Consider the following 72,089-nt stretch of genomic DNA (forward strand, 5'->3'; position numbering starts at 1 on the left):
TCTACTCACTAAAAAAATTAAAAAATTAAACTCAAGATGAACAACTTCTTCCTTCACTTAGCCCAACATCAGAGCAACTCCCCAAACAAATCTGTTTCATATATTCCTTCTCCTCAAACTCAGGAATTTCTTTGATATCTAATCTCACGTTTATTTTTTATCTCAGAGGGTAATTTGTCCATTTCACATAGAAATCTGATTTAATTACTCTTCTTGTTTTTTCCATGGAAGCTGTATTTGGAGGCCTTCCTCATTCCCACTATCAATCAGAAGTCATGCTTCACAGATTCATGTTTTTATGAATGACTCTAGGAACCAGCATTTTGAATACTGGTTAATGCGAATAAAAATAACTGCATTAGATGATAAAATTCTCACTTAAAGTTGATATTAATATTACAATATCCCTTCTCATCTGTATTTTGGGCTTTATAGATTCTTCATTCAGCATCTTAAGAAATCATACTTTCAGTGGACTCCCCGTAACAGGCCATTTCTTAGTTGGTTTGATTTAAAGGTAACTAAAAGCCATTCTTATCCCAAATAGTTTTTCTGTTGATCACTCAGCAACTGAAATCCCAATTATTGTATTCCATTGTTCAGGTTAAGACATCATCTCCAAAAAACTGTGCCAATTGGCATCTAGCAGTGTCAAAATACTAATCTATTATTATCCATAATACCTTAGCTTTATATCCTGGATGTCACTATGGCACAAAGAAGAGTAACATGAATTACATTTTGATAGTAAATATAAATGGCCTAGATTATGTGAGAAAGGAAGCCCAAGTTGGGCAGTAGCCAAATTAGAATAAGAGAGAGTGCCAAAAAAGCATCATCAGTCTCTTTAACCATTGAGGAGGGGGCTGTGTCTATATTCCATGTATCTCAACATCCTTGGTACTTTTTTTTACTTCTGTTGCAAAGATCTGCATTGCCATTAATCAATTTGAATCTTCAGATTGAGTCAGAAGTGTAAGTTACAAGGTATTTAGTGAGAGTTTGGAATATATATGCTTGTATTCCATTGTTCTGGAATATATATGCATTAGAGTAATTAAATGTTTTAAAGGGCAAAACAAGAAAGTGAGTAATCAAATTTTACAGTGGTTTACTTGATTAGGGGAAGCAGGCAAGAGGTAAAATGTAAAAGAAAAGGGAATTTAAGTCATTCTTTGGGCTAAGGGAAAACAAGTTCAGAGAATGAGAGGTATGGGAAGACTAATGCAAACTAGAAATACACTTATATTCCAGAGATGATCTCCTGGAAGGTAAGTCCCAATTCAGCCCAGTGAACAGACCATCGTGGCCTTGCTTTCACTGCTGTTCTTTTCAGATAAAGCAACAAAATGCACTTTTTATATCAGCATGTTTATTCTTGTGTGTATGTGTGTGTTACAGTTGATTTTGGAAGGTGCAGATGAATCCTGAACTATGTCACTCAGTCAGTTCAGTCTCTTAGTCGTGTCCAACTCTTTGCGACCCCATCAACTGCAGCATGCTGGGCTTCCCTGTCCATCACCAGCTCTAGGAGCTTTCTCAAACTTGTGTGCATCTAGTCAGTGACACCATCCAGCCATCTCATCCTCTGTCGTCCCCTTCTCCTCCTACCTTCAATCTTTCCCAGCACCAGGATCTTTTCCAATGAGTCATTTGTTCCCATCAGGTGGCCAAAGTATTAGAGTTTCAGTTTCAGCATCAGTCCTTACAATGAATATTCAGGACTCATTTCCTTTAGGACTGACTGGTTTGATCTCCTTGTAGTCCAAGGGACTCTCAAGAGTCTTCTCCAACACCAAATTTCAAAAATATCAATTCTTTGGCACTCAGCTTTCATTATGGTCCAACTCTCACATCCATATGTGACTACTGGAAAAACCAAAGCTTTGACTAGATGGACCTTTGTTGGCAAAATCGTGTCTCTGCTTTTTAATATGCTGTCTAGGTTTATCATAACTTTCCTTTCAAGGAGCATGTATCTTTTAATTTCATGGCTGCAGTCACCATCTGCACTGATTTTGGAGCTCCCCCAAAATAAAATCTGTCACTATTTCCACTGTTTCCCCATCTATTTGCCATGAAGTGATGGGACTGGATGCCATGATCTTGGTTTTTTGAATCTGAGTTTTAAGCCAGCTTTTTCACTCTCCTCTTTCACTTTCATCGAGAGGCTCTTTAGTTCCTCTTCACTTTCTACCGTAACGGTGGTGTCATCTGCATATCTGAGGTTATTGATATTTCTCCTGGCAATCTTGATTCCAGCTTTGCTTCATCCAGCCTGGCATTTTGCATAATGTACCCTGCATATATGTTAAACAAACAAGGTGACAATATACAGCCTTGATGTAATCCTTTGCCAATTTGGAACCAGTCTGTTGTTCCATGTCCAGTTCTAACTGTTGCTTCCTCACCTGCATATGGGTTTCCCAGGAGGCAGGTCAGGTGGTCTGGTATTCCAATCTCTTTCAGAATTTTCCAGTTTGTTGTGATCCACACCATCACAGGCTTTGGCATAGTCAATAAAGAAGAAATAGATGTTTTTCTGGAACCCTTGCTTTTTTGATGATCCAGTGGATGTTGGCAGTTTGATCTCTGGTTCCCCTGCCTTTTCTAAATCCAGCTTGAACATCTGGAATTTCACACTTCTTGTACTGTTGAAGCCTAGCTTGGAGAATTTTGAACATTACTTCACTAGCATGTGAGTTGAGTGCAATTGTGCGGTAGTTTGAGCGTTCTTTGACATTGCCTTTCTTTGGGATTGGAATGAAAACTGATCTTTTCCAGCCCTGTGGCCACTGCTGAGTTTTCCACATTTGCTGGCATATTGAGTTCAGCACTTTCACAGCATTATCTTTAGGATTTGAAATAGCTCAACTGGAATTCCATCACCTCCACTAGCTTTGTTTGTAGTGATGCTTCCTAAGGCCCACTTGACTTCACATTCCAGGATGTCTGGCTCTAGGTGAGTGATCACACCATCATGGTTATCTGCGTCATGAAGATCTTTTTTGTATAGTTCTGTGTATTCTTTCTTGCCACTTCTTCTTAATATCTTCTGCTTCCATACCATTTCTGTCCTTTATTATGTCCATCTTCCCATGAAATGTTCCCTTGGTATCTCTAATTTTCTTGAAGAGATCTTTAGTCTTTCCCATTCTATTGTTTTCCTCTATTTCTTTGCACTGATCACTTAGGAAGGCTTTCTTATCTCTCCTAGGTATTCTTTGGAACTCTGTATCCAGATGGTTATATCTTTCCTTTTCTCCTTTGCCTTTCACTTCTCTTCTTTACTTAGCTATTTTTAAGGGCTCCTCAGACAACCATTTTGATTTTTTGCATTTCTTTTTCTTGGGGATGGTCTCGATCCCTGTCTCCTGTACAATGTCATGAACCTCTGTCCATAGTTCATCAGGCACTCTGTCTATCAGATCTAATCCCCCGAATCTATTTGTCACTTTCACTGTATAATCATAAGGGATTTGATTTAGGTCATGCCTGAAGGTTTTCCCCACTTCCTTCAATTTAAGTCTGAATTTGTCAATAAGGAGTTCATGATCTGAGCCACAGTCAACTCCCAATCTTGTTTTTGATGACTGTATAGAACTTCTCTATCTTCAGCTGCAAAGAATATAATCAATCCATTTTCGGTATTGACCATCTTGTGATACCCATGTGTAGAATCATCTCTTGTGTTGTTGGGAGAGGGTGTTTGCTACGGCCAGTGTGTTCTCTTGGCAAAAGTCTGTTAGCCTTTTCCCTGCTGAATTTTGTACTCCAAGGTCAAACTTTCCCATTACAACAGGTATTTCTTGACTTCCTACTTTTGTACTCTAGTCCCCTATGATAAAAAGAACATCTTTTTTTGGTGTTAGTTCTAGAAGGTCTTGTAGGTCGTCATAGAACCATTCAACTTTAGCTTCTTCAGCATTAGTGGCTGGGGCATGGACTTGGATTACCATGATATTGAATGGTTTGCCTTGGAAACACATGAACTATGTACTATATTTCTAATATTCACTTGATGAAAATGATCATTGACACCTAGAATTGGCTATTTATATCCAGCAGATCAAAGGAACTCTAGTGGTATACAAACACTTTTTTTCAGAAATGGAAACTGGAAGGTAGCAGAGAAGGCTTCTTTCTGGGCACAGAAATTCTCCTAAAGGTTTGATTTTGAAAATTGGTTAATTTCTGGCAATTTTACTGTGGAGTGGAGACAAAAACAGAGTGGTAGGTTGGTGGAATTGAAAATGAAACTGTTACTTCTTGCCTTTCTCCATAGGAGGTTAGATGCTACCTAGATAGGTCATCCGGAAAAATAGTAGTAAGAGTCTGAACTGAATTAAATTTTACTTTTAATTATTGACTTTGTACAGGAGAGATTTAATGATTTGTTTTGACATAAAAATCTGAACACATGCAAACTACATCCACTGAAGAAATATATTTCCATTGCTCATGTATTAGTAGCTCATTCTGTATATATTTTATATCTATGTCTATCAGGGTCTGTATATCTATAAATATTATATATATATATACACACACATATATCTATCAAGAGATTGATTGGTTTTAAGGAATTGGCTCACACATGGTTATGGAACCTCAGTAAGTCTAAAATATGCTGGGTAGGCCAGCAAGCTGGAGACCCAAGGAAGGGTCATAGATCCAGTCCAAAGGCAGTCTGCTGGTAGAACTACTTCTTGCTTAGGCAAGTCAGTCTTTTACTACAAAGACCTTTAATTGATTAGATGAGCCCCATCCACATTGTGGAGGCTAATTTGGTTCACTCAGTGTCTGCTTTTTTAAAAGTTAATCTCATTTTTTAAATGCTTTCACAGATACAGCTGGATTGCTGTTTGTCCATTTATCTGGCTACCATGGGCTGGTCAAGTGGACACACAAAATTAACTGTCTCATAAGGACTAAGGCACACTTCTGTGGTATTGCATTGTGCTCAGTTGTTACTGACTCTGCGACCCTGTGGACCGTAGCCAGCCAGGCTCCTCTGTCCATGGGATTTTCCAGGCAAGAATACTGGGGTGGGTTGCCATTTCCTCCTCCAGGGGATCTTGCTGACTGAGAGATCAAACTCGCATCTCCGGTGTCTCCTGCACTGAAGGCAGATTTTTCACCTGCTGAGCCATCAGGGAATCCCAAGGCACAGTTCTCAGAGCTATGGAATTAACTGTTATTTCATGGAGCCTACATTCTCATGGTTTTCCGAGTTTGAGACATGTTGCCACAGACTTTAAAAAAAAAAAGAATACCCAAAGTTAAATCAGTTGGAAGTATTCTTATTCTCACCCTCTGGTGGTAGTGATGATGACGATGGTGATTTTGCATCTTCCTGGGACTATCCAGACCTTATGCAAACTAGTCATTGTAAAGGTAGGTTTGTTGAATGATGGCAATCCCAGAGTCATAGAATCTTTCTGAAGAGTAAAACTTCCATTTCTTTATCTTACTTAGATTGGAGAAGTAGAGTTGATGATTAAATAACACTTTTCCTGATACTATTAGAAAATTATGCAGGACATCTCTTTGAGCAGAATAAGACTGTGAGACCCATGATAAAAAATAGAGGACCTGCTGTGATATCAAAGACATACAGGATATTTTATGACTTGCAGTGCGTTCAGCTGTAAGGGAAATGTCTGAGAGCCTAAAGTATATATTACACACAGTTTGGCTGCAGTTAGAGGAAAATCTTGGATTGCCTGACCTTATAACTTTTATCAAACAAAGAACATATTGTCCCATTCCTTCCCATAATCATGGGTGAATACCACAATTCCATTTATTTTTTACTTTATTGTTATTTATGTATTTACAGTGTTTATTTATTTATTTATTTTCAGTGTTTATTTATTTACAGTTTGTTTTTTTCACTTCATCACACCTGTTTTCAAGTGCTAAGTGAAATCACTCCCTATCCTCAGGAGAAAATGAAAGAAATGACAGTTGTGGAATCTTCCTCTGGATATGGGAGTAAAAATAACACTCAAAATAAATAGTGGCCACACACAGGTCGCTTCTTCATGAGGCCACTTGGTGACTTCACAAGATAGGCCCTTCCACACCCACCTGGGATGTGCCTGACCCAGCTGCCATCCACTGTAGGGCCTATAATTACAGTATGAAGATGGAGGTGCATCTATGAAAGCAAACTTTGTCCCAAGCTTTTCCAAAGACATGCTCTACTTTTCCAAACTTTCTCAATGGAGGGAGCATATTAGAAACAGTCTCTGGAAAGCTCTATGGAAGGCCTGGTAACATTGTTTTCTCTGGGATGGGGAGCTGGGGACTCTGGGTAAAGGCAGGGCAGAGGTTTGCTTCTCAATGTACACTTTGTGCTGTTGAAAATCCAAAAATTTACCATGTGCAAAAATTGCCTCCTTATAATTAGCTACCTACCTAACTGTAATTAGCTAACTAAATTAATAAAACATAATACAAAAAGAAAAGTTAAATAACTGGAAACACTTGGATCTTCCTCTATTACTATTTAGCTCAGTTTAACTCTTAGATCATTTATTTCCTCTTTTTTTTTTCTTTTTTTGGTCAGAGAGACTCTGTACCTAAGTAACACTGACCTCCTTGTTCTTTCTCAAACGTACCAGGCACATTCCTGCTTCTGGAATTCTTAGCAAAAACAATTTCCAATGCCTGGAAATATCTTCTCTTCATTATCAGTATGGCTCACTCATTACCCACTTTGTCTTGACTCAAATATCACATTTTCAGTAAGGCCTTCCCTGACCACCTTATTTTAAAATTGCAAACTTAAATCCCAGAATTTCCCCATGCACTTTATTTTTCATAGTAACTATTTCTTTTAAAGTACTGTATAATATATTTAACATCTTTATTATATATATCCCAACAGTAGAACTAAATTTCATGAGGCCTGAGATTTCTCTGTTTTGTTCACTGCTTTCCCCCAGCATCTAAATACTGCCTGGCAATTATAGATTGTCAGGAAATAATGACCAAACAAATGGGACAGAGAATGAATGAGTTTGCTTTTTAGTTCACTACTCTTGATTGAATATTAAATGATTTGAGACTAGTTTTGAATTCTATTAATGTTTACTGTTAAATTTTTTGAAAAAATTTTTGATGTATACTTTGAAAATAAAAAATAATTCTATTACAAGGGAAAATGTAATTTTTCTTCTGTCACTTCACAACTCTTCTGCCTAGCTATTATCCTCATCTTTATGAACAATACTTTAAATCTAGATTATTGTCATTAAGATACTATACTTCTGTTTGTAGAATTTTAACTTCTGAGAATATTTTAGACATGATCATTCTGTTCTGAACAAATTTATCGTAATTATTTAGACTTACCTATGATTACAAGCTTTCAGCACTCATTACCTCAAATAGATTGAATCAACTAGAGTAGTTAACTAGTTACATCAACCAGGAGAAGACTTAACATAGGGAATTAAGTACTGAAAAAAATTCATTGAAGCAGCAAGGGCCAGAGCAAGTCTCTGTGAACTTTGGGGAGCCCAGGGAGTTGCAAGTTATGAAATACCATCCCATTTCTCCCAGTCTCAGCAGCAGCTGGCAGCACGGAGGCAAGCCACATGCAGGAGGTTTCCCAGACACCACCTTGAAACCCCACATCTTGGGTCTGCTCCAGTCCCCATCTCACCCACTTCTGCTACAGAAACAGTGATAGCTCTACTTCTCCCCTTTCTGTGGAATTAATATTTCCCAATATGCTCTGAGATATAAATGGACAAAGGTTTACCCTTATCCATCTACAGAGGTCCCTCGATATACATATTTCTATAAGCCTTGCACCTAAAAGAAGCAGAAAGGGAAAGAATCCTGAATTCTTCATCAGAATTTCATCCTGATATTTCTTAAGCCCATTATAATTTTTTAACTTTTGAGCTGATGGTGTTTGCTAGTTTATGAAGGTCTTTGCTGCTAAGTTCTACTCATGGGCACATTCTGTAGGTAAACCTCGGTGATGCACAAACAAGTTCTTCTCATGTTCTTTGATAAACATGACATGAACGCCAGACCCTTTATATCATCTTCCAAGACAGGAAAGTGAAGGTGGGAAATCACAAAGGAACTGTACATAATCCACACAGTATGCCTATACAAGAGTTTATTAAAACTAGCAAATATTAGATATTGATAATGGCCCATTATTTGCTTATAAAGACTTTCTCTATCAATGTTACCTTGTCTGGAAGATGAGAATATAGTAGTACTCATTTCAGAGGATTGAAGGGCTTAATGAGATTAGAGAGAGACAAATAGACAGAGACAGAGAAGGAGACAGCAAGAGAAGGAGATAGCTCTAGAAACAGTGCTTGGCCTCTTATAAGTGCATAATAAAAGATAGCTGCTTTCATCCTCACCACCATCATCGTTATCATTATCTTAACTCTTTCCCAGGAAAAACTGACAGGTTGATATTGTGGATTGATGTGCGGGGCTTAATTCTTCATTCCTTACTGCATCTTTTGCCATGATCTCTTCATGAGCTGAATGTGGTTCTCCCCTGGTTGAATCTGGACTTGACCATGTGACTTGTTTTGGTCATAGCATATGAGCAGAAGCAACAATCTGCCAGCTTTAGGCCTAGGCATCAAGAGCCCTGTATTTCCACTTGCTCCCTTGCATTTCTGCCATTGCTTGAGGAGAGTTTCCTCCCACATTGTTCCTGCCAACTTCACCCTGAGCCCCAGAATGAATCCACAGGGGCCAGAGCTGCACTGGTCAACCCACAGAACTGTAGTCAGAAACAAAGCCATCCAGCCAAGCCTAAGCTAGACTGTCTGAGCCCCATCCCACCGACAGAGGGGCAAGCAATAATACATGATTGCTGTTGAAAGTCCCTGAGTTTGGAGAGGGTTAGTTACCCAGCAATAGTGAATTCATATGCTTCATTTCATTCGTACCCACACAGATGACCCAACAGTGACAGAGTCAGATGATGACACCTGCTCCCTGACTGAACTATGTTACATATTTTGCCCAAATGTTGGCTTGGCTCCCTGTGAACATTACCCAGAGGCGTGCTGTAGAGATTGAGTGAATGCAGGGAGAGGTAAGAATTGGTGCCAACTTCTGCCTTCTGTGTTTTTGCCACCTTCAATTCTTTGCCAGCTGGTACAGCTGCACCCTTTGGCCAAACAATATGATATCCTGGGCATTAGCCTAAATGGTACCACCATGCAAAGAGTCACAGCTGCTATTTGTTGCGCTTCTTGCTGTTCTTGGCTCTGCTGCAGTGCCTGGGGTGGCATAGATTTCTACACACACCATGCAGCTTTCCAAGATTCATAGATAGAGCATAGATCAATGCAACCGCTAATGATGATGACTACGTATTTGGAAAATAAGCCAGGATCATGTTTGAATAGTTCAATGTTCTTTTCTCAAAGTGAAACTCGTGCAAATCAATTACACAAAAAGAAGATATAAGATCAAATAGATTGCCCTTCCAAGAAAAAATTAAAACCTTGCCTATTTTGTTAATATATTTTTATGTTTTTCAAAGGAGGAAATATTTACTCTTTGCTTTGCATAATAATATTTGTAGCATTTACGTAGATAAATACCATGAGTTAGTCATTCAATAAATCAAATTTATAATTAGTTTCCATATAGTAAAAGGGTTATTTGTTCTGCATATGCTGCCTGGAATAATTGAAAACCATTACTGATTAGTACATGTGGCTGATGAATGTAATCCATCTTAAAATTTCTGAGCTTGTTTTGAAATCTAAAAATAAGAGAATATGAATAAATGTGTGTCCAGTTTATTGTCCATGTGGTGGTGGTGGTTTAGTCACCAAGTCCTGTCTGATTCTTACAACCCCGTAGACTGTAGCCCACCAAGTGCCTCTGTCCAAGGGATTTTCCAGGCAAGAATACTGGAGGGGGTTGCCGTTTCCTTCTCAAGGGAATCTTCCCAACCCAGGGATCCAACCCATGTCTCCTACATTGCAGGCAGATTCTTTACTGCTGAGCCACCAGGAAAAGTCCCTCATAGTCCATAGAGTATATCTATTTCTAGCCTGTTGAAAACTTAATCAAAAGTGGGTTCTTTATTATTGACAACATTTGTCAGTACCATGGAGATGAGAGAGGGCATAAATAGAAGGAAAAAAGAAATTTCATAGATACTCAAATTTTATAATTTAACAGGATAAAACATAGACAACTTTCAGAATTCTCTCAATGAAAATATAGGCAAATAAATATATAACACAGTTGCTTTCAACACTGGTTGCAAATTAGAACTATCAATGCCAAGTCCCACACAAAACTTTCAAATTTAGTTGGCCCTGGGTGGAACCAAGGAATCAGTCCTTTATGGAAGCTCCCCACATGATTCTAATGTGTAGGGTTAGCCTCACTATTATATGGTATTTTGAAATTGTCTTCATTCAAAGGGGATGCTAAAGTAGGTACAGTGATTAACTTCAGACTTCTTTAGAGGATTTGAAGGCTTCCCTTGTGGTTCAGTCAGTAAAGCATCTGTCTGCAATGCAGGAGACCTGGGTTCAATTCCTGGGTCAGGAGATTCCCATGGATAAGGAAATGGCAACCCATTCCATTATTCTTGCCTGGAGAATCCCGTGGACAGAGGAGCCTGGCTGGCTTTAGTTCATAGGATTGCCAGAGTCAGACACGACTTAGAGCTATCTTTCTTTAGAGAATTTGAGCTTATAAGAAGAGTTTTAAAGGAAAGAGCATGGATTGACATAGACAAGTGTTTTTGTTTTAACATCAGTTCTTTGATTTGGGTTTTCTCAAGTGGCATCTCTGTTTTGTGGGCTTCCCTGGTAGCTCAGACGGTAAAGAATCTGCCTACAACGCAGGAGACCCGGGTTCGATCTTTGGGTCAGGAAGATTCCCTGGAGAAGGAAATGGCAACCCACTCCAGTATTCTTGCCTGGAGAAGCCCATGGACAGAGGAGCCTGATGCGCTACTGTCCACAGGTTTGCAAAAAGTCAGACACGACTAAGTGACTAACACTTTCAAGTTCTACCATTTCAACCAGGTTTCCTGGTGGCCCAGTGGTAAAGAATCCTCCTGCCAATGCAGGAGATGCAGGTTCGATCCCTGGGTTGGGAGGACCTACTGGAGAAGGTAATGGCAACCCACTTCAGTATTCTTGCCTGAGAAATTTTGTAAACAAAGGAGCCTGGTGGTCACAAAAGAGTTGGATATGACTGAGCAACTAAACAACAAACCATTTCAACTAACAAAGCTTTACATTTTCAACCAGCAAAAATTAATTTGAGAGGTAATCATCTTTGACTTCTCGTTTCCTCTATCCATATTTTTACCTGACGTCAATCTCAATTGCATTTTTGGTAGAACTATGTCTTTAGTCAGCAATGTGCCGGAGGAGCTCATAGAGGCCTGCAAAAGTCAATTGTGCGTGTGTCTTTCCAGCCCTATGTTCAGGAATGTCAGGCTAGTAGATTGAAACTAGCCATGGTGAAGTGTTTACACCACAGACATTGGCAGGTGTTAAAAGTCAGATACTCTCTCATTCCCAGAATGATTATTAAACAGTTGATAGCATTTAACCAACACTACTGGAAGAGGTTTAAGGCACCTAAATTAATTTTTTGGTTCTTCACCCCAGCTATCTTCAAATCGTGTCTTAATGCTGAAGTACCTATTAATCTAGGGAAAATTGAACGTGCATTTTACAAGAATGCCTTTCTGTCTTTTTATTTCCTCTTGAATCTCCCTTCTCATTTTACCCTTACCACCCAAAACAGACATTCCCACATATTCAATGCTGAGAGGAGACTGATTTGTGTTAGCTTAAGAATCATTTTATGTTTTCTCATGCCTGTCTTCATCCCATCCCATCCCACAGTTCTTAGTTTTTCATTTAAGCTGCACGGCAGTGCTTTTTTGTGTGATGAGAAAAGATAACCAAGAAAATAAATTAGGAGTCTTATGATTGACCTTATTTTTTTTGTTATTCAAGGAAACCCAAAATGAAGCAAAATAACCAAATTTTGCCAAGGAAAACATTTTCAACCATTTCAATTACTGTTTTAATTGGCTGGATTCAGCTACCAGATTATCCTCTAATCTCTGCAAGAATGTTATTTGGGAAAACTTGAAATATGCCCTGCATGGGAGCCACATTCATCCCTTCAGCATATTCTAGTTGAAATAACTTTCTCTCAGCATACTTGAACGATATTAGAGTAAAACAGACAGTTCCTGGAAGAATATAATCCATAGATCATATAAAAGCCTAATTCACTCTCAGGATATTACTGAGAAGTCTGAAAAATGCTGTATGCCTGAATCCAAGATAAAGAAAACTGATGATACTGAGATGTTTATAAAATAAATGACTGTAAGTAATGTGAAGACATACGTGTGTATGTGTATGTGTGTGTGCATGATTGTGCATGACTCTGTGTGTATTAAGCAACACAACAGAAGGAGGATAACGGTTGCAGTTATTCAAATGGTTTCATGAAAGCATCTTGGGATGTGGGTTTTATGAAGATTACAACCAGAAATAGCCCCAGCTGCTTATCAGACTTGTGGGTTTAGAGACAGGAAAAGGCTTTTCTCATTTGTTTGTTTGTTTGAACTGGGTCTTGAAAAGATTGCTATTAAGATGAGGTTATGACATCTTCAGGTTGCCATTTTCAAGTGGGAAAAGAACTACTGTGCACGTTATTTTTAAATAGTTATGTGTAGTCAGTATCCACAAATAGACTTCAGAAAAGGCACAAGATAATATGGTGGCTATGATAACCAGTTGGGTTTGTACCCTTGACTAGTCTCTTCAATAAATTTGGGTTGTCTGGCACTATATTAAAATTATAAAATTCAAACGAAATAGAAGACTGCTAACATCTGTTTCATATGTTAGGACAAGGCCACCATGAAGGAGCATGCCATTAAAAATCCATGAGGATGTGTTCAGGGATGACCTCTGCAAACACATTAGCCATCCTTCATAGCCTCATTGCTTACAGTATGGGCTCCAGAGCAGCAACAGAAACTTCTGAGAGCTTACTCAGTTCAGTTCAGTTCATTCCCTCAGAGGTGTCCGACTCTTTGCAACCCCATGAATCGCAGCACGCCAGGCCTCCCTGTCCATCACCAACTCCCGGAGTCTACCCAAACCCATGTCCATTGAGTCGGTGATGCCATCCAACCATCTCATCCTCTGTTGTCGCCTTCTCCTCCCGCCCTCAATCTTTCCCAGCATCAGGGTCTTTTCCAAGGAGTCAGCTCTTCGCATCAGGTGGCCAAAGGATTAGAGTTTCAGCTTCAGCATCAGTCCTTCCAATGAACACCCAGGACTGATCTCCTTTAGGATGGACTGGTTGGATCTCCTTGCATTCAAGGGACTCTCAAGAGTCTTCTCCATCACCACAGTTCAAAAGCATCAATCCTTTGGCGCTCAGCTTTCTTTATAGTCCAACTCTCACATCCATACATGACCACTGGAAAAACCATAGCCTTTACTAGATGAACCTTTGTTGGCAAAGTAATGTCTCTGCTTTTTAATATTCTGTCTAGGTTGGTCATAACTTTCCTTCCAAGAAGTAAGCGTCTTTTAATTTCATGGCTGCAATCACCATCTGTAGTGATGCTGGAGCCCAGAAAAATAAAGTCAGCCACTGTTTCCATTGTTTCTCCAAATATTTGCCATGAAGTGATGGGACCGGATGCCATGATCTTAGTTTTCTGAATGTTGAGCTTTAAGCCAACTTTTTCACTCTCCTCTTTCACTTTCATCAAGAGGCTCTTTAGTTCTTCTTCACTTTCTGCCATAAGGGTGGTGTCATCTGCCTATCGGAGGTTATTGATATTTCTCCCGGGAATCTTGATTCCAGCTTGTGCTTCATCCAGCCCAGCGTTTCTCATGATGTACTCTGCATATAAGTTAAATAAGCAGGGTGACAATATACAGCCTTGATGTACTCCTTTCCCAATTTGGAACCAGTCTGTTGTTCCATGTCCAGTTCTAACTGTTGCTTCCTGACCTGCATACAGGTTTCTCAAGAGGCAGGTCAGGTGGTCTGGTATTCCCATCTCTTTAACAATTTTCCACAGTTTATTGTGATCCAAACAGTCGAAGCCTTTGGCATAGTCAATAAAGCAGAAATAGATGTTTTTCTGGAACTCTCTTGCTTTCTCAATGATCTAGCATATGTTGGCAATTTGATCTCTGGTTCCTCTGCCTTTTCTAAAACCAGCTTGAACATCTGGAAGTTCATGGTTCATGTATTGTTGAAGCCTGGCTTGGAGAATCTTGAGCATTACTTTACTAGCATGTGAGATGAGTGCAATTGTATGGTAGTTTGAGCATTCCTTGGCATTGCCTTTCTTTGGGATTGGAATGAAAACTGACCTTTTCGATTCCTGTGGCCACTGCTGAGTTTTCCAAATTTGCTGGCATATTGAGTGCAGCACTTTCAAAGCATCATCTTTCTGAGTTTGAAATAGCTCAACTGGTATTCCATCACCTCCACTAGCTTTGTTTGTACTGATGCTTCCTAAGGCCCACTTGACTTCACAGTCCAGGATGTTTGGCTCTAGATGAGTGATCACACCATCGTGATTATCTGGGTCATGAAGATCTTTTTTGGTACAGTTCTTCTGTTTATTCTTGCCACCTCTTCTTAATATCTTCTGCTTCTGCTATTTCTGTCCTTTATTGTGCCCATCTTTGCATGAAATGTTCCCTTGGTATCTCTAATTTTCTTGAAGGGATCTCTAGTTTTTCCCATTCTATTGTTTTCCTCTATTTCTTTGCATTGATCGCTGAGGAAGGCTTTCTTATCTCTCCTTGCAATTCTTTGGAACTCTGCATTCAAATGAGTATATCTTTCCTTTTCTCCTTTGCTTTTTGCTTCTCTTCTTTCCACAGCTATTTGTAAGGCCTCCTCAGACAGCCATTTTGCTTTTTTCCATTCTTTTTCTTGGGATGGTCTTGATTCCTGTCTTCTGTACAATGTCATGAACCTCCATCCATAGTTCATCAGGCACTCTGTCTATCAGATCTAGTCCCTTAAATCTATTTCTCACTTCCACTATATGGTCATAAGGGATTTGATTTAGGTCATACCTGAATGGTCTATTGTTTTTCTCCACTGTCTTCAATTTAAGTCTGAATTTGGCAATAAGGAGTTCATGATCCAAGCCACAGTCAACTCCTGGTCTTGTTTTTGCTGACTGTATAGAAATTCTCCATCTTTGGCTGCAAAGAATATAATCAATCTGATTTCGGTGTCAATCATCTGGTGATGTCCATGTGTGGAATTATCTCCTGTGTTGTTCAAAGAAGGTGTTTGCTATGACCAGTGCATTCTCTTGGCAGAGCTCTATTAGCCCTTTGCCCTGCTTCATTCTGTACTCCAAGGCCAAATTTGCCTGTTACTCCAGGTGTTTCTTGACTTCCTACTTTTGCATTCCAGTACCCTGTAATGAAAAGGACATCTTTTTTGGGTGTTAGTTCTAGAAGTTCTTGTAGGTCTTCATAGAACTGTTCAACTTCAGCTTCTTCAGCACTACTGGTTGCGGCATAGACTTGGATTACCGTGATATTGAATGGTTTGCCTTGGAAACGAACAGAGATCATTCTGTCATTTTTAAGATTGCATCCAAGTACTGCATTTTGGACTCTTTTGTTGACTATGATGGCTACTCCATTTCTTCTAAGGGATTTTTGCCCACAGTAGTAGATATAATGGTCATCTGAGTTAAATTCACCCATTCCAGTCCATCTTAGTTCACTGATTCGTGGAATGTCGACGTTCACTCTTGCCATCTCCTGTTTGACCACTTCCAATTTGCCTTGATTCATGGACCTAACATTCCAGGTTCCTATGCAATATTGCTCTTTACAGCATCAAACCCTGCTTCCATCACAAGTCCCATTCACAACTAGGTGTTGTTTTTGCTTTGGCTCCATCCCATCATTCTTTCTGGAGTTATTTCTCCACTGATCTCCAATAGCATATTAGGTACCTACTGACCTGGGGAGTTCCTCTTTCAGTATCCTATCTTTTTGCCTTTTCACACTGTTCATGGTGTTCTCAAGGCAAGAATACTGAAGTGGTTTGCCATTCCCTTCTCTAGTGGACCACATTCTGTCAGACCTCTCCACCATGACCCCATCTGTCTTGGGTGGCCCCACACGGCATGGCTCATAGTTTCATTGAGTTAGACAAGGCTATGGTCCGTGTGATCAGATTGGCTAGTTGTCTGTGGTTGTAGTTTGAGTCTGTCTGCCCTCTGATCCCCTCTCTCAGTGCCTACCATCTTACCAATACATAATCTCAGACCCCATTCAGACAACTGGATCAAAATCTGCATTTCAACAAGACTGTCTGGTGACTTACACAGGCATAAAGATTTGAGGAGCACAGGTTTAAATTATCTTATTTATCTAAGAATGGAAGCAAGTGGGTATATCTGTTTAGTGTCTCTATCAAAAATACTGTGAATGTCATGGTATTTGCTGGAGTATTTATCAGTAGATCTAAAAATAGGATAGAACTGGATCTTTTATATGGTGTTTCAGCAGTTTGTTAAAATACCATCCATTCATTCCTTCGAAGGTTCCATTGCTAAGATTACTAGACCCATTTATGTACTTCAGGATCTCAAGGCCTGTACAATTGTAGCTGGAAGTTTTGCTATGGCTGCTTGGAGTAATGTCTTCTTTGAGAATCTACTCTGTGGTGTCATAAAGATGTGGAAAGATGTCTTCATACTTAAGGTGATTAAACCAAGTTCCTTCGTTTCCTCTCTTTCTGTCTGTTTGTTCCTGTCTCTCTTTACCTTCTTCCTCCAACCTTCACCACTCTTCATGTCCAAGCCAAAAAGCTCACAAGCAAAACATTGCAAGCCAAAATTATGTTTAGCAAGAAGAATCTCAGGAGCCCCAAAACCTACAGGTCTTCAGGGACCATCAAGCATTTCTTCCCTTCCTGGTTAGTGACTCATTTATTTCTACAACCAACAGGTTCTCTCAACTTTCCACCAGCAATTTTGATGCTCAGGTCTGAGGGGAACTGGCTAAGACATGATATGTGATATTTTCACCTTAAGCTGAATCAATTCCAATTGCCCTCAGTCTTTGTGGCTGTAGTTGTTTCAGCTGTTATCAGACCTGAGTGGACTTCTATCATCTCCTGTACTCTTGACTTCTTCTCCATCTCACACAGAGATTTTTCTGTAAAGATGAAGTGGAGGTGGCAGTGAGACCGTTATGTTTACAACAGTGCCTGAACATTTTTAGCAACTAGAATCGCACTGCAAGCCCAACACTTGAGTCCACATGCTGTCCAAGAACAGGTTGGGGTACTCTTGGAGAGTGGCACTTTCCAACTTCCCATTCTGGCTCTAAGTTGAATGGATCAATTGCCATAAAATAATTTGGCTTGAATCAATCTTAGAGTACTGAGTTTGTGAACGAGTTAATTTTAATAATATCAATTAGAACACTTTCAAGTTCAGTCTTGTGGTAATGTCTCTCTCATTTGCTTGAATTTTGATGAGCTTTGCAGGGGAGGATAGAATAGCAGGATGCCGTTCTGAAATTACCCATCACAGCGTCCTCTGACCACAAGTGAGAGAGACTGCTACTGATAGGCTATTGACAGTTGTGGAGATTCTGAATCACTGAAGCACTTGACAAAAGAGAGTTCATGGATCAAGTGAAAATCCACATATGCCCAGGAGAGTATCCCGAGCTTGTAAATGTTGTTGTGTAAGGGTAGCACTGAGAAGAAGAGTATGTGAGCCACTGTTTTGGAGATTAAGAAAAAATCACAGAGGAATTCAGTTTCAGCCCAAAATGGCTTATTTAGCCGCTGGCCATCAGAAATGTAGACAACATCACGTTTCCCTTTGGCCTAGATTGACAGAATGTACCAAATTCCTTTACTCAAGTGAAATTTAAATGGAGCTTTCAGTAGAATTCCCAAAGTGTCAAAACGTGTTTTACCATAGTTAAATTTCTTGACAGGATAAAGGATTTATTTAGGAGCCATCAGAACTGCTGAAGAGGAAACCCATGTTTGTTATACACCCCCATACTATGTGATCGTTGAGTAAGGAGGAAGTGGGGAGATCTTCAAATACGATGAGAAGATTTTAAATGTGAGCACTGTGTGCTTATTGTTGCTTAGAGTGGACCCTTTTTGCCCCTCCATGTATGTGCAAAATGAAATTGGATGTGGTTAGTCATGTGGTTTTTAGCTAAATTAGATTGTCCATGGGAATCAGCTCCTTTGGTCTATAACTGAGGCCTTAAATACCATTTTATAAACACTCAAAAAGAAGTCTCTTTCCAGACAAATGTTAGAGCTGGAATTTGGGGATGCTGATTAATACTTTACATTTATATAGGTCTAATAGATTTCATCCTTTGAAAACATACTGTCTCACAACTAACGTGGTATTCACTACAGGAAAATTAAAGAAAGATTCACATGCAGGGAGAGTGTATTCCTACAGCAGGAAATAATTATGGTCAGCAATGTGGCAGTAAAGTCATCCCACGTTAGCTGACTACAGTGGATTAAGTTCACATCTGGCTAGTAGAGACTATCCAAAAATGATTCTGGGAATGCAGGGAAGCCTTTAACAGGACTGTGGCTTTGTTCTGTCTTTGTGAGCATCAGCTGACAGGGCTTCATCAATACATTCATTATGACATCATTATGTGGATGAACAATTTGTGGGCCAAGAAGATCTGAGAATCCCTGGGGCGAAGGGAAATTCCACAGACATCCATGGTCTTGGATGCTCAGTGAATAAACTATGGTTTTTCAGCAGTTCCTTGGGCCTGAGAAATAGTTGGTCATGACCGAAGCCTACACCCTTCAGCCTGAGCTTTCTCAGGGAGGGTGGGATACATCTGCAACCCCCACACTGGCCCCACGTGTCCCTAATAACTTAGAGCAAATGAGATTAGTATGGCAGAAGATGTTCTTGAATTAAACTCTTTAAAGGAGAGTGTTTGTGTAAGGAGCCAGAAGTCTAACACACCAATGCCCCATTTCAGTGATGCCAATTAACACGCTGGCATAACACTGGCATGCATGAGGCATGAATCCAATCTTGCTCTGAAAAATAATAGTAAATTTCAAAAATTCTTATGCTTGAATGCATAAACCTTCATGATTGCAATATTTTAAGCATTGTATAGAAAGATATATTTTCATCTTAGTGGTGGCTTCTGGTAAAAAATCTGACTGCCAATGAAGGAGATGCAGGTTTGATCCCTGGTTGGGAAGATCCTCTGGAGGAGGAAATGGCAACCCACTCCAGTATTCTTGCTTGGGAAATCCCATGGACAGACGAGCCTGTCAGGCTACAGCCCATGGGGTTGCAAAGACACACACGCATATGTATATATATCAGTTCAGTTCAGTCCAGTCGCTCAGTCGTGTCTGACTCTTTGCGACCCCATGGACTGCAACACGCCAGACCTCCCTGTATATCACCAAATCCCAGAGTTTACTCAAACTCATGTCCATTGAGTCGGTGATGCCATCCAACCATCTCATCCTCTGTTGTCGCCTTCTCCTCCCGCCCTCAATCTTTCCCAGCATCAAGGTCTTTTCCAAGGAGTCAGCTCTTCGCATCAGGTGGCCAAAGGATTAGAGTTTCAGCTTCAGCATCAGTCCTTCCAATGAACACCCAGGACTGATCTCCTTTAGGATGGACTGGTTGGATCTCCTTGCAGTCCAAGGGACTCTCAAGAGTCTTTTCCAACACCACAGTTCAAAAGCATCAATTCTTCAGCGCTTAGCTTTCTTTATAGTCCAACTCTCACATCCATGCATGACTACTGGAAAAACCATAGCTTTGACTAGATGGACCTTTGTTGGCAAAGTAATGTCGCTGCTTTTTAAAATGCTGTCTAAGTTGGTCATAACTTATCTTCCAAGGAGTACACGTCTTTTAATTTCATGGCTGGAATCACCAACTGCAGTGATTTTGAAGTCCAAAAAATTAAAGTCTGCCACTGTTTCCCCATCTATTTGCCATGAAGTGATGGGACTGATGCCATGATCTTAGTTTTCTGAATGTTGAGCTTTAAGCCAACTTTTCCACTCTTCTCTTTCACTTTCATCAAGAGGCTCTTTAGTTCTTCTTCACTTTCTGCCATAAGGGTTGTGTCATTTGCATATCTGAGGTTTTTGATATTTCTCCCAGCAATCTTGATTCCAGCTTATGCTTCATCCAGCACAGCGTTTCTCATGATGTACTCTGCATATAAGTTAAATAAGCAGGGTGACAATTTACAGCCTTGATGTACTCCTTTTCCTATTTGGAACCAGTTGTTGTTCCATGTCCAGTTCTAACTGTTGCTTCTTGACCTGCATACATATTTCTCAAGAGGCAGGTCAGGTGGTCTGGTATTCCCATCTCTTTAACAATTTTCCACAGTTTATTGTGATCCAAACAGTCAAAGGCTTTGGCGTAGTCAAAAAAGCAGAAATAGATGTTTTTCTGGAACTCTCTTGCTTTCTCAATGATCTAGCATATGTTGGCAATTTGATCACTGGTTCCTCTGACTTTTCTAAAACCAGCTTGAACATCTGGATATTCACAGTTCACGTATTGTTGAAGCCCGGCTTGGAGAATTTTTAGCATTACTTTAATAGTGTGTGAGATGAGTGCAATTGTGTGGTAGTTTGAGCATTTTTTGGCATTGCCTTTCTTAGGGATTAGAATGAAAACTAACCTTTTCCAGTCCTGTGGCCACTGCTGAGTTTTCCAAATTTGCTGGCATATTGAGTGCAGCACTTTCAAAGCATCATTTTTTAGGATTTGAAATAGCTCAGCTGGAATTCCATCACCTCCACTAGCTTTATTTGTAGTGATGCTTCCTAAGGCCCACTTGACTTCACAGTCCAGGATGTCTGGCTCTAGGTGAGTGGTCACACCATCGTGGTTATCTGGGTCATGAAGATCTTTTTTGTATAGTTTTTCTGTGTATTCTTGCCCCCTCTTCTTAGTATCTTCTGCTTCTGTTAGGTCCATACCATTTTTGTCCTTTATTGAGCCCATCTTTGCATGAAATGTTCCCTTGATGTCTCTAATTTTCTTGAAGACATCTCTAGTCTTTCCCATTCTATTGTTTTCCTCTATTTCTTTGCATTGATCGCTGAGGAAGGCTTTATTATCTCTCCTTGCTATTCTTTGGAACTCTGCATTCAAATGGGTATACTTTCCTTTTCTCCTTTGCTTTTCGCTTCTCTTCTTTCCAAGGCTATTTGTAAGGCCTCCTCAGACAGCCATTTTGCCTTTTTGCATTTCTTTTTCTTGGGGATGGTCTTGATCCCTGTCTCCTGTACAACATCACAAACCTCCATGCATAGTTCATCAGGTACTCTGTCTATGAGATAGCCCCTTAAATCTATTTCCCACTTCCACTGTATAGTCGTTGGGGATTTGATTTAGGTCATACCTGAATGGTCTAATGGTTTTCCCAACTTTCTTCAATTTAAGTCTGAATTTGGCAATAAGGAGTTCATGATCTGAGCCACAGTCAACTCCCAGTCTTGTTTTTGCTGACTGTATAGAGCTTCTCCATCTTTGGCTGCAAAGAATATAATCAATCTGATTTCGGTGTTGACCATCTGGTGATGTCCATGTGTAGACTCTTTTCTTGTGTTGTTGAACAGGATGTTTGCTATGACCAGTGTGTTCTTTTGGCAAAACTCTATTAACCTTTTGCCCTGCTTCATTCTGTACTCCAAGGCCAAATTTGCCTGTTACTCCAGGTGTTTCTTGACTTCCTACTTTTGCATTCCAGTCCCCTATAATGAAAAGGACATCTTTTTTGGGGTGTTAGTTCTAGAAGTTCTTGTAGGTCTTCATAGAACTGTTCAACTTCAGCTTCTTCAGCATTACTGGTCAGAGCATAGACTTGGATTACCATGATATTGAATCGTTTGCCTTGGAATCAGAGATCATTCTGTCATTTTTGAGATTATACCCAAGTACTGCATTTTGGACTCTTTTGTTGACTATGATGACTACTCCATTTCTTCTAAGGGATTCTTGCCCACAGAATATGATGGTCATTTGAGTTAAATTCACCCATTCCAGTCAATTTTGGTTCGCTGATTCCTAAAATGTCAACGTTCACTCTTGCCATCTCCTGTGTGACCTATTCCAATTTATTCATGGACCTAACATTCCAGGTTCCTATGATATATTGCTCTTTACAGCATCAGACCTTGCTTCCATCACCAGTCACATCCACAACTGGGTGTTGTTTTTGCTTTGGCTTCATCCCTTCATTTTTCTGGAGATATTTCTCCACTGATCTCCAGTAGCATATTGGGCACCTACCAACCTGGGGAGTTCCTCTTTCAGTGTCTTATCTTTTTGCCATTTCACACTGTTCATGGTGTTCTCAAGGCAAGAATACTGAAGTGGTTTGCCATTCCCTTCTCCAGTGGACCACAATTTGTCAGAACTCTCACCATGATCCATCCATCTTGGGTGGCCCTACATGGCATGGCTCATAGTTTCATTGAGTTAGAGAAGGCTGTGGTCCATGTGATTAGATTGGTTAGTTTTCTGTCATTGTGATTTTCAGTCTGTCAGTCCTTTGATGGAGAAGGATAAGAGGCTTAATGAAGCTTCCTGATGGGAGAGACTGACTGAGGGGAAACTGGGTCTTGTTCTGATGGACAGGGCCATGTTCAGTAAATCTTTAATTGGTTGATGGGTGGAGCTGTGTCCCCTCCCTGCTATTTACCTGAGGCCAAACTATGGTGGAGGTAATAAAGATAATGGCGACCTCCTTCAAAAGGTCCCATGCCTGCACGGCTACACCCAGTGCCCCCAGCCCTGCAGCAGGCCACCGGCGACCCACGCCTCAGCTGGAGACTCCTGGACACTCATGTATGTATATATATGTATATAATCATCTACCATGGACACTCTGTCTACCTTTCCTATACTAACTCTCCTAACTCTCTCAGAATTCTAGATGTTATCTAGACTAAGTTTATTTCCTTCCATCTTCCCTTTATTCTTCATTTCCACTACTGCCCCGCAGCACAGTCTCAATACCTCTCTGTACTTCTCCTTTAAGACAATTAAAAAGATGTGCTAAAATTTCTCTGAAGGATCTAACTAGATAATGACTCTGTCTCCCTTTAGCTTCCAGGACTTTGTTTTCTTTTTTTTTCTTTTCATTTATTTTTATTAGTTGGAGGCTAATTACTTCACAACATTGCAGTGGGTTTTGTCATACATTGATATGAATCAGCCATAGAGTTACATGTATTTCCCATCCCGATCCCCCCTCCCACCTCCCTCTCCACCCGATTCCTCTGGGTCTTCCCAGTGCACCAGGCCCGAGCACTTGTCTCATGCATCCCACCTGGGCTGGTGATCTGTTTCACCATAGATAATATACATGCTGTTCTCTCGAAACATCCCACCCTCACCTTCTCCCACAGAGTCCAAAAGTCTGTTTTGTACATCTGTGTCTCTTTTTCTGTTTTGCATATAGGGTTATCATTACCATCTTTCTAAATTCCATATATATGTGTTAGTATGCTGTAATGTTCTTTATCTTTCTGGCTTACTTCACTCTGTATAATGGGCTCCAGTTTCATCCATCTCATTAGAACCGATTCAAATGAATTCTTTTTAACGGCTGAGTAATATTCCATGGTGTATATGTACCACAGCTTCCTTATCCGTTCGTCTGCTGATGGGCATCTAGGTTGCTCCATGCAGGACTTCGTTTTCCCCTCTGTCATTTCACACTCCATTCCATCCTGTGTCATCGCCATTTGTGTACATGCTCAAAAATATGGGCTCTGTGCTTAAATGTGTATTAAATTTTAGAATCTGTTAGTTTTTATTACAGGCAAACTTTGCTAATAAAGGATGAAACTGATCTGTGTATTTCACTCAGTTAACTTAGCCTCTCTTTTTCTGACTGAACACAGTTAATCAAGAGTATACACAGAGCCATATAAAGTAAGGGCCATATACAGAATGACTGCTATCTAACAATAATACTAGAAAATCCTAAATAATTAACCATTTGAATATTTCCTTGTCCTAATTCTCTCTCTCTCCATCTGAAATTTCGGTTACATTTCCTGCTTTATTTTTGCTCAATTATCTTCCAGATGTTTACTCTCTCTGCCCCTGTTCTATAGTCTCAGTGATGACTTCATTTTCAGATTCATTAACTTCCTGGTGATTTAAAAAAAAAAAAACACACACAAAAACTCTTGTCCTGCTTCATAATCTTGATATTTTCTTACTTCTTGAAACATATGCCTGCTAGTCATTTCATAGTCTGAATGTGTCTTTCCCAAATCTACAATATATCGAGTTGGAATTTTCTGATGACTTTCATTCATGCTTTCTTGTACGTCTTTAGTCTCCTTGTGAAAATGTTCTTTCCTAGTTCGTCTACTAGTACATCATTTTGGGAAGCTTTTGGTTCTGGACTGTCTCTTTGTTTTTATATATCCACTTGAGAAGACTTCTGGCTTTTTGTCTGCTCGACCATGCAGCTGTGAGTCCAGGTATAGCAGATGCTTTAATGGCACCGGTGATTTTGGAAATTGTCTGCTTTTCTGTATTCACACCTTTTTGCCATCTGCTTTTCAAGATTTCCTTTACTTTCTCATGACCTCAGACAAGGAATAGCAAAGTATATTATTTTTAAAAATTTATTCCATATTTATTGGTATTATTTTCTGGAGGAGTTTTTCTGGACAACTAACCTACCATATTCTCAAAAATAAAAGTGCTTAATCACATTTTAAATTATTTGCTTACCTCCAGACAGATGAAAGCCCTTCACAGATATATGCTATCATATGCATGTAGAAATCTGTGACACCAAAGCCCTTACTTGACACATATAAGGCAGTGAAGGAATAAGGCAGAAATGAATGGTGCCAATCATAATTGTATAGTACCAGGTTTTTGAGAGCTACAAATCATTCAAGAAATATGACATTACTATTTTCCCAAGAGATTTGGAAGTCATATTGAGTTTCTCAATTTACTCTGAGGGTGTCTAAAAGAAATTGCATAGTCCAGTGAAAATGTAAATTTTATCTGAGAAAATCAGAAAGTCAAAATATTGCTAAAAATCTATAATTTTGCATAACTATGTATCTTTTAAATTTTATGTCAACTGGCAGAGAGACCTCAATTTAATATTAGACCATGATGCTTTAATTGCCTACCTTTGACTTAATTGTTTGCACCCAAGAAAAAGACAATCTGGTGGGTATCTTTATCCCTATCTGTCCTATATTTGGTAGAAATTTTCTGTCCTCTGCACAAATGAGCCCATATGATAGAGGAGGAGAACACAATTTATGCTAGAAACTCTTATATTTTAGGGAAGATTTTGGAGCTGTATCCTAAAGGAAGATTTGAGGCATATTTTCAACTTTAATTGACTATGTATGGCCTGATCATAAAAAAACTTTGCCTGTATGGTTTTTATTTTTATAATTTATTTTTTATAATATTCACAATATTTGTAAAAGTAAGCATTTAAATATGGAAATATTTTTATATATTTTTTGAAACTTTTATATACTTTTACTTGGATAAGATTTAAAAAAAAAATACATTGATGAAAATTCCTGGGAAAAGGGCAGACCTGTGTCAGTGTGTGTGTGTGTATGTGCACGAATTTGTGTGTTGTGTCTACCTGTGTGTTTATACTTGTTTGCGGTTCACATATTTTGTGGTTGAATTATTCAAAGTTTGTTCCCTCCCTTCGATGAAGACTTGAATTCCAGCTTCTTTGCAGTGCACAGTTCTTCTGTGTGGTTTGCTTTTTCTTGCATCTGAAAATAATTTGGGAGAAACAGAAACAGAAAATTTTGATTTGGCCTGAAAAATCTTTTCTCCATTTCTTTGTAAAATATGACCAGTCCAGCTATTTCTATATAAGGATAAAGAGTCAAAGACAGGCTAATCCAGGAAAAATGTGAACCTAAAGATTTCCTCAAATCTGATATTTGGGCAAACCAGTCTCAAAATTTTCAAGACTTATTCCTTGGCTCTGAAAATTGCAACATCATAGGAGTAGCTTTTTTCCCCATTATTGGCAATTCTTCTGCCTGTTCACACTTTGCCATTGAGGTTTTCTTCTCAGGATTCTTCTTGAATCCTATAGACCATCCAATTCAAGGAAACATCACCCAGGTGTATTTATTAATACAAAATTTTTGAAACTGTAGTATGTGATTATTATAAAGTTCAGTGGGAAAGTACGATCTAAAATTACATGATGCTACATTAGTACAACTACAATTTTTTTAAAGCTAAGATAGAAAAATAAATCAGGTAAAAACATACCATAAAACTGTAAGAGTCATTATCTTTTTGCTTGTTGAATATGGGAATTTTTTAAAAAGAGAAACCTTTGTTAATTTTAAAAATTTGATAGTTAGGGACTTCCCTGGCAGTCCAGAGGTTAAGACTCCACATTCCCAACAAAAGGTGCAAATTTCAATCTCTGGTCAGGGGACAAAGATCCCTCATGCCACACAGCGCAGCCAAAATAAATAAATAAATAAAATAAAAATTTAATAGGTATTTTTCTGATTTCATTTCTGTATTATTGATTGATATACTTATTTTGAAGGGGCAGTGTGTCAAGGCAGAATAAGTTTCCAGGGACCTGAGTTCAGATTCTGTTCTTAATCATCTACTAACGAGAGTTCTCTACTGGAATCTTTCCAAAAGATACTATTCTCTTGAAACTTTTCTCATTCCATACCCTATTTCTGGTGATCTGTAGAAAATGTACTTTTTCTCTTCCTCTATATAGGAAACTGGATAGCTATTTAGAAATATGTTTTATTGAGAAATGTCACAAATTATGTGTTTTACTTTGTAGTGACATTTCAGATGAAAATGTTTGCCTTGCCTGATGACCCAAACAAGACTGGGTCTGACATGAAGTAAGGTGATTGGCCTGCTCGGTGTGGAGGGTAAGTGCCTGCATGTAGTACAGAACAATGTACTTATTGTTACATATGTTATATTGTTACATATGTAATATGTGTTACATATTGTTATATACATTGTTATATACGTGCTTATGAACCATCACTTTCATAGTTTTCTATCTGTTAGGTTTTCCCACTTAAAGACACATTTTTCTAAATGTTGAATATTGCTTTAAATGCCCATGCTGTGGTGGTATTAATTCATCACAACCAATGCCTCTTGTGGAATTATTTACCCAATAACTGAATAAATTTTCTCTCAACCTAGTATTTTATTTCTCCATATTTAGTCAGTGTAATTCTAAAATAAAAGAAAATGATGAAATTGTCCAGAATTTTCAACCCTAGTGTACCCACTGGTTCTGATTTTCAACTATGGTAATCCAGTTTTTAAATAAGACTGTTAAAAAAAGAAGATATCATGAAAAAAAAAATAAAATAAAAAGTCCAGTCAAGAAAAAAATATGAACTGTAGAATGTGACTTTAATCCTTTAGAAGTTGCATATTTTTCTGTTCTTTGCTTTCTTTCAGCAGAAATATTTCCCTCTAACCAAAAGCTGATGCCTTCTGGTACCTTCAAGTAATACCTACAGTGAATATGATTTCTTAGAAGTTTTTTTTTTTTTTTTTGAAAAACGTTATAAAATAGTCTACAGGAGACCACAAACATTCCCCTGAAACATAGTGCAAATTTTACGCAAGTCTCATGAACAGCCTACCTGTTTAGATGATCCAGTGGAGAGTTATGACAGTGGTTTGTCTGTGGAATTCTAGCCTGTGCCATTTAAGGCAGACCAATTACCTTAATTTTTTCAGAGGACATTTGTCTTTAGCACTCTGGTTGAATTTTTTCAAGGAGAAAGACATTTTTCAAGCAGTAAACATCCTTATGGATATTGGAGTTAATATGGAATTGGAATCATAGTCACCTATGGAAACCGGGGCATTTTTAGGTAAATACTGGTAAATACTCTGAAAGACTATTGGACATCACTCAATCTAGAGATTCAGATGGATTTTATTCAAAATGATTTTAGACTTTATATTTTAGTTGAATGAGGATAATGAATAAAGTTTTCGGTGGAAAATGTTGTTGCTTTATCGCATCTTACTAAAGTTTTTAACATTCTGTATTGTAAGTAACTTTTAAAAATTTTTTTAAGATATTCTTTTTTAAAGTTTATTTATTCATATATTATTTATTTTTGGCTGTGCTGGGTCTTCATTGCTGCGGGGGCTTTTCTCTAGTTGTGGCAAGTGGGAGCTCCTCTCTAGTTATAGCACGCAGGCTTCTCATTTTGGTGGCTTTTCTGTCTGTGGAGCGTGGGCTCTAGAGCGTGAGAGCTTCAGGAGTTGTGGCTCCCAGGTTCTAGAGCACAGGCCCAATAGTTGTAGCGTGAGGGCTTAGTTGCTCCACAGCAAGTGGGATCTTCCCCACCCATAGATCGAACCCGTGTCCCCTGCATTGGCAGGCAGATTCTTTACCATTGGGTCACCAGGGAAGCCCGTGTATTGTAAGTTGCTTATTGACCCAATTTGGGTTAATGGGCTTACCACTTGACCCATACATTTTGGGTGCTATTACCAGGTGAATGGAAATGAAAGCTGAGAAGGCAGAAAAAAAATTGTACAGTCTTCTAAATGTATTTTGCCTTTTTCTTAAGTCAAGCATGTGCATGAAAAACAGTGGCCTTTTCTCACAAGTGCTGATTTATTTGAAATATTTGAATCTTCTTTTCCTCCCTCCCTTCCTTTCTTCCTTCCTTCTCTTTCTTCATTCTTTCCTTTTCTCCTTCCTTCATCTCTTCCTTCTATCTAGGCCACACTGAAATTTCAAAGCACGATATTGAATGTAGAGATACAGTTCAAGTGAACAACGGAGACTCAGACCCAAATCAAACAACAGTTCATTTATCAGAGCTTTTTCAATTTTGTGCTTTCTACAAAGTCATTAAATATCTGTGAAGAATCAAGCTATCTTTTCTTATAACAAAATAGTACTTGCTCTTTCAAAATTTAAAAACATAGTTTCTAAGTTTCAAGTATTTTCCCAAATGTATTTCTTAAAACTTTGTACTCTGCTTCTCTAAAGACAATTATAGAGTTAGAAGATTTTTCTAACAATTATAGATTTTTAAAAGAAAAAAATCATAAAAAAATGGTCTAGGACTTTTAGTTTGTATCTTGTGCTCAGAGTTGCTTTTTTATTGAATAAAAACATATCTCCTGCTATTAAAATTTATCTAAATTTATATCATGACATCAATTATATGTATTTCTAAATGGTATCCTAAAAAACACTAGAACTTTTATGTTACTCAGATAAATAAGCTAGAGAACTTTTGTAACATGGCACCGTACCTTTTCCAGAGGTTATTGTTATAGTCAGTGTTAGAAGTTTCATGAATAAAATCTTTTTTGTTTTTCATTTCCTCCTCAAACTTATTGCCTGAAAGGCCAGTTTATATTATGCATTTCTTACATATTGGATGAATTTGTTATATTGTCATTAGATCAGAAGGTGCTATATATACATGGGGCTGGGGTCCCCATGTATGATACATGTGTCACTGACCCAGTAGAGTCTTTCCAAAGAGAACAGGCTAAACTTGACTGCACTTAAGATAATTCACATCCTTTACATCCAAGCATATGTGGAAAGAGGTCATCTTATACTCAAGTAATAAAGTAAATGGAGCTGATTTCAAACTATCTCTTTAAAATGAGAATGCTTATACAGTATCAGTCAAAATAGTCAAAGGAGATTTCCACTTATGCAAATTTAGTAGACATACTTTTCCTTATTATTCTCACTATAAACAATTAAAAGTTCTAGTCACTATGTATAAAACAAAACATAAGAAGACTCTGAAAGGGGAGTTGAGAGAAGTTAGACTGACTAGGGACCTCAGGACCTAAGAAACGACACATTGATGAGTTCTCTGTGTTTCCACTTTTGCTTATACACCCAAGACTTGGAGCCAAAGAAACGGCCAACCAAGAAACAAATAGATGCAAACTAAAAAAGTCATAGCAGAGGCCTACTCTCTTTAGCTAAAGGACCAGGAATGGGCAGTCCAGCAAGACAGAAAATTTTTAGACAGAAGAGGCTCACCTTTAGCTACTTGTGGCTGCTGCTTAGTCACTCACTCTTTTGCAACCCCATGGACTGTAGCAACACCAGGCTCCTCTTTCCCTGGGATTTTCTAAGCAAGAATACTGGAGTGCGTTGCCATTTCCTTCTCCAGGGGATCTTCTAACCCAGGGATTGAAGCTGTATCTCCTTCTTGGCAGGCCAATTCTTTACCACTGGGTTACTTTAGCTAAATATCACAGGGGGAAAAAAAGTAACTTTGGTCCCCCCACCCTTGGTAAAGGCTGACAGGGAGTCTAGACTTCCACCGTCACCAGGATGTGAGGCGTGACCTCTAACACTGAGGTGTTGTCAGAGGAAGTCTAGCGGAGCATCGGGACCTTCACCATTGCCCAGCAGTAATGAGACTCCACCCTCCAATATCCCATGAGGGAGCAATAGGAAGCACTCATGTCTCTACCAACCAGGTAGTATAGGATGGTGCTAATGGAGAGGCTGAATTCTCATCCATATCTAGCAGTGATGAGGAGCTCTTCCTCTTTTCAGGAGTCAACAGAGGCTGAGCAGAAAACAAAAAAGACTTCTAGCAATAATGAAGTGATGTATGCACTTCACCTGTCAGAGTAGTGTCAGAAGAAGCTAACTGAAGCAAATGAAATTACCAGGGATATTACATTATGTTAAAAGATCAATTCTCCGAGAAGGTATAGCAATTCTAAATGCACGTGTACCAAAGAACAGCACAATAAAATATGTGAAACAAAAGCTGGTAGAACTATTAATATAAAGAGAACTAAACAAGCCCACCATTATAGTTGAAGATTTCAATATCCTTCTCTCAGCAATTGATAAAACAACTAGATAGGAAATCAGCAAGGATATAAAAGAACTTAAAAACATCATTAACCCACAAGCTCAAACTGATGTTTATAGAATACTCAACCACCAGCAGCAGAATATGCAGTTTTCTCAAGGAACCATAGGACATATACTGGATAGACCACATCCTGGGCAATAAAACAAACTACAGCAAATTTGAAATAATGAAAATGATACACAAACTGTGATCTCTTGCCACATTGGAGTCAAACTAGATACAAATAACAAATAGATAACAGGAAAACCTCCAACCACTTGGAAACTAAACAACACATTTGAAAACATGAGTCAAAGAGGAAGTCTCAAGGGAAATAAAAAAAATACATTGAACTGAATGAAAATTAAAACACAGCATAAAATCTGTGGGACATAACAAATATAGTTCTGAGGGGAAATTTTATTAACACTAAATGTTTGTATTAGAAGGAAGCAAATATCTCAAATCAATAATCTACATATGTAAATTGAATAACTTACACTAGATGGACCAGATTCTCAAAAAGCACAAGCTACCACAATTCACTCAATATTAAATATAGAATTATAATTGTCCAAAATCTAGTAAGGAAATTGAATTCAAAATTTTAAAACTAATTATACAGATATTGAAAGAACAATTCATTACACCCAATATTTTTCTGAAAATTGAATAACAGAAAACATTTTCTGCTTAGTTTTATAAGCTAATATTATCCTGATACCAAGGCAATACTAAGATATTTTAAAAGTAAAGACTAATAACCTTTATGAATATAGATGCAAAAATTCTTAACAAAATATTAGCAAATGGAATGCAGCCATATATAAAAAAGAATTATAGATCATGACAAAATGTGGTTTATTTCAGGGCTACAAGGCTAGTTCACTATTTGAAAATCAATAATGTAATCCACCATGTTAATAGGCTGAGTGACAAAAAAAAAAAAAGTCACAGGATAATATCAGTTGAGGCAGAACATGCATTTGACAAAAATTCTATATTCATTCATGATAAAAGGTGTCAGAAAATAAGAAACAAAGGGGAGTCTCCTCAACTTTATAAAGAGCATCTACAAAAGCAAAAAACCCTGCAGCAAAGATACCCTTAGTGATAAGAAGACTAAATGCTTTCCACCTGAGATCAGGAACAAGCCAGGATGTCTGCTCTGACTGCTTTTTTTCAAACAGTGCTGGAAGTTCCACTCAATGCAAAACAGCAAGAAAGGAAATAAGAACCATACATAACATAACACCCAAAAAAGGTGAAACACTCAGGTATAAGCCTAACAAAATATGTTTAAGATCTGTATGGGGGAAACTGCAAAATTCTGATAAATGAAATTTTTTTTTAAAGAACTAAATAAATGGAGAGATAATCCATATGCACAGATAGAAGACAATATTGCCAAGATGCCGGTTCCTCCCAAATTGATCTATACATTCATTGCCACTCCAATCCGAATTTCAGCAAATTATTTTGTGATTCTAAAGAGAGGTAAAATATGTGAAAGAGTCAACACAGTACTGAAGGAGAATAATAAGTCAGAGGACTGATACTACACAACTTCAAGATTTACCATAAGCTACAGTAATCAAGAGAGTGTGGTAATAGATAAACACAGGTATTCCGCAGAGATACTGAGGGTTCAATTTTAGACTACCATAATAAAGTTAATATCATAGTAAACAGAATCACATGACATCTGAAGACACTGGTGGGGAGAAGTCTATAAAATTTCAAAACTAGTCTGCCAAAAACATCTAACTGGGCAGAGCCTCAGATCCCCTCTTTCTGGACCCTTTCAACAGATGCATTTGGGCTTCATCCACCCACCACTTAGTGAGGGTTGTCAGTATCTTCTTGTTATTGTAAATATTTTCCAGATAGGTTGAAGCCTTCTATTGCCAGAAGGCTGATGCCCTCACAGTCAGAAAGAAACTGTTAGAAAATGTGTTTCCCACTTGGGGTATATTTTCCACAATCTGCAGTGATCAAGACATTCATTTCATTGGGCAATTCATATAAGCCTTAGCAAACACCTTGCAATTACCAATACACACACACACCACCTCCCACACACATCCCACACACACACACACACCCCCCCACACACACACATGGGCTTCCCAGGTGGTGCTAGTGGTAAAGAGCCCACTTGCCAATGCAGGAGATGTAAGAAATGCAGGTTCAATCCCTGGGTCTGGAAGATCCCCCAGAGGAGGGCATGGCAACCCACTTTGGTATTCTTGCCTGGAGAATCCCATGGATAGAAAAGCAGCAAAGAGTCAGACACAACTGAAGCAACTCAATATGCTTATATTTACACACATATACCCTATTAGTTCTGTTTCTCTGGAGAACCCTTGCTAATATAGTATGTTTAACTACAATATTACTTTTCTCATAATGCTGTTCAGTTCAGTTCAGTTCAGTCACTCAGTCGTGCCCGACCCTTTGCGACCCCATGAACCACAGCACTCCAGGCCTCCCTGTCCATCATCAACTCCCGGAGTCCACCCAAACCCATGTCCATCGAGTCGGTGATGCCATCCAGCCATCTCATCCTCTGTCGTCCCCTCCTCCTCCTGCCCCCAATCCTTCCCAGCATCAGGGTCTTTTCCAATGAGTCAACTCTTCACATGAAGTGGCCAAAATATTGGAGTTTCAGCTTCAACATCAGTCCTTCCAATGAACACCCAGGACTGATCTCCTTTAGGATGGACTGGTTGGATCTTCTTGCAGCCCAAGGGACTCTCAAGAGTCTTCTGCAACACCACAGTTCAAAAGCATCAATTCTTCTGTTAGTCAACTTTAAAATAGTTTGTTCATTGCAAATAAATAAGCAGCAATCCTCATGCCTCGTAGCCTCCATCTCAATCTATCTCTGACTCCATCAGCTCTCATTTTTAAGTTTTCTCCAAAGGAAATGCTTTATTCTATAATCTTAAAAATAACATTTACTATAAACTGGGTGTGTAGGTGATTGGGCAACTTGGTACAAGAAACTGATTGGTGAATACTTGAAGCAATGTTGCTGTGGACACAGGCAATTTTTATTGGCTTTGAGAATGTTTGTTTCCTCGCTGTTATGATTTAATTGGTTGTGTCTGCTCAGTCACTCAGTTGTGTCTGGCTCTTTGCAGCCCCGTGAACGGTAGCCCACGGGCTACCCACGGGCTCTTCTGCCCGTGGAATTTTCCAGGCACGAATACTGGAATGGGATACCATTTCCTCCTCCAGAGGATCTAACCCAACCCAGGGTTAGAACCCGCATCTCTTTTGTCTCTTGCATTGGCAGGCAGATTTTTACCACTAGTACCACCTGGGATGATGATAAATAGGTGCATAGAGGAGTTCATAGATGAGGCCACGCAATGAACTTGTGGTCATAAATCAAAGCTGCCAACATCAGCCATCATTCTAAACACAAAATTATGCTTCTTCTCATAAAATTCTATAATTGGAAGAGATGTTATAGTTTATTTAATTCAACCTTTCATTTTAGAACTAAAGAAAGGAGTCAAATAGTTCAAAATTATATACTTTATAAGCCCCGCTCACTCTTATGATGAAAATGGTACGAGGATTAGGCACAAGCACGTTGCTTTATGGCAAACGGGGAAAATGTGAAAACAGTGACAGATTTTATTTTCTTGGGCTCCAAAATCACAGCAGACAATGACTGCAGCCATGAAATTAAGACGCTTGCTCCTTGGAAGAAAAGCTATGAGAAACCTAGACAGCGTATTAAAAAAGCAGAGACATCACTTTGCCAACAAAGATCCATATAGTCAAAGCTATACTTTTTCTGGTAGTCATTTACAGATGTGCGAGTAGGACCATTAAGAAGGCTTGTGTGTGCTAAGTCACTTCAGTCATGTCCGACTCTTTGCGGTCCTAGGGACTGTAGGCTGCCAGATTCCTCTGTCTATGGGATTCTCCAGGCAAGGATACTGGAGTGGGTTGCCATGCCCTCCTCCAGGGGATCTTCCCTACCTCGGGATTGAATCCACATCTCCTGCGGCTCCTGCATTGTAGGCAGATTCTTTGCCACTGAGCCACCGGGGAACAAGGCTTAGCACTGAAAAATTGAAGCTTTAGAGTTGTGATGTTGGAGAAGACTCTTGAGAGTCCCTTGGACTGCAAGGAGATCAAACCAGTCAATCCTAAAGGAAATCAACCCTGAATATTCATTGGAAGGACTGATGCTGAAGCTGAGGCTCCAATATTTTGGCCACCTGATGCAAGGAGATGACTCATTGGAAAAGACCCTGATGCTGGGAAAGATTGAGGGCAAGAGGAGAAGCAGGCAACAGATGATGAGATGGTTGGATGGCATCATTGACACAAGGGACATGAGTTTGAGTAAAGTCTGGGAGATAGTGAGGGTCAAGGAAGCCTGGTGTGCTACAGTCCACAGGGTCACAAAGGGTCGGACACGACTTAGCAACTGAATAACAGCAACACCAGAAGACTCAAGTAAGCAGCACAATCTGGTCCCGACTCCCGTTTCATACACCAGTTTCTTAACCAACATTTATTTATATTGTGTAGGGGATGCCTTAGGACAGCTGACAAAGGAGGCAAACAGCAAAGATGGTTTATGAACTGTCATCCCAGTACTTGCATGTAAGCTAAACATGGATCAGAACTTCACTACGTGGTGGCCTTTAAAGACAGTGGTGGGGCGACTTTTTCTGATAGCCAGAGCTCCAGGTGGTACAACTGATCATCTTTTGGTGAAAAAAGAATGGCCCAAGATTAAAATCTATGCAGATTCATGGGTGGAGCAATGGGAGAGGGCACACAGTGTGAGGATCTTGGCATTGCGTGTGGAGGGCGTCCACTCTGGACAGGAGTTAAACAACCAAGTAATCACAGTATGCAAAGTGTCAGCAGGTCCACGTCAGCCGCCTCTGTGTCATCAGAGCTCACAGTGTTTGAATACGAGGCACAATGAACAGAGTCACCATAGTGTCCAGAGAATGGAGGCTATGCGTGGGTCTGGCTACATGAGCTCCCATTTGCTGAGGCTGGCAAGAGAGATCAATGCTGACTCCCACGTACAGCACCATCCCTTCCGGAGGCTAACCAGCCACCTGGTGGCAAGTTAACTGCATGGAACTGTTTCCAAGCTGGAAAAAAACTGCAATTTATTTTGAACACTTTTTGCATCTCTATGTATTCTAGGTTTGGATTTGCCTTTCCTGTCTGGAGAATCTCAGGCAGCACCATTTTCCGTGTGATTACAGAAAGTTGAATCCACCCACGTGGAATCCCATATGACATTGCTTCAGGCTGAGGCAATGGTTCTTAACCAGGGGCAATATTTCCCCCCACCCAAGGGGATATTTGACAGTGTCGCCGACATAGTTGGTTCTCGCAACTAGGAGGAGGCTACTGACATCTAGTGGCCAGCGGTCAGGGTTGCTGCTAAACATCAACGTACAGGACAACAAAGAGTTGTCTTAGGCAAAGTGTGAAGACGTCACTGTTCAGAAACCATTGACTAAGACACTCACTTTATAGCAAAGGAGGTGCAACCATGGGCCCACAGTCATGAGATCAGCTGGTCTTGTCATGTACCACAGCATCCAAACCAGCTGGCATTGAAGAACAATAGAATAGCTTACACAGATGGCATAGAAAAGGCACAAGTTAAAAAATGATACCATGCAAGGATGGGTAGTCATCTTCCAGGATGCGATATATACTCAGATTAACAACCAATACATAGCGCTGTGCCCCATTAGTTAAACAGAATACACAGTGCCGGGGACCAAGGGATGAAAGTAGGAATGATCCATAGGGAGTTTCTTCTTCCTTTTCTGGATTCTGGCCTCTCTGTGTTTACTGGTCTTAGTTCCTATATGTGGGGAACTTCCACCTTGGAAATGTAAGCTATGATTTATGCCTGTATACTTCATACTTCTCATGACAAGGGGCCAGGGGGCAAGGAGAGGCATACAATCTTGAAAGAAGCAATTGATGTGATCATCAGGAGGAAGGCTGTTATGGAACATTGAGGCCAGGGAGGAATATGTTTGGCACTTGGTTATCTCAACACTTCTTTGCTCAATTGTGATGGTAAATAGACAAATACAGTAGCCAAGGTCTGAGAAGGACTCGATCAGGGATTTAGATAGTCAGAGATACAACTTTAGATCACCCCACCAGCTCAGCCACCAAAGGCAGCATAGGTATGAGCAGTGGGAGAAGAAAATCTAGGACAAATCATGGAGGAAGGAAACTAAGGCATATCACAGTTGTAGCCTCAAGCCTACCTGCATCCAGGAAGGCTATAGCTTTCTTCACTGACGTTCCTCTAGGAAAGAGACCCACCCCTCCTGCAGGAAGACCTTCAGGGTTTAGATGAAGCAAGGGGATCCAAGCTGTGCAAAAGTGGACTGCAGTAAACATTGCCCAGGTTCCCTTTCCAGGAAGGAAAGTGCTCATTCCCTCAGCTGAGTGTGCTGCTGGCTGTTAGCTATCACCCATCAGTTCTCCCTGGGATTTGCCATCCAGTGAAAACAGCCATATTGCCCATCATCCTTCCTCCTGCAGGGGACAAGATGCATCCCAAGACTCGCTGATATGCAATATGAAGAGCTGGTCTCCCTTCCCCAAATCAGAATATACCTAGAGAGCCATTCCAGACTCATGGCTCCCCTTGGGCTTGCCTTGGTTTTTGTTGCTACTACATAGCAGCCCAAATTCTCCCTTGGCCTGACTCTGCTTCCCTCCCAGCTCACACAAACATTGATCCTGACAGCAACACCTCAAGACCTTTCTGTAGACTAGACTCCCCTCAGAGTCAATCTGTGGGGAATCTGACCCACACCATTTATATTTACATACACTGCAGCCCATGCAGGTGAAGATTCAGCGAAAGGCTGCTGCTTTAGCTTCCCAGACCTTCCTTCTTCCTTGAAAGCTTGTCTTTCAGATGGCTACTAACAGATGCACACGTTTCTCCCTCGTCCTCAGTTGTGCCTATTCTCCTTCATTTTGGGAAATTTTCTGCTAGAATAGGAATTTTTAAAACTAGAAAGAAATGCATGTAAAAGACTATCTTTTCTTACTTCTTTTTTACCTGCAACAAGAACCCTGTGATTAGTTTTAGTCCATTAAATATTTGGCCTAAAGCATGTGTTTATGAAATGCAAAACTTACCTTGATCTAGGCTCAGATTTACCAGAGTTCCTTTTCTTTCTTTCCAACACCCTGACTTTGTTTATATCAATGTTGACATTAGTCATCTTCAGGAGATTATAACTTGAATTTTTTGTCCAACAGCAGTGCCCTGTTCCTACGTTTTTCATGCCTTTTCTTGTACACCAGCCTGTAGCAAGGGAGAAGCCAGCTGAAGCTAAGCACCAATGTCAAATGCTCACTGAATGATAAATGGATAACTTCAACAGTATTATAGCCCAGCTGAAATTATACTGAAATTCTTTATTGGCCAGACCCAAATCTAAATATGTCTATTCAGCAAATAAACTCAGATTGTTCCCTTAAATGCCAATTTCCCTGGAAAAACAGATCAGAACACAATTATTGGTATAATTTCTTGTTTAAATACTTGATAAAATTCACCAATGAAGCCATCTGAGCCCAGCATTTTCTATGAAAGAAGGATTTTTATTTTTATTTAGATATTATCAACATATAACATTATTTTATTGAATAATTTCAAGTGTACAATATAATGATTTAGTATATGTATATATATGAAATGATGACCACAATAAGTCTAGTTAACATCAATCACCAGACACAGTTATTATTTTTTCCCTGTGACAAAAACTGTTCTACTTTCAGCAACTTTAAATACAATACAGGATTATTAACTGTAACCATGCAGTACTTTACATCCCCAAAACTTATTTATTTTATAACTAGAAGTTTGTACCTTTGACTATCTTTTTAATTATGAATTTTATTTACTTAATAGGACTATACAATTATTTTTTCAATTTTGTCACTTTGGTTTGTTGTTTTTCTCAAAAAAAAGTGTATCTTTTTCATCTAATTTGTTTATTTTCATAAACTGTATCACAATATTTAATGTTTCACTCTTCATTATCAAATTTTCCTCTGGTATCACTTACTCTTAGCCAAAAGAACTTCCTCAAATATGTCTTGCACACATCTGCTGATCAATGCCTTTTCTAGATTGATAGATTTTATATATTCTTAATAAATTTAAAGGATATTTTTCCATTGCCTTCTGATTTTCACTGTTTCTGGTAAGAAAACAGCCTTCTTATTTCATGTGTATTTTTCCTCTTGCTCTTTTTATGTCCTGTTTAACTCTGGCTTTCAGCAGTTTAATATAATAGGCCTAAGTCTTGTTTTCCTTTCTGCTTGATGTTTGCTTAAATTTTTATAATTATAGGTATATTTTAAAATGAAGTTAACAAATTTTAAACAATATTTTCTTAAATAATTTTTTTGCCCCATACTTTTTCTTCTCTCTTAGACTTCAGTTATACAAGTGTTAGTTCATTTGCTATTATTTCACAGGTCACTGATATTCTATTTTTGATTTTTAAAGTAATTTTCATGGCTAATTTGCTCATAATTATTAATAATTCTGATAGATAATTCAAAAAAGATAAGCAATATCAACAATTCATATCATATGTTTAGAAATAGCAATTATTTTTCTCTTTTAAAACTTATATCTCATTTTCTTTTTTGTATTACTGTCTTGGCCAGGACATGCAGTTTGTATTGATCATAGCAATGATAGTAAACATTCTTATCTTTACTTTTTTTTTCTAGCATTATGGGAATTTTATTTGGAAGTGAACTTTTAACTATTAATACAAATGCCAAGAAATACTACACAAAACATCCGCAGGATTTTTTTTTCATCTTTTTTTCTTTAAATTGTTCACAAGCATTTCCTACATAATCCAACATACAACAGAGAAATGGTACATCTTTTTCTTTCAATTTGCATACAATGGAAAAACAAGAAAATATATATATATTTTACAAAGTTTAACTAATAGACACTACCAAGCTGGCAGTTTAAGTCTATACGTGAGAAATTATCTAATAAAAAATAATCAGAATTTATTTAGCATCAGTCACTTCCATAACCAAGTATTATTCTGATTAATAAAACTTGTCATTAAGCTTCTGGTATAAACTTATACCACTATTCCATTGGTTGTGTTGCTCCCCACCTTGGTTCTTCAGAATCAACGAACAGAAAATCGTTGCAAAGTAGGGGCAAGCATTTGCAAAAACAAACAAAAATCCCCAGCTTATTATAAGCATGAATGTGTGGTGGAATTTCCTCCCAAGCAATGAACTTCAAATCATTAAGAATCACCAGAACTGAGTATTGTCAAGATACTTTGCCTAAGTCCAAGAAGAGATGCCATTTATTTATATCCAACAGAGGACTGAAAATTAAACTTAGTGTTCCATTTGGGGGTAGGTTGGAAGGAATTCAGCCATTTGAAAAATGACCATCTTAAAAAAAAATGACCACCAAAAATAGGTCCACTAAATTTATTTTAAAAATCATAAAACGTTTCTTACAAAAGCGTTACATTCTGCACGCTGCTCTGAATAGATGCCAGGGACATATGGACTACTGTTACTTTTCCTCATTGTCCCACCACCCCAAATGTCACAGTGACCACAAAGCAAAGTGTTCACAATAATTACATGGGGGGACTTCTTTAAACCACCTACAATGAACAAAAATTAAAATTCACTCACTCTGCTGCTGTTTCAAAATTTCAATGTTAGTTTTTGCACACCCTCCCCCACCCTCGACCCCCCACCCTGTTTGTAAGGAACTAAAACATTACATCTGGTCAACAGCAAAGATTTCACTACACCTCAAATGCAGAACACCTATGAAGCAGAGGAATGTTGGCTTTTTAAATAGAAGCAGATTAAAAAATATATATATATGCAGGACTCCTTCAGTTCTTCACTAGTCTTAGAAAAACTTTCCAGAATACTGCTTCACACTATAAAAAAGAAAAAAATATCTTGCATTAGAATCCTTCAACACCTGCATACTGCTTCACACTGATCTGCAGCAAATACTGGGCATTCTGTATCTGGCCCTGTGTTCCTGTAACGGTAATGATCCGATCTTCGGATCCTTCTAAAGGCTCATCAATTTTGATCGAAGCTCCTGACTCATGACGGATTTGTTTCATCCACTGACCTCCTTTGCCAATGATAGATCCAGCCAAATCTTTGGGAATAGTTAATTGTGTAGTAATAAGAAGTCCACCAAGATCACCATATGAGCCACGACCCCCTACGTAGGAATAATCATATCCAGAGCCACCCTGTGGTCCATAAGCCATCTGCCACTCTGATGGGCTCCATGTATCTATTGCAGGGTCCCACGTTTCACCAGCACTGAAACCACCCATGCCGTCATAACGGTCTCCAGGTCTTCCTCTTTTGTCATAGGGCATTAGATCTCCTCCTCTAGGGCGTGGGGGTGGGGGAAGAGGAAGATTCCGAGCTCTACTACCGCCCTGGCCACCTCGTCCGGGAGGGGGTGGAGGAGGTCCTCGAAGAGGGCTCATATCATCATAATCTCTTCTGGAGGGACGCATGGGATGCCCACCCCAACCAGGTGGCATTCTGTCAAAACCACCTCTTCCCCACATGGGAAACCCCACGGGACGTCCACAGCGGTCATCAAACATCATTGTAAAACCACTGTAATCATAGGTTTCATCATAAGAATTGGGATTGTAAGGCTGAGCGCGTCCTTTGATGGGAGACTCTGATATAAGATCAAGGATGATCTTTATGCACTCTGCAACCCTATCAGGTTTTCCTCTGATAAGAATGACTGTCAGTAGATTGAGGACAACATTCCTGACAAAGCTTGATTGTTGTCTGAGTGTTCTCTCGAAGTTCTTTGATTTTAGCACCTTTGACTCCAATAATTCCTCCTGCCAGCCTGATGAAGCAACAGTCTCAACTCGCAGTCAAAGTTGCTTCCTTTATAGTGTTGGTAATGTAAGCATTCCACAGCATCAGGTTCGAGCGGGAGGTGGCTGGTTGCAGTGGGTGATGGCAACTGCAGGCCCTCTTCCAAGGTAGGGATGATTTTCTTCAGAATTTCTCCAATCGTTTCAATATCAGCACTGATACTCAATGCGTGCTTGGGGCCACTGCTGTCTGGGACGGAAACACTGGCATGGTAGTCTGTATGGAGAACCTTAATATTCTTGCCTCCTTTTCCAATCACTGCCCCAGCATTCTTGCTCTGAAACAGAATGTGTAATTCAACCATCTCAGCAGTGTTTCTAGATCTTTTAAAAGCTTCTTCCTCTTCCACATCTTCAGCAGGGCGTTTACCAAATTTGCCATTGATTTCAGTGTTGGGAAAGGTTTCCTCTGGCTGTTCAGTTTCCATTTTCTTGTATTCAAGGGACACACCAATCTGGCAAGGGTACAGTCCCTATGCCACCGTGCCTTCTCAGCTGGTCACAACTAGACAGAGAACCCTTCTTATCTTTAATCTTGGCTTAAAAGTTGGCTTAAAACTCAATATGCAAAAAACTAAGATCATGGCATCTGGTTCCATCACTTCATGGCAAATAGATGGGGAAACAGTGGAAACAGTGTCAGACTTTATTTTTCTGGGCTCCAAAATCACTGCAGATGGTGACTGCAGCCATGAAATTAAAAGACACTGGCTCCTTGGATGAAAAGCTATGACCAACCTAGACAGCATGTTAAAAAGCAGAGACATTACTTTGCCAACAAAGGTCTGTCTAGTCAAAGCTATGGTTTTTCCAATAGTCATGTATGGATGTGAGAGTTGGACTATAAAGAAAACTGAGCACCGAAGAATTGATGCTTTTGAACTGTGGTGTTGGAGAAGACTCTTGAGAGTCCCTTGGACTGCAAGGAGATCCAACCAGTTCATCCTAAAGGAGATCAGTCCTGAATATTCATTGGAAGAACTGATGCTGAAGCTGAAACTCCAATACTTTGGCTACCTCATGCGAAGAACTGACTCACTGGAAAAGATCCTGGTGCTGGGAAAGATTGAAGGGAGGAGGAGAAGGGGACGACAGAGGATGGGATGGTTGGATGGCATCACCAACTCAATGGGCATGGGTTTGAGCAAGCTCCGGAAGTTGTTGATGAACAGGGAAGCCTGGCATACTGCAATCCACGGGGTCACAAAGAGTCGGACACGAATGAGCAACTGAATTGAACTGATCTTTAATCTTAATGGTAAAGTATTTAAAATTTCATTATGAGGAAGGTGTTTGCTAAGGTTTTTGAGCAGTATCATCAATCAACCTGAGGACATTTTCTAACTAGTTATTTTGACATTTTTAAGTAAATTTTGAAATTTATTGCTTTTGTTTTCTTCCAACTCTTGGGAAAATATGGGGCAGTAGTTACAGTGCCATTTCCAACCATTTCAGAATGTCTCCATCTCTGTAACACGAGTAGGATTATATTTTTTTGTCCTCTGGAAGTCAGGTTGGCATTGTGACTTCCTTTGCCTTTATGCAGTGTGAGCAGAAGAGACGTGTCACTTTTGGACAGAAGTTTTCAAAGTTGGCACAATATAGTTCACCTTGCTCTCTTTTCCTGACTCAGCAATCATGTAAACATGTGTACAGAAGAAGCACCCATCCACCTGGATCCCTCAGTGATGAGTATAAGCAGAAGACACTTACAATTGATCATAATATATTACTTATTAATATCTTTTATTCCATAGCTTCTTTTTGTTGGTATTATCATATGTTTGGTATACATAATAGGAAGAGCCAGGTAAGCAATGTAGCTTAGAGAATATTTTCTTTAAAAAACGTTTCTTTCCAAGTGTTAAGTGGGTGGAAGAAAATAATTGGGTATATAGTCCCTGTACTTGGCAATAATACACAATTTGTTAGAAGAAATTAATTAAATTCCTAAAGACAATTCTAGATATGTCCCATGAGCTTAAGAAAAAAAGAAAGTAAATAAATAATTTTCTAGGACGAGTATACTTCCTGTAACTATACTATGAGGAAAGTATAAAGATACAATAAGGAAGAGCAAGCTATACAACATGGATTACTTATAATAGCAATTACATTTTAGGAGTATAAATTTGATTCACTCATAGGCATTGAAGATTTTTTAACAGGGAAGAAACTTTGTCTTTAGTTTAGGAAAGTGACTAAAAATATTGCCACTATATTTAGGATGAACTGCAGATATAAATTTGCATTCTAGAGATCTTGAAAGGTTGGGAGGGGCAAGGATTTTTATTTTTATTTTTTTATTTATTTTTGGTCATGTACTGCACTGCTTGTGGGATCTTAGTTCCCAGACCAAGGATCAAACTCAGGTCCTCAGCAGTGAGAGCTTGAAGTCCTAACCACTGGACTGCCAGGGAATTTCTGGGGCAAAGATTTTTAGTTGTTGCGGTGAGATATCAAGAAGAAGGGATGGAAAAGAAGGAACAGCTTTGAGTTTTATTCAGCTGTCTGCATATCCATCTATGACTAGACCTTTAAAAACCTAACATTCTTCACATTTGTATATTGCAAGTCATATAAATAGAGTCTGCAACTGGATACACCTTATTGGATATCCACCTCATATTTTATGTTACTGAGTTTATGTTAGTATTTTATGTTACTGAGTCAGGACACTGACTCAATGTACTAATATTTAACACAAAACCTGAAACTGAAAACATATATCTAGGAGGAGAAGGCTGGTAACACAAACTTCTGAGAATTAAGTAGGGTATTTTGGGGGATTTTGTTTGTTTTTGCCTTTTGTGCACAATAGGCAATTGTGATTCGGGTGCATTTGCTTATTCTGGGAGGAAAAAACCCTCCCCTAAAACAAAAGGACCATTATAAAGAGCTAGATGTAATCAACAACACCCGACCATGCCATATTTTCTATGCCTGTAACAGGGTCACTTTCAGGGACTGTGGACCAGACTTTGTTTCTTTCTTTTTAAAGGGCATTTTGGGAATTGTAATACTTCTCCATGCTCTAAAGTATCATTTGTCCAGGGGAGAGGGTTTGGGTGTCAAGCATAAGAGGGATCTAGGGGCTTCTAAAGTGATCACTTTGGGAGTCACTTCATAATATATTTGTCGGCAAATCTTTCTTCCAATTCTGGTTTTGTTACCTTCTCTCTGCTTTCATTATAAACAGTGTACAAAGGGAGCTATCTTCCTGCTCCTCAAAATAACTACTTAGTTGGGTAAAATTTATAATGTTAGATTCTACTTTTAGCCAGGAAATGCAAACAAAGCCTGGAGACTGCTTGTTCCCTGACCCCAAATTCATTTCATGTTGCTATAGTATCACCCCTGAGAAAATGGGCCTGTCTGTTTTCCTCCCCATAGACGCACTCAATGGGCTTTTGTCAGCTCTTGAATTATAGCATTAAAATTTAAACACTAGGGATTTAATGGAGGATTATTATGACACTCCAGTGCATTCTTTCTGTTGCCACTAGCAACAACCGAAGGATGAAATAAATTCGTTGTTTTAGAGGTACTATTTTCTTAAAAGACGAAGGATCTACCTCACATTCTTGGAGTTTTATAAACTGGTCTATGCAGGTTATTGTTAACATGAGAAGAAGGCTGGTGGTATATAATACCAATCCAATAATTGAAAGACTTTTTTGTATTAGTTCACCAATCTACAAAGAAATGATATTTTCACAGGCCCCCAGAAGATGAACTTCAATCTGCTGCTCCCAAACACATTTTCCACTGTCTGGAAAATGTGCAAAGGGAATGGCACAGTGTTCTCCATCCCAAATCCTTCAAAGTGCTGGGGGGAAGAAAAGAATTCCTGCCAAAAGGCCCAGAGAGATCTGTCTGTCTGTATAGTATGGTAATGTCTGAGGCTAGTCCAGAGAGGTTTCTGGGAGAAGCCAGCTATTGAAATCTAATGAATGGAACTGAGAATTTCTTGTTACAATACTATTTGTTTATTTGCTTGGTCATATCCTTGTATCTAAGAGGACATCAAAATAAACAATAAAAGCAAGATATTGTTGTATTGTCTTTGAATTTCCATTTGAGTATATGTTCTGAGAAATTTTCTTATAGGTAAATTTGTAACTAGATTTATTTTCTCTGCCAGTCATTTAGTTATGTGTGATTTTTACCTCTTCCCTGTTCCATTGTCAGCATCCAGATTTATAGTCAGGATTGTACTATAATCCTGATATAATTATTTTGAAGGCACTTTTTAGCAAGAATACAAAGAAAAGCAAGGATGTATCCATATTTTTGTTGCTCTCTCAGTTACCAAAATATGGATAGATCCTTGCTTTTCTTTGTATTCTTGCTAGAAAATACTTTGAAAATATTTCACAATTTTTTTGTCTTTGGAATAAATTCAAGTTCATGGTAGAAATAATAAAAGATGAGTAGCGGGCTGTAAGTAAATAAATAGCCATTTGGATTTCTTTACTACCCAGAGATAATACCTCTTAACCTAAGTGGGATTCTTTACTTATGGCAATGAAAGTAAATCTTATTTTCACCAAGTACTTCCAGAGCTCTCTGTCTCTTTCTCAAAGGCAATTCTATTACCAATGTCTTTTGTTTCCATTCAGGGGTAGTCCATGCAGATTTATTTATATAGGAGACTTTTACATGAAAATGATACATTTTAAAGTTTTTATCTCCTAGCTTTCCACATATAGCTTTTCCACATAATAGTAAATCTTGAAACCAGAATTTGTATGTGAGAACACAAGGGTGATATTCTTGTGGGACCAGAAGGTTGGGGGTTTGAAGGAGAAAACTAAGAACATGGTTTTAAAGTTGGCTTTGCTAAGCAAGCCCTTTGTTCTATTTTTTAAGTTGTATGGACCTGGTCAATAAATTAAAAGGGTAATAAACATGCTTTTAATTTTGCTTTACGTAACACTGGGAAAATAATGTCCATAAAAACAACAAAAAAAGTTAGCATTATTTTTATTTGTCATGTTTTGTGTTACTTTGATATGGTTTGTCTGGAACAACTCATCTCTCTAACATCTAGTCCCTAAATGAGAGATTTTTGTAGTTTTGTGTAGTTTGCTAGCAAAAACGGTGTTGCAATACATATCCTTGCAAACAGGATTGTACACCCATGTATTAATCTGCTCATACTCTAAATTGCTAGAATATGAATGACTTAGATCAAAGCATAATACACAGAGACTTTAACCACAGTGGACCAGACCAGGTATTTAAAAGCACCTCTATAAATTAAGGACCAGTACCATTTCAGGAACCACACTGAGAGCCCCAGAGGGGCAACTTCCAATTTTCATGTCAAGCCGAGGTGTTTCTGGGAGCAGGCTGACTGTGCTCCTAAATATATCATTTTCCACCTGACAAGTCAGGTTCCTTAGACCTTCCCCTCCATGTAGGTCACTGAGTCCCTGGAGACCCGCCTTCACAGATGGAAATATCAGGCCATAGAGTCACAAGGGTTCTATGGATCAGCTGTTTAGCTTTGCCAAGAGCCTGGGCCATGCTATGCTAAGGCGCTTCAGCCGTGTCTGACTCCCTGCGACCACATATATGGACTGTAGCCTGCCAGGCTTCTCTGTCCATGGAATTCTTCAGGCAAGAATACTGGAGAGGGTTGCTGTGCCCTCCTCCAGGAGATCCTCCGGCTCGGGGATCACACCTGCACCTCTCCCATCTCCTGCATTGACAAGTAGGTTCTTTACCACTAGCACCACCCTTGCCAAGAGCCTGAAAGTGAAAAGTAAAAGTGAAAGTTGCTCATTCGTGTCCGAGTCTTTGTGACCCCATGGACTGTAGCCTGCCAGGCTCCTCTGTTCACGGAATTCTCCAGGCCAGAATACTGGAGTGGCTAGCCATTCCTTTCTCCAGGGGATCTTCCCAACCCAGGGATGGAATCCAGGTCTCCCACATTGCAGGCGGATTCTTCACTGTCTGAGCCCCCAGGGAGCCCCAAGAGCCAAGAGCCTAGTAGCAAGCTATTAACTGGTTTCAGAAAACCTTACCCATACAGGCCGTTACAGAGCATGGAGTAGACTCTCTGTGCTACATAGCAGGTCCCTGTGAGTTATCTACTTTATGTGTGTGTGTGTGTGTTAGTCACAGTCATGTCTGACTCTTTTCAACCCCACGGGCTGTGGCCCGCCAGGCTCCTCTGTCCATGGGGATTCTCCAGCAAGAATACTGGAGTGGATTGCCGTGCCCTCCTCCAGGGTGACCTTCCCAACCCAGGAATCGAACCTAGGTCTCCCGCATTGCAGTCAGATTCTTTACCGTCTGAGCCACCAGGGAAGCCCCATTTTATATATAGTAGAGCGTATATGTCAATCCCAATTTCCCAATTTATCCCTCCCCCTCCCCCCGCCATGCAATCGTAAGTTTATTTTCTACATCTGTAATTCTGTTTCTGTCTTGTAGATAAGCTCATTTGTAGCCTTTTTTTTTTTAAATTCCACATATAAGCAATATCATGTGATATTTGTCTTCCTCTGTCTGATTTACTTCACTCAGTATGACAATCTCTATCTCTCCCCATGCTGCTGCAAATGGGATTATGTTGTTCTTTTTCATGGCTGAGTTTAATAGATTAACTTTGCTGTACACCCTAAACCAGCACAGCATTATAAATCAACTGCTCCCCAATAATTTATTGTAAAAAGCCTAGCCCGGTAGCAATACCAGAGAGGCAATGAGGCTGCCTCCCTCTGCCAAGGACCCCAACTGACTGAAGCTTGTTAGCGACACTTGAGCTCAAAGGCGTCATTAGTGTTGTGAGTTCTATTAGCACTTCTCTACCTACAGCTCTTCTAGGACTGGGAGACTATCCTTGGCACTCCTGGGATGAAGAAGTACATGCAAATGTAGAAATAACAATAGTACATTAAATTGGCCCAAATCCCTCAGCCTCCAAGGTCACACTAGCTTCCTTTTCCCACTGTAAGCCTTGCCCCAAATCCAGTCACCGAATCTGGATGCCTACTCCCCAGACAGGAGTAGGTAAGATGACACCTTGGGCAGTTGTATCCAATAGAGTTCTCCAGGATAATAACACTGATGGGAATGATCTTTGGTCTCTTTTGGGGACAGAGAGATCTCTGAAAAGCAGCTGCGATCAGGGTAGAATGGAAGAGAATAAGTAGAGGGCATTAGTGGAGAGAGAAGCTTCTTGCCAATAAGCAAGATACTGTATTCAGTTTGAGCAGGTTTTGAATAGGGTCTAGCTCAAGACTCACAAAAAGAACTAAATATTTTGGTCTGCCCAAAGTTCTGAGTTGAATAGCAAGGTCCTCATTGTTGACAGCAGTTTTTTGGCTTTGAGGACTCTTTGGTTCATCAGTTGCAGCCTCATTACTTTTTGGCTAAAGCTGTAGAGCTCAATGCCCTGTTGTCATGGTAACATTTGCTCATCCACTCTCCCGGAGGAGAGTGAGCAATAACCAGGGCACCATTTGAGCAGTTTGGTTCGATCCTAGCTCTCATTGCTCGAAACATTTATTAACAGGTGCGACTGCAGAGAATCATTATGTAATACCCAGCCCCCTTGCCTAAGATTGTCTGTCAGATCTCAGAGTCTTGTCATATTCCCAGACCTGGCCTGCAGGACCCTTGTTCATTTTCCTTCAGAAAGGCACATTTCGATTAGCATCCCATCCTTTTCACCAAAGCCGCTGAGAATTCTGATGGGTCTGATCTGTCTTGTGTGTGTGTACTTGGTCGATTAGTTGTGTCCGACTCTTTGCGTCCCTTTGGACTGTAGCCCACCAGGCTCTTCTGTCCATCAGATTTTTCAAGCGCGAATACTGGAGTGGGTTGCCATTTCTTTGTCCAGGGAATCTTCCTGACCCAGGGATCAAACCCTCATCTCCTGTGTCTCCTACATTGCAGGTGGATTCTTTACCTAGTGAGCTATCGGAGAAGCCCGATATGTCATCTTACTTGCAAGCTAACAAGTTAGTCAGCCACAATCTTATGGATGCTAAAAAATGACACAGGATTCCTAAGTCAGGGACAAAAGAATTTATTACAGAGCATGGTAAACAGCATGAACATCAGTTTACTTTTGAGAGTTCCTTCTGCTCCAAAATCTTACAGAGAAAGACACCTAGATATAGTCTACACATGCAGTGGTTGGCATTTCAAGAGAGGAACTATTAGCATACAGAAGGTCAATCTCTTACAATGAGTAATAAGCATGTCTACCTTTTGATCAAGAGAGATAATATCTTTATTATAGCAGACAGTAAGCATGCCGGCTCTTTGTCCCTGGGGAAGATCCTATCTCTATCAAGGTTTTTCACTATGCAAAACATCCTTAAAAATAGTTCAGAAGGAAAAACTGTCAGTTCCTCTGTTCCCAAGATATACCAAACTGTGAAAGACTTATTAGAATTCTTTCCTGACACATTCAATGGCTTGAATGTACTTATATGTATTCAACTAACCCCTCTCTATTCCTCCATTGGTGGCAATACTTTTATTAAAAACCAGTACCAGCTGCTGTAATAACCCTCACGCATTGCTTGTTTATTCCTTTTGGATAATTTCCCAGGTAGAGTGATTAGGTAGAAATGGATACATTTAATTCTAATATATTTTGCAGATTTTCTCTACCAAAAGGCAGTTAAAATTAACATTTCAAACAGGTGTGTCCAAGAATAACTTACTCCTTAATGTGGAAAAAATAAATGATAAGCTTCATATTCTTAAATTTAATATTTCCTAGAACAGCAACTTAATGCAGAGACCATAGAATTTAATTAGAACTTATTCCTAATAAAATGGGCTGCTATACAAAAATAGACTGGGTGGCTTATAAGTGATGGAAATCTAGTTCTTACAGTTCTGGAGGCTGGATAATTTATTCCTCACAGTTGTGGAGGCTGGGGTGTCCAAGATCAAGGCACTGACAGATTCAGTGTCTAGTGAGAACCCACTTCCTGGTTCATAGACACTTCCTGGTTCATAGCCGTCTTTTCACTATGCCCCCATAGGACAGGAAGGATGAGGGAGCTCTCCTACTACTGTCTGTATTATAAGGGCACTAATCCCATTCATGAGCATTCCACCCTCATGACCTAAGCATGTCCCAAAGTCCTTACTTTTAAATACCATCACATTGGGGGTTAGATTTCAACATGTAAATTTGGAGGGATACAAGCAAAGTTCAATAAGAAACCTTAAACATAATGGTTAGACAATTGATACAGCTGCTTTGAAAGGACAAAGCTCTCATATAGACATTATATTTAATCAGAAGGATAAGAAAAAGCTAGGAAATATTTACATGCTAGTTTTCATAAAATGTAATATAAATCTACATTTAGCCTATATCTTGTCATCATGAAAATTGAGTTTTTGTCTAAATTTATTTTAAAAGAAAAACAAAAGATTTTTCTATTACTAAAAGATTCTAAGAACTTTTCACTTATAATTCCAAATATATGGTTTTTTAAAATAAAAAGTACATTTGTTAATGTACTCTTTCTTATAAAACACTATATTCACTTGTTTTTAATTATGTTTCTTGAATGAGATTGCAGTCATCCACTTGTCTTATAATAATTAACTCATTCTGAGATATCACTGATTTATTCTGTTACTGCCTTGGTTGTGATTTAAACTTACTTGGTAGCATTAAAAACACAATGAGAACATTTTTAAGCTTTCTATTGCTATATAACCTTGCTTATAACAAACCTGGTGATTTAACCTATTCAACTCTGACAGGCAATAACAATTCAAGTTTTCTTTTTAGAAAAATCTATGTTGACAATGGATATTACCACTTGCAATTTCTATTCAATCCATAGAGTAAAAACAAGACCTCATTGTTGGATTAACCCAGTCCAGGTGAAATTCAGGTCCTCAGGATTTTTACTTATTTTTGTCAGTGAAATATTAACTCTGATCAAAGATCACAGCAAAAGTGAACCAGTGTCACTGGTAAGAGTCAACAGCATCAACAAATAATAGATACAGATCTCACAAACTGCAGGTATGGGCATCATTAGATCTAAGACATGTATACAATACTTTAAAAATGAAGAGTAGAACTTTCCTGGTGGCTCAGTCGTAAAGAATCTGCCTGCCAGTGCAGGAGACACGGGTTCAGTCCCTGATCCAGGAAGACCCCACATGCCTCCGGGCAACTAAGCCGGTGGGTCACAACTACTAGATGTGCTCTAGAGCCCAAGAGCCGAAACTGCTTAACCCACATGCCACAACTAGTGAAGCGCAAATTCTCCAGCACCTGTGCTCCACTAAAGGCGAAGCCACCACAAGAAGAACCCACATATCGCAACTAGAGCATAGCCCCTGCTCACTGAAACTAGAGGAAAACCCGAGCAGCAATGAAGAGGCGGCACAGCCAAATAAAGAAATAATTACCTTTTAAGAATGCAAGGTAATATGTTTCTTGAGCAAGCAGGTGGCTTTTTAGCAAAATACAACTGTTAAGGATGAAAATATAACCTTTAAATTAAAAATTTATGAGATGATTAGAGTTATCACAGATGAAAAGTCAGTAGGAAGGTTTCATTATAAAAAATTAATTAAAAATGCAGCACAAAGACAAAAGAAAATGAAAATTACTAAATAGTGTTCGGAGATAGGAAAGATAGACTAAGAGAATTAAACCTTGTCTTATCAGAGTGAGACGAGAATAGAGATTATGGAGCAGAGTCAACTTTTGAAAAGGTCATGATAAAGAATTTTCCAGAAATGATGAAAAACAAGAATTTACAGAGGCAGCACAATGTATACCAAATGGGATGGATTAAAAAAAAAAAGAATCTATAATTATGCACCTTCCACTAAAATTTTAGAACTTCAGAGACGAACAGAAACTCATAAAAGCAGCAACTTGAGCAAATAAATCTCCTCCAAAACAACAACAACAAAAATTGAAGAAACAGTAAATGTCCCAACAGCAGTGACAGAAGCCAGGTCACAGTGAAATGATAAAATTCCCAGTTGTGCAACCAGCCAAATTCTCAGTAACAAGGGCAAAATAAGACGTATTTCCATAAATAAGAACTGAAAGTTTTCACCATCAGCAGAATTTCAGTAAACTAATTTCCAAATTATATCCTTCAGCATAAAAGGAAATTATTCCAAAAGGAAGACCAAAGATGCATAAAAGAAAAGAAAGTTTTAAGAAATTATGTATGAAATACACAAAACAGTGGTGAATTATTTAAGAAAAATAAAAAGGAATTAGAGGCAAAGAAATAGTTGTAATAATGGAAGATAGAGCAGAGATTAAAAATATTAGAATGCTATGAACCTTTAAATTGAGATACTGGAAAAATTTTCAATTCCTGGAAAAAAAATTAATTCCTAGAAAAAATAAAACAATAAAAGAATAACCTTATAATAATATTAGTTTTACAATAAGATTTAAAATAGTATGATAGAGTTCAGGAAGGCTACCTGAAATGTGGCACCTTGGTGTATTGACTATTTGAAGTTGAGGGATTTTTTTTTTTGTAATGATACTCATTCCTTTATTATTGATTGTGTTAATTTGAACAGGGCTGGGGCCTGCAGGCTGCTGGCAGCACTACGCTGCAGGTGCATTTCAGCCAGATGGAGAGATCTCATCCCAAGCCAAGAAGACAGAGGGTAAAGTTTTATATATATATTTATGTTGCATATGTCCCACATCATCATCTGTACAGAGTGAAAAGAACGGGCCACTGCATTGTTAACTGCTGTCCTAAATAATGACCATAGCAACAGACATGGAAATTTGGTCCTAGTCAAGGTCTTTGTCAACCAAGTGTTGGATACAACAAAAGGAAAAGAAGAGAAAGAGAGATACAGAGAGACTGAGATCCAGCCACCCCAGTGGCCTTGTTCCCAGCATATCTTACACCGGGTGTAAAGTGTCCCCTGTGCGTGTGGAGGTAAACACACATACAGAAACACTCACACACATACACAAAAATGCAGGCAGGAGCTCCTCCTCTGACCACACTTGGGCCCAGTCCTCAGACTGGGGGAGGGGGAAGGTGGGTACATTGTGCTATAAGACTGGGAGGGTCAAGTGAGCAGACAATGCAGAGTCGATGTGTCCAAGTGATGAACAAGGGTAACACGTGAGGCTCCATCCACAAACAAGAAAGAGGTTGGTGGGAGAGGCTGCTCAACACAGGCCTGGAGGTCCCTCTGTGCCCAGGCCTCCTGGGAAATTTCTACACAACGCTCCTGTCCTAGCCACAGCCGAATCTCTGATCTGAATCCCGAGTCTCAAACCATCTTCTGGGCTCTGATGAAAAATGTTGTTTCCTTGAAGGACAGGAGCCAGTGGCAAGTGAATGGCCCAACCACCTGGTGTCATAGTTACAGAAACAATGACAACATCACTGAAGTAAACCAAACCACAGCTTGGTCCTCAGAGCAGAAACTGAGCTGTGTGCAAGACGGGTTCATTTCTTGATGGAAAGAGAGTAACCAGGTAGTCACCCCCCACCGCCACCTCCCACGCACCAAATTTCAGGCAGCCCTGTCAGTTTCACACCTTTCCCCAGTGACTAAGCTCCTCATATTCTAGTAACCGGAGACTCCACATTAGGTCCTTTTGCAATCCCAAACTATGTGTTTTCATTCATGACTACTTCTCCACCCTTCCAAAATATACACTTAAAAGGTAAGTCAATGAAAATCAATCTCTCTTTCTGGTAGAAATTTACTGGAGATAGCTGGAGACATCTTGGGATGTCACAGAGGGGAGTGAGAGGATTTCCCTGGGGACCAATTTACACAGTGCTGCCGGGTGAGTCTTGTCAATAAAACAGGGCCCAACAAATGTGCTTCAGACACAGGGGGACGGGGCAGAGTGGGCGGATTGTGCCTGGCTCTCCATCTTCTGTGCTCCATGAAAGGGAGAAGCAACAGATTCTGGTGCCTTTGTTTAGCCCGGGGAGAAGAACACTGATCCTCCCACTAGTAGCCGGGGGTCCAGGCAGCTGCAAGGAATGATGAAAGCGGGAAGGAGCAGCATCTCAAAGATGGAGAGTTGGCCTGATTGCTTGTCGGCCAAGGTGACTTCTCAGAGGCGACAGAACCGAATGGACGTCCCCTGATGACTGTCCACGCTGTCTCCATTACTAGTAATGGAGGTCCCCAGGAGGCAGCAACTGGTCGCTTCACAGTTCCCTTCCACGAGTTGGGAGGGTGGGCAGGAAGCAGTTTGGGAAGCCATCAGTTCTTGCCAAAGCTGAAGAGCATGGGCTGTGTGGATGAGGTCACTGGAGTCCTTGATAAGGAACCCGAACAGTGGAAAGAGGCAGCTTGAGGCTGGGAAAGCCGAGAGCTGGGCTCCCTCCGCCTCAGGTGTCTCCTGTCCTCAGCGCACACCTTGTATTTCTCTAGGTCCCAGAAAGTGCTCAGGAGCTGCTCATCGGCGGCATAGGAGGAGATGGAGATTCTGGGGCAAGCCAGATAGAAAAAATAGCCATAGGTACCTGCGTCTTCACTTCTGCGGGCAACTGACTGGAAGGAGAGTGAGGTCTGATTGGGGCAGGGGGGTCTAAAGTCAGAAGAGGAGGAGGCTCGGCAGTGCGCATGGCAGGCTCAGGCGAGGGCTCCTTTCCCACAGGAACTGAGCTCCACGAATAAATAACATTAATTAAATAAAGGAGGCTAAGTGCCAGCAGAAGCATGCCTGCAGGGGTCCCCCCCCCATACGCACACGCATGCAAGCACCCCGAGCTGCAGCGAGATGAGCCAGGGTTGGCCGCCCGCTCCCCGGGGTCTGGGGGCACAGGCAGCCCGACACACTCATGGTCCAACACTGTCGTGGGGAGCAAAGCGGTGGAGGTGGCCAGCGAGGCGTGTGCAGTGGGAGGTGGAGGCCGCTGGCCTCTGGCACCAGGATCTGGACTTCCGGACTTTAGTAGGTGTGGAAGGTCTTTCCAGAAAGCTGTCCAACCGCATGAGCCTCTCCATGTGTAGTGCACGGGGGTCTTGTTCTTGGTCATGAGAGAATTCTATCTCAAAGACCGCTGGCGGGAACACATCCAAAGCCAGAAACAAGATGTTCTCAGCCCTGTACCTGGGGCGGGACCCCCATTGCCATGGCAACCCGAGCATACTGGCTAATAGGCCTCTTGTAGGCCACCGCAGACATTGGCCTCTTCACTGACTCCACTAGGAAGGAGGGGCTGGAACTTCCACTGCTCCTCCTGGCAGTCTAGGAAAAGCCGGTTCATAATCTTGTTCTTCTCCTCGGGGGAGATGAAGTTCTCCATGATCAGGTACCTCTGGGCAGTCCCCAGCATGCACTTTACAAGGTTCATCTAATGCAGGCAGAGGACAGGAAGGAAAAGGAAGAAAAGTTACATGGCTCAAAATAGCCTGGAATTAAAACTCCCCACCATCCTATACAAAGCAAAGAACTCTTTCACCCGAAGAAAAGAATGGACGTTAGGGTTGATTACGACCAGCTCCCAGCCAGTCCCAGTCTCTGGCCGATTTCCAGAATTCCTTGCCCCAGATGTTTAAAAGATAACTAATCGGAACAACCTTGGAGAAGAACAGGCCCCCTTAAGACAGTAGCTTTCCACATGCATGCCTACATATACTTATTCTTTTCTTGGAGTAGTACAGCAGGTCTCTAATGTGATTGCCGCCCCTTCTCGCCTCATTAAAGGTGATCTGTTCTTATAAAGTGCCAGTCTGGTTCTTTCTCCGAACCTCGCTTTCTCTAATTCCCTTACCCTACAGAGAAGATACTCCACTGGGCCCCTCCACCATCCCTGAAAGCTGAGGGATCTTGAGAAATACTTTGGCCATCTGTTGCAAACAGCTGACTCGTGGGAAAAGACCCTGATGCTGGGAAAGTGAGTGAGAGTTGCTCAGTCATGTCCGACTCTTTGTGACCCCGTGGACTATACAGTCCATGGAATTCTCCAGGCCAGAATACTGGAGTGAGTAGCCTTTCCCTTCTCCAGGGGATCTTCCCAACCCAGGGAGCGAACCCAGGTCTCCCACATTGCAGGCGGATTCTTTACCAGCTGAGCCACAAGGGAAGCCCAACAATACTGGAGTGGGTAGCCTATCCCTTCTCCAGCGGATCTTCCCGACCCAGGAATTGAACCAGGGTCTCCTGCATTGCAGGTGGGTTCTTTACCAACTGAGCTGTCTGCTGGAAAGATTGAGGCAAACAGAGAAGAAGGTGACAGACGATGAGACGGTTAGATAGTATCATGATTCAATGGACATGAACTTGGGCAAGCTTTGGGAGATAGTGAGGGGAGGGGAGGTCTGGTGTGCTGCAGTCCATGGGGTCACAGAGAGTCAGACCCGACTTAGCAACTGAACAAAACAACACCTTGAGAAAATGCCCAAAGCTGCAAGGTCCCTCTGACTTTTTCTTTGCTTTTCCCTCCTGTGAGGTCATAAAACCCTCATGTGGGAAGTGCTTTCCCTACCCAGAGGAAATAAACATCCTTATCTCCAAAGACAAAGAGACACCAAGAATTTGAACCAGCTGCACTATTTTCCTAGTTTACTACACTTATCTCATACTCCTTGACCTCTCATATTTCTACACGAGTGTGACACGGGAGCCATCAAAGACTTCCTATCATAAAATGTCAATATCCCCAGCTATTCTACAAGTTATCATTTAGAGAAATGTTTTCATAAATGTCCTGATCTTGAGACAGTCACAGTAGTCTTCTAACATACTCATTTAACAAAAAATACCTGAATCTTAAGTGAAAATGAGCAGAGGATAGTATAAATAAATAGGAATATATAGTGACACAGTGGACTAGGATATAGGAATGGAAACAATGAAGCTTTGAAACGTATATAGAAGAAAAGTGATAAAATACACTCGGGGTTTCATGATATGAATTGAGTCATATAATATTCAATTTTGTAAGATTAAAAAGCAAGAAAAATTAAACTATATACCTGTTAAGAGATATTTTGGGAATTGTAAGAAGTTAATAATAAACTCAAAATTCAGGAGAATGGTTACCGTTAGGGATAGAAAGATGAAATTTGGAGAAATACACAAGTATACGTAGGCAGTTCCAAAGCTATTGATAATACTCTAGTTCATATATCTGAATATGAATTTACTGCTTTTATTTTATTATTATGTTTCAGAACTTGCATATATTACATACACTTTATACAGATTAAATATAAAAATTTTATACACTGTGTATTACAACTAAAAGCAACAAAATTATTACAATAAAACACAAAAACAACTACAATGTTCTCACCATCAGTGATAGGATGGGTTAATATTTTCCTGTATTTTCTTCGAATACACACATGCTAACACACACATTTCTCATTTTATTTTGTAAATAGGATCATATTGTTTAAACACTTAGATATTTTCTCTTTTTATTAATACTATTGTGAAAATTTTCTTTTTTCCTTAGATAGTACTTTAAGACATAATCTAAGGGCTATATTATTTCCCATTATCTGAGTCCTCATAGCTTATATATCCAGCACATCAATTTTGACACTGAACTATTTTCTTTTATTTTTGTGTTGTTGTGACTGGGATGCACATTCTTGTATTAGCCCTTTGTATGTACAACTTTGATTATTCCTTACTGTAAATTTCTAGATGTAGAATTGCTGAATCAAAGTATACAGATTTAGGAGGTCAAAGTGACCTTTATTTTAGACTGTACCCTTAAGTATGAGTCACAGTTTTCCCTCCCCCACATACTGTGGTATTAAATACCACAATGTAGATTCTGGGATGAATAATAAACCTAGTCAATGGAGAAATCAACATACCATTTTCTCATCTTTCTCTCTTCTTCCTTTCTGTGTTCCATTCGTATACATAAACAAACCACTACAGGTCATCAAGTACTGGGAAAAAACCAACAAGAATAAAAAAATAAACCAATACCCTAGGAAAAAAAAAGAAGCCTTCTAAAAGGGAAATTTAAAATAATCATCCTCAACAGATTCCAGGGACCATCATATCAATAAAACCAAAATATGCTGCTATGAAAAAAGAAAATCCAGATCACCAGAAATTTTCTTCGAATTCAAATTTCTGCTTCTAGAAGTGAAAACTTGATTGTGGAAATGAAATCATTCATAAAGAGACTGAATGAAAGAACAGTCCTGGTAGAAGATCTAGTCACATCAAGGAAAATTTCTCAGAATGAAAAGCAAAATGAGAGAAATAAAGATTAGATGATGGATGTGTTAAACTATTTAATATATATATATAAAATAGCATTAGTAATGGATAGTGGAATGCAGTATACAATGGAAGACTTTTGAGCATGTGGACAGAAAATAGGGACAAATATATTCACTATGTATAAATATGTTCACTATATTTCATTTCATAAATATATGCACTATATTCACAAGCATATTCACTATATAATATATATATATCTGTGTGTGTGTGTATATATATATATATGTAAGGGTATCCATGTGTGTATCTAGTTAAACAGTTAAGTTGTGTAATATGGCTAGATCACTTTTACTTTCAGAAAACAGTTTATTATAGAATTATTTCTCATCATGGGAATCACATAGGTTCCTAGAAATCACAAGATGCAGTTTTATACAGGCTGAAAATGTGGGTAGCATGGAGTTTCAGGCATAGTCTGATATCACTGTGATTACAGAAAGGCAGTGCTTAGGTCATTGGGAAGATGGTCAGTTTTTCAACTTCTTCAAGGGTTCAGATTTACAAAGATTCTGCATAGTTTTAGTTTCATTCCAAACCAAGTCTCCTTTTTAGTGACTTGGAAACCAAAGAACACAGAGAATTTCATTTGCATGTCAAGCTCCCTGTAATCCACTTTGTTTTTTATTATTATGCAATCTGAGAGTCTGCACAAGTATTTTTCATAAAGACCTGTGCTTCCTCCTATATATAAATGGTCAACTTGATGGCCCCAGTCTTCCAAAATAAGACCCCAAACGCCACTGTAACCTAACAGGAATGCCAAGAAGTCCACTAATACTCATGCTTTTCAACCACAGAGACATGCTGTTCAGTAAAAAAGAACCTTTAGCCTACTCTCACTCTTAGCAACAAGAACTTAGGTTGATGGCACACACCATTTCCGACAAAATGAGAATACCTAAAACCACCAACTAAAGTTGTCAGCTCCAGAAATGAGGATTAGGTTATGGAGAAAATAAAAATATTAAATAAAGTGACTCTGATAAATATTGACTTTCTGGCAAGTTTGGATCTCTTCATGCTAAATAAAAATATGAGGTTTCTTAGTGACACTGACCTATGAAGTCATCTCCAATAATGTTATAATACATTGGACGAGAAACACAAAACAAATGAATCTTCTAACTGTGCCAGATTATTACAACAGCCTTCAACTAATTCTCTCCATATTATGCTTTCCTTTTGCCAATTACCACCCACTTCCTCAGTATGGTTTCTTAGTTTATAGGAACTCCAAGCTGTTGATGTCTTAAACTTAAAGAATAATGACCACCAACAGAAAGTATAAACAAAATATATTCATAATGTGACATCCTGTTTTGGGAAATTAAAGTGAAAATGAGCCCAAAATTACTGAAAAATGTTGAGACAAAGTTTATTGGTTAGGTTAAGTTTATCAAATTCCACGCTGGAAATTCTAATTCCTATCTTCCAACTCATTTCTGACTTCTTGTAAAAAAAGTTCTGGGGTTCCTCAGTGTTTTTCTCTTTCTCTTCTTTAAATTAAGCTTCATTCAATTTATCATCATATTCTTCTACAGGAAATGACAATTGTTAATGCAATATTCCTACACTCTGCCCAAGTATATCTCCAGGTAAATAACATCATAAATAATAGAAATTTTGACTATGTATATGCCCAGTGAAAAACACAATGGCTGAGGGCAGGTTATGGTATATGGAAGAAGGAATAGAAATAGGAAAAGTGGGCCTTCCCTGGCCATCCACAATGCAGGGGACATGGGTTCAATCCCTGATGGGGGAACTAAGATTCCACATGCTGCAAGGCAGGACCAAAAAAGAAAAAAAGTAGAAAAAGCAAGGTATGACCCCTGTTCTTAAAGAACTGTTTACTAGAGGAAAAGGACACATTCAAAAAAAAGTTCCAGAAGTCTTAGGTGTAAAAATAGGTGAAGGTAGAGAGAGAGAGAGAGAGTACTAAGCCATGCTGGGTATAGAACTAGGTTTTGACATTTGAATGCTGATTTTATGGCATGAAGTTTTAAAAAGTCCCACTCCATTGCCAAGGCTCAGACGGGAAAGAACCTGCCTGCAATGCAGAGTCCCAGTTTCAATCCCTGGGTCAGGAAGATTCCCTGGAGAAGGGAATGGCAACCCACTCCAGTATTCTTGCCTAGAGGATTCTCATAGACAGAGAAGCCTGGCAGGCTATAGTCCATGGGTTCACAAAGAGTTGGACATGACTGAGTGACCAGCACTTTCACTTTCACTTTTTCCACTGCCATGATAGACTGATATTCTATATCTGACAGAGCAGGTCACTTTTAATTTCTGAGCCATGGTATAATGGATGATATAGGATGCTCTCTTGGGTAGGATTTCAGGAAAGCCAACACTACATGAAGTCAAGACATATGTATAATTTCTAGCTCCAGCCAACTGGATGTAATACATAATTCCAAAAAAATGTCATTTATTCCATTTCCATCAGAAATTCTGACTTTAATATTGACAAAATAATTGTTGAAATTTGTCAAAGAAAAACAGTCTATCACAGCCATTTTCTTAATATCATGGAGATAAAATGTTTGATCAATTGAACTCAGCCATTTGTGGTTTTATAGGAACATGATCCTGGCTTCATAGTTTTCTTCTCTTCCAACTCAATTTATGATTCATTTCATAACCATGAGAATGTAGTAAACCAGTGCCCCATTTATCAGTGGTTTAGCAATCATTTCTTTCTGGATATTGAATAAATCAATTGAATTGGTAAGACTGGAGTAAAAAGTGATACCAAAATGCAAAATAGTCACAAAACAGATCTGCTGTCTGTCCTGTTCTACCACGTAACAATCTGTATTTCCCTGAGCAAGTCACTTCAGCAAGTCCAAGGGGATCCCTGGTGAATGAAAGAGAGTCAACGTCTGTTGCCTCTGACTTCTCTATAGCAAAAAGAAATTAAGTGAATATAGCTTAGTAGAGGTTTATTTTGTTTGGGTTTGGGTTTTGCTTTGGTTTGGTTTGTTTTAATCGAAAAGACAGAAAAACCTGTGTCCAGGGTCTAGTCTGGGTATACGTCCTGGTCACCTTGAATGACATTGTATGCATCTTACTCTCTATGTGCCTCCATCTTCTAATCTGTAAAACAGAAGTTGGACTAGATCTCTCTAGTCTTTGCAGCTCAAAATGCTCTTTTTGGGAAAAAAGGAAAAAGAAGTGCCTCTAGGCTTCTAATTTAAATGCCAGGCTTTAGCCTGATGTGAATTAAACTGTCTGGGTTATAAACCAACTACAAAACAAAGTTTGTAATGGAAACAGCAAGTGACCCTTGGCTGCAGTCAAGCTAGCAGTTCCCGCTATAATATTCAGTTACCGCTCATATCCCTGGGCAGCCACTGGAGTGTTATGTAACAGTGACTATTGCAAGATTACCCAATCCTTTCACCTAACCCTAATTGTACAGTCTGCTTGTGGCTCCTTTAATACCTGGTTCTCTTCAATGACACACTCCAGGGTATATGCGGCTGACACCACCAAACCCAGCTCTTACTGGCTTAAAATAACAGTTATGTGCAACTTTGCAAGCAACATCCTTTTTAGAGTACAATATTTTTGCTTTTTTTCCTGCCTCTTTCTAACTGGCAGTGACTTCCTGCCCAAAATTACCTAGCACTGGGAAAAATTCTAACAAATAATAAAATGCCCCCAGTGCAGGTACAGGACATACCATCTTCTAAGGCACAGACCAAGTAAGGAGCTCCAGATGAAAAGACCTAAAGAAAAGGCAGAGAAAGAGGATTTAAATTAACTACAACAATCTTCAATCAAATGGAACTGGTACTTTTTTTGCCTTTGAATTTAGCATGTACTGCCTTTATTACATATAAATGTTTTAACTCTGGAAGAGAAAAATTAGTGAAAAATTTAGAAGAAAAGTAACATCACAAAATAGAACTGGATCACTAGGTAAATATCAGTCTGACACTTAAGATGAAATATTTATTTCAAGGTGTGAATATCATATAAAAGTTTACTTATTACAAACAATCTAAATACATGTCCCTCAAAATAGAATAATCCAAGAATATGTTTCTCAAAACAGTTAATTTTTCTGCTTATAAAAGTTTTACATTTCTATTTTAGAAAACAAAATATCAAAACAAATAACAACTTATCAATTAATCTTGTGTACTTTATCAATCCACATGATAGCAACATGAAAATATTACATGTGCGATTTTGTATACTAGTTTTGTTAATGGTCACTGTCATATAAGCAGTTATCTATATTATTTTAGATCTTTGTGAATAATATTATAAATGGATATGCATTTTGTTACTCATAATATGCACATTCACTTCAAGTGCTTGAATTTCATATTGTAAACAATTTTTTATTATGTATTATTTTATGAAGTATTTTATTATGTATTACATATTATTTAATTTAGTACTTTATTTCATGGAACAGACTGGTTCCAAATCGGGAAAGGAGTACTTCAAGGCTGTATATTGTCACCCTGCTTACTTAACTTATATGCAGAGTACATCATGAGAAATGCTGGGCTGGAGGAAGCACAAGCTGGAATCAAGATTGCTGGAAGAAATATCAATAACCTCAGATATGCAGATGACACCACCCTTATGGCAGAAAGTGAAGAAGAACTAAAGAGCCTCTTGATGAAAGTGAAAGAGGAGAGTGAAAAAGTTGGCTTAAAGCTCAACATTCAGAAACTAAGATCATGGCATCCGGTCCCATCACTTCATGGCAAATAGATGGGGAAACAGTGGAAACAGTGGCTGACTTTATTTTTCTGGGCTCCAAAATCACTGCAGATGGTGATTGCAGCCATGAAATTAAAAGACGCTTACTTCTTGGAAGGAAAGTGATGACCAACCTAGACAGAATATTAAAAAGCAGAGATGTTACTTTGCCAACAAAGGTCCATCTAGTCAAGGCTATGGTTTTTCCAGTGGTCATGTATGGATATGAGAGTTGGACTATAAAGAAAGCTGAGCACAGAAGAATTGATGCCTTTGAACTGTGGTGTTGGAGAAGACTCTTGAGAGTCCCTTGGACTGCGAGGAGATCCAACCAGTCCATCCTAAAGGAGATCAGTCCTGGGTGTTCATTGGAGGGACTGATGCTGAAGCTGCAACTCCAATACTTTGGCCACCTGATGCGAAGAGCTGACTCATTGGAAAAGACCCTGATGCTGGGAAAGATTGAGGGCAGGAGGAGAAGAGGATGACAGAGGATGAGATGGTTGGATGGCATCATCGACTGGATGGACATGAGTTTTGGTGAACTGTGGGAGTTGGTGATGGACAGGGAGGCCTGGTGTGCTGTGGTTCATGGGGTCGCAAAGAGTCGGACATGACTGAGCGACTGAACTGAACTGATTTTATGAAGATTGATGCAATAAACATCTTTTTGCAAACATTTTTCCTTGAATTTCTTATTGTTTATTCTTTAAGTTTTAATACAGCTTAAGCCACATTTCTTAAACTATTTATATAGACTGCCAACTAAATATAATATCTGGAGCTGAAATGTTAAATTTAAGATTATTTACCATCCACTAGAGGAAAACCCTTATAGTCAAAGCTATGGTTTTTCCAGTTGTCATGTATGGATGTGAGAGTTGGACCATAAAGAAGACTGCGCGCCAAAGAACTGATGCTTTCGAATTGTGCTGCTAGAGAAGACTCTTGAAAGTCCCTTAGACTGCAAGGAGATCCAACAAGCTAATCCTAATGGAAATCAACCCTGAATTTTCATTGGAAGGACTGATGCTGAAGCTGAAGTTCCAATACTTTGGCCACCTGATGCAAAGAGCGGGCTCATTGGAAAAGACCCTGATGCTGGGAAGGATTTGAAGGCAAAAGGAAAAGACAGCAGCAGAGGATAAGATGGCTAGATAGCATCACTGACTCAATAGGCATGAATCTGAGCAAACTCCAAGAAATAGTGAAGGACTGAGAAGCCAGGCATGCTGCAGTTCACGGGGTCACAAAGAGTCAGACATGACTGAGCAACGGAGCAAGAACAATGTGATACAAAGTGTTCGTGTACTTGTGTACTTCATATTTCAAGTCAATATTTTAAATATGCTAAATTTTAAAAACTATCCAAAAAAAAAGAAGTCATTTATCCACATGAATTACATTAGGTAAAAATATTAATGTAAAGCAAGGTTTAATGACAACCATATAATGACTTGGCTGTGGACACATTTTTAAACATACTAAAAAAAATTGTCAACATCATTTGGAAAAAGCAAGAGAATTCCAGAAAAACATCTACTTCTGCTTCGTTGACTATGCTAAAGCCTTTGATTGTGTGGATAACAAAAAACTGTGGGAAATTCTTCAAGAGATGGGTATAACAGACCACCTTATCTGCCTCCTGTGAGACCTGTATGCGGGTCAAGAAGCAACAGTTAGAATCAGACATGGAACAGTGGACTAGCTCAAAATTCAGAAAGGATTATACCAAGGCAGTATATTGTCATGCTGCTTACTTAACTTATATGCAGAGTACATCATGCAAAATACTGGGCTGGATGAAGCACAAGCTGGAATCAAGATTGCCAGGAGAAATATCAATAACCTCAGATATACAGATCGCACCACTTTTATGACAGAAAATGAAGAGCCTCTTGATGAAAGTGAAAGAGGAGAGTGAAAAAGCTGGCTTTCAATATTCAAAAAACTAAGATCATGGCATCTAATTCCATCACTTCATGGAATAGATGGAGAAACAGTGGAAACAGTGACACACTGTTTTCTGGGCTCCAAAATCACTGCAGATGGTGACTGCAGCCATGAAATTTAAAGACATTTGCTCCTTGGAAGAAAAGCTATGACCATCCTAGACAGCATGTTAAAAAGCAGAGACATTACTTTGCCGACAAAGGTCTGTCTAGTCAAGGCTATGGTTTTTCCAGTAGTCATGCATGGATGTGAGAGTTGGACTATAAAGAAAGCTGAGTGCAGAAGAATTGATGCTTTTGAACTGTAGTGTTGGAGAAGACTCTTCAGAGTCCCTTGGACTGCAAGGAGATCAAACCAGTCCGTCCTAAAGATCAGCCCTGAATATTCATTGGAAGGACTGATGTTGAAGCTGAAGCTCCAATATTTTGGCCAGCTGATGCAGAGGGCCAACTCACTGGAAAAGACCCTGATGCTGGGAAAGATTGAGGGCAGGAGGAAAGGGGGGTGACAGAGAATGAGATAATTGGATGTCATCATCGATTCAATGGACATGCATTTGAGCAAGCTCCAAGAGATGGGGAAGGACAAGGAAGCCTGGCGTGCTGCAGTTTATGGGGTTGCAAGGAATGACTGAACAACAACAACAACAAAAATAAAAATTGCCAGTATGATGAGAACTTCCCACTATCAAAATTATGTATGTATCTGCACTGACAAACCAAATATGTGTTCATTTTTTCTTTTCTTTACAATGAAAGTTTTACTTTTCCTTCTTTCTGAAACGAATTCCTTGTTTCTTATCTTGCTCCCAACTCTTCCCTGCTTTCAGGGATTTTGCTCCACTGTTTACTGCCTCTCTGTATCTAAAGTTCTTCTCTCCTCCTGGAATTTCTCATCAGTATTTTAAAGGTGTACGGCCTCTACTATTTTTTAAGATTTTTCTCAGTCTCTACCTTTCCTCTAGTTATTAACTTGTTTTCCCTCCCTTTGACAGGCAAATATTTTTTAAAATGTCTGCATGGTTTCCCAGCAGGCGCTAGTGTCAAAGAATCCTCCTGACAATGCAGGCGAAGCAAGAGAGGTGAGTTCAATCCCTGTGTTGGGAAGAGCCCCTGGAGTAGGAAATGGCAACCCCCTCCAGTATTCTTGCCTGGAAAATACTAGGGGCAGAGGAGCCTGGTGGACTACAATCCATAGGGTCACAAAGAATCAAACACAACTGAATGACCAAACACGTTTTCATACTGACCTTCCTTGTCTAATCACACCACAAGTCACTTTTATATGGCTTCTACTTCTATCATACTTGGAGGAGGAAATGGCAACCCACTCCAGTGTTCTTGCCTGGAAAATCCCATGGACTGAGGACCCTGGTAGGCTACAGTCCATGGGGTCGCAAAGAGTCGGACATGACTGAGCGACTTCACTTCACTTCTATCATTCCATAGCTCTTGTCAAAACTTAATTTTCCTTTTACATCTCATCTCTGGCCAATCTTTTTCTATCTCTTTGTGTTTTCATTCTTTTATCCTTTGCATAAGGATGTTCCTTGGGATTTTGCTTTTTGTCTTATGTCTTCTCATTCTACCCACTCTTCCTGAGTGATCTCACTTACTTCCATGATTTTAAGTATCTTTTATAAGGTGATGAATCCCAGAGCTTTATTTCTGGCATAGATCTCTTTAGATTCAGAAATGTATATCCATCTACCTAATACGCCTCTCCATTTAGAGATTTCTGAAGCACTTGAAACTCAACATGTACAGAGTTAAATGCATGGTACCATCAATCATCCAGTCCCTCAAGGCAGGAACTTTGACACTATTATGCATTATTTTCCTCCCCATATTCTAATTTTTGGTGTTTTGGTCCATGTGTACTTATTCATAGGTAGCCCTCTCAGATTGCACAGGTTGCAATTAAATGCCTGTCCTATGTGACCCAAGAGTATTTCTGTTTCCTCTATCATAGCCTCACTAACACAACTAAATTTGTCAATTTGCACGTCTATATCCATGAGACCCATAAGCTTTATGCCTATGTTTTCTCTCTTATATTCTGCATACATAGCCATGTCTGCCCTGGAGTGTGTACTCAAGAAATATCTGTTCAATAAATAAATAATCATCTATTATGCTCTAGTTGCTGAAAGGGGAAGTACTAGTAATTTTGATATTGAATAGCAAATGCTTATTATACAATGTTTAAATATATCAAAATATAATAGACTTTATCAGCAAATATATGATGATGGCATTTATGGGTATCTTTATAATCAAATATTTTTCTTATACCAAACAGTCCTCCATACCCCTACAGAGTCTGTTAGACTACATTTATTTTCCCCAAAAGTCCTAGAAGTTCAGTTGTGCCTGTTTACCCCCCAGGGGTAGACCTACTCTTGGTCTCTCAGGTTTCACCCATGTAACTCTATCTTCCTGGGATGGTTGAGTCAACTCAGGATTTGTACCTGACCTGAAAGCAAATCTCTGTAAGCTTTCCAGAGGTCCAAGAGATTGCCTGATACTGAAGTTCTGCTTATTAAAAATTCCCTGCCATGGGTAGTCTTTCTTGACCATTCAGATTCTCTCTCATGGAAAGAGACCTACAGAGTCAGTCAGTTTTGGCCGAAGGATTAGCAGAGCCAAGATTGTCTGCGTTAATGACCCCAAGGGACTGTTGGATTTTCAATGGCCATAGATGGTTAGAACATTCATGGTGTTCTTAATGGCAGTGAATTGAGTCCAGGCTTTGCAGCTGCCAAGGCAGAGCTCTGATGCCTTTTTTTCCCTGAAGTATCAGCATAATCTCTCAAAGACTGTCTACCTCTAGTTAAGCTAAAACATGAGTCTAAAACCTGCCAGTTACTCTAATGTTTTGTTTATGTCACAGTTTGCTCACCTCCATCTTTAAATTTTGAATACTATATTGTTAAGTAAACAGTCAACTTTATACATTTATGTTAGTAAACTTTGTCATCAACATTAAGCATTCATTCAGCTTTTGTCCACAATTATACATTCCCTTATGACATAGTTTTCACTTTTTTCTTAAGCCTGCCACTGAAACTAGAAGATCCCCATTTAAATCCTTTCCCAAAATCCTATAATTTTATAAATAGAAAAGCAAGTTGAAAAAGTGAAATATAATGTTATTTTAAAAGAGCACACTTATCTATTTGCTAAAAAAAAAAAAAAAAAAGGTCCTTAAAAGTATCAACTGATCCAAAATAGGGATCAAAATTTATTTCCAACACAAGTAGAAGTGGAGATTTGGATGCTCAGCAGACTGCTCTTTTTTTGTCAGAGGTGCCTAGTACTGGCTCTGGAGAAGATGTTCTTATTTGTATGCTTCAGATTTGACTCATCAGTTGGCAATATGCAGGCCATGCACTTGCATGATATAGTGTTCATGGAGAAGGAGATTTCAGGCTGACAGTCTGGAGCTAGGATTCCCTCTCTCACAGCAGCTCCTGAGAAGATTGGTGTTAACTTGCCTGCCAATGCAGGAGATGTAAGAGTTGAAGATTTGATCCCTGGGAAGGGAAGATCCCCTAGAGAAGGGAATGGCAACCCACTCCAGTGTTCTTGCCTGGAGAATCCCATGGACAAAGGACCCTGGCAGGGTATAGTCAAGAGGGTTGCAAAATATCAGACATGACTGAAGCGACTTTAGCACACACACACACAGTCAGATGCATGTACAGACTATATCCTGCCTAATCGTTACATGACCTAAGATATTATACTTTAGTACTTTCAAAGGAATTCGTATTTCTAAGAAGTTGGAAATAGACATAGAAAGATAGTGCATATTTTCTAGTAATGAACTTTATCAATGCAATTGTCTGTGTGATGACATATTTAGGATTTCTAATTGAATTTTTGTCCTGATGTGGTGTTAAAAGGGAGTTTATTTTGTGTGTATATGTTTAGGACTCTCTAATTTTGGCAAGTTGTTAATTCAGGGGAATCCAGAGCAGAACTAGCCTTGGCTGGTGACTTCTTAAGTAGGTGAGCTACTCATTGAGAGAACCAATCAGACAACCTCCACTTAGCTCTGAACATCTGGATGCTTATTGTTTTATTGTGTATATTTTATTTTTAATATAACTTTTTGTGGGTTTATTAGAAGTCTGTTCAAAAGGAGCACTCTTAAAAGCACCAAGTGTAAGTAAAACAAAACTGTGCTGTAGACTAGAATAAAATTGTTACTTGGACTTGTAAAATAAAAAATAAAAAAATAGACATACCACATGTAAGGATAAAAGTCTCAGTGGGAGACAGAACCCAAACACCAAACACCCTGCTAAAGGACACACAGGTGGTGAATTTCTGCCCTTGTTTGGCACTGGTCGAATATTCTCCAAAGCGGTACAGCCACACAGTGGAAGTTGTACATAAAATAGCTTAGCCATTGGGTGACTTTTATTACCTATCCAAGTAAAAATGCACATTTTTAGGGCAAGACAGGCTGAAATGTAAGAGCATACAGTACAAACTGTACACTAATAAAATTTTGCCTTGTGTGTGGGTTGGAGTTATGAACTCTCATGGCTAGACCAAGTTATAATCAAATTCCTGGCTTTGGGATCTTTTTTTCCCTTTTTAATAGCTCAAGGATAACCTCTGATACTGTAAATATAGTCTTAAAATCTGGATTATAGAGTAAAAAGTGGAAATGATAATATTGTAATAAAAACTCCGAATTAACCTTTAGAAAGCTGAAGACTATTTTCCAAATCGTTAGTCAGGAGTCTATTTTAATTTGGAATAGATTTCTATCTAAGACAATGGCAAAGCAAAACAAAACAAAAAATCTCAGAACAACCACATATACCAAAAAACAAACAACCCCCCCCAAAAAAAGTCCAATGGTAATGTATATCTAGCACTATTTATGTTATTTTTGAGTAGGATAAGCCATTTAAGATAGGAACTAACTATGCCTATCAAGCGAGGCTGCTGCTGCTGCTGTGAGGCTAGAAAGTAAGAAAAGCATCACAGCCAAAGCCAGGATGTCATCGAGAATAAAACCCTCTCTTCAGGGTTCCCTAATGGCTCAGTAGTAAAGAATTCACCTGCAGTGCAGGACAATCCCTAGGTCAGGAAGATCCCCTGGAGGAGGAAATGGCAACCCACTCCAGCATTCTTACCTGAAAAAAATCCCGTGGACAGAAGACTGGTACAGTCCAAAGGGTTTTGAGGAGATGGATGTGACTGAGCTCCACTGTGCTTCATATGTATCAGGTAATATGGCTTGGGATAATGTGATCTGAACACAGTAGCTGATTCAAATAACCAATAATCCCACCATAGATCAGCTTCAGTAACTGTTTTAAGGCAGTAAAATGAGAGGGAAAAAAATCAAGTCCCCAGTATCTTATGAGCACAATGACCCCTAAAATGTTTGGATAGATTTCTGTACAAAGAGTAAGGTTCTCATCGATACCACTGAGCTTAGCTTCTTGAAGAGCAAAGATGTATTTGTTTTACCACCAGCACCTAGCAGAGTGCCTTTCATTTTGAGTTTCTAAACAAAAGTTTATTCAATTAACATACTAAGAATTTTGGAAGTTTAGATAGAGTAGCTCTCTGGATAACTATAAAAGGTTTTAGGAGACTTCTTTAAGTCAGTACATTATTCATAGCCTCAATCGAAAAGATCATTTAAATCAAGGCATAACTGAGACATAAAAGAAATTAACACATTAAGTAGACTGAGTTTATTTTAGAGTCCTTTTCTGCCATACTTTCTTAAGATGTAGTAAACTTCACTTTTCAGAGACCACATGAAGGCATTTTCCTGTATAAAAGTTCATATTCAAGCATAAATTATCAAATATTATTAGTTAATGATTATGCAAATACCTATTGAGACACATTCTAGGGATGTGAGGGTAAAGGAGAGGAGACATAATTCTACTTTTCATGAAAATTCTAGTTTAGTGTTCAGCAAAGCTTCCTATTTTTTGTTATGGAAACTTTCAAGCATACACACCTGTGAAGAGAACGCTTTATGGAACCCAAGACACCTATTACTTGCTCTCAGTGGTTATCTCCATATGGACTCTCTATCCCACACTAGCCTGATTATTTTGAAGTAGATCTCAGGCATCAATTGTTTTATCTTAAAATATTTTAGTTTGTATCTGTTAAAGACAGTAATTCTCTAAGAAAGTTATAATACCCATTATT

General features: G+C 39.2%; 1 pseudogene; it reads right to left on the bottom strand.

Moving 5' to 3' along the window:
• Positions 1-39,888: 39,888 nt before the first annotated feature.
• On the bottom strand, positions 39,889-58,171 carry LOC122684229 (annotated as a pseudogene).
• Between the last annotated feature and the right edge of the window lie 13,918 nt (positions 58,172-72,089).

Source organism: Cervus elaphus, chromosome 26 (genome assembly GCF_910594005.1).
Source record: "Cervus elaphus chromosome 26, mCerEla1.1, whole genome shotgun sequence".
In the NCBI taxonomy this organism is placed as follows: domain Eukaryota; kingdom Metazoa; phylum Chordata; class Mammalia; order Artiodactyla; family Cervidae; genus Cervus; species Cervus elaphus.